General features: G+C 40.2%; 1 protein-coding gene across 4 annotated transcripts; it reads left to right on the forward strand.

Moving 5' to 3' along the window:
* Positions 1 to 36370: 36370 nt before the first annotated feature.
* Positions 36371 to 50715, forward strand: LOC147642116 (uncharacterized). Of its 4 annotated transcripts, none has more exons than XM_086803073.1 (5): positions 36371 to 36492; positions 36785 to 37051; positions 37859 to 38241; positions 49750 to 49932; positions 50123 to 50715. In XM_086803073.1, the coding sequence occupies exons 2-5, from the start codon at positions 36802 to 36804 to the stop codon at positions 50483 to 50485; spliced, it is 1179 nt and encodes a 392-aa protein (XP_086659199.1). In that variant the 5' UTR covers positions 36371 to 36492; positions 36785 to 36801; the 3' UTR covers positions 50486 to 50715. The 4 variants fall into 4 exon arrangements, with proteins under 4 accessions (XP_086659199.1, XP_086659190.1, XP_086659208.1 ...); XM_086803064.1 differs by having other exon boundaries at positions 36403 to 36443; XM_086803053.1 differs by lacking the exon at positions 36371 to 36492 and adding an exon at positions 36644 to 36702.
* The last annotated feature ends 21374 nt before the right edge of the window (positions 50716 to 72089 follow it).

The raw sequence follows: 72089 nt of genomic DNA on the forward strand, positions 1-72089 counted from the left end.
TTTTTTCTGAGAATCCCATCGTTCACGAAATTTCCAATTCCGCCCGACAATTCTCAAATCCAATGAAAATTTATAATTTTAATAGAGTTTTCTAATTTTTGGATCAAAAAATATATTTTTAAAGGAATTTGAATGGTCACGGGCGCCCGAATGGACACACCACATGCCAAACACCAATCCCACATTTTTTCAAAATTTACAATAACCTTTGTCTAATTTTTCACTAATTTTTAGGAATTTTTTAAAAATTTAAATTACCCCGAACGCATTTAGAATACGAACGGTCAAAAAATTTTGGAATTCCAACGGTTTTCCCGGAATACGGAAAGCCAAAAGTTTTGGGAAAATGAAAAGACAAAAAAAATCGAAATGTGCAAGGTCAAAAGTTTCGGAATACGAAAGGTCTAAAGTTTTTCCGGAATTCGGAAAGCCAAAAGGTTTCAGGAAAACGGAACGCCAAAGGTTTTCCGGAAGATGAAAAGCCAAAAATTTTCAAGAAGAAATTTCCAGGAAATTTTCAAAGATTTTTTTCCTCAAATTCTAATTTTTCTCTATTTTTTAGGCTTTTTCCAAGCTTTTTTTTTAATAAATTCAAAAGCTTTTTTTTTGAAATAATAAAAAACTCATTTTTTTAAAAAAATTAAAAAATATAACTTTTTTTTAAGCTTAATAAGGTTTTGATTTTTTTGGGGGGGGGGGATTTTTCGCCCGTCGGCTGCTGCTGCGCAGCCCCCCGTCCGTCGACTGCTGTGCATGGAAAAAACAGAGAGGAGGGAGCATAATCCTCTCCTCTCTCTTCTCTTCTCTCTATCATCTTCATACCCACTCCAACATCTCCTTCTCTTCTCTACTCTTCTGGAATTCCCCTTGCAACGTCGATTCGTTCCTTGAATTGTAGTAACACACGTTCCAATCACCATATCAATGATCCACGTGCAATTCATCAACACAAATCAACAAAATAAGATTTTATTAGTAAATATAAAATTTACTAAAAAAATCAACAACAATTAAATAGAGATTGCTCTGATACCACTGTTAAAACCCTAAGATCTCTCTAGATAATTGTTATGCATAAACATGCATAAATCAGGCATAAACTCAACCACCCAACCACCCTCGAGCCCAAGGGATGCACACATGAATCATAAATGAAATACATCATACCTCTACCTTGATGTCCCATACCATCAAGAGGTATAACTCCAATCCAATAGCATGTAGCTATAGTGTGAAATGGTAGATGAGTAGATATGGACCTCTACACAAGAGACCATAGCATAAGCCTCCACGCCTCCACGCCTCCAAGCCTCCCTTGGTGAGTGTGCCCCATGTCCCTATTATATAGGAGGGTCCTCAAGTGACTCTTGACTTTCCATTTCCCATGTGTGACCCTTGGATGCCTGACCCTAACCTTAACCCTTAAGGTTAGTCCTAACCCATGCTCCCACGCTCACAAGCCTAATGTGGGTTAGCCTCCTAGTATATGCACACATAATGTGTATATAACATAGCACACATAATGTACATATAACAACTTCAGCACCATCTTTTAGTAGGTAAGGAGGGGCAGAAGTAAGACATGAACATGTTGATCTGAGTGAGGTTGTGGAGGATAAGCTTCATTTTTCGGATATAAAGGAAACCCCAAAGCAAATGTGTATGGGAAGAACGCCTGGTAAGTGTTTTTTGATATCCATCATCATGCTTTCACATGATGAGACCACACTATTGATTCAATAAGTGTTATCATTGTTGGCTTGGAAGAAGGGGAGGGCGACATCAAAAAGGAACCAAAGAGCACCACTCCAAGAACTAAGTTGAGTGCAGGAGAGCTGTCACCCATGAGGCATGATGGAATCTCTCCAAGTGGGCATAATCACACTGCAAGCACATAACTATGGCAAGCATGTACTAATCATGTGACTCGTTCTAGGACACCAAAGAGGAAGGGTGAGCTAAATGTTCAACTGTCACCCATGAGACAAGAAGTAATCTCTCCAAACGGGAAAGCTTATACTAACCATGTGACGTATTCTAGGACACCAAAAAGGGAGACTTCTGATCATCAAGGTGAGCATTATTTATGAGTCATCTGAAAAAACCCTAACCATTGTCCCTAGAGCTGGCCACTTATATTTTCTTATTCTAGTAGTTGAATAAACTTTACCAAATGTGACCTTGAAAGGAAGAAGAAGAAGAAGAAGAGAAAGATTGATGTTCTACTGACCTCAAGGGATGTGCAAGAGAAAGAAGATAGTGCGACCGAGAAATCAGCAACAACTACATCTAAGTTTGTAGAGTGTGAGAACAGAGAATCCAGAGTTAGAGATGAGCAAGCATCATGTGAGAATGAGAATGAAGGTACTACTAGGCTGAAAGAAGCCAACAATTTAGTTGGTCGAGCCTCAAAACCTAAGGGGTGCAAGCTATTCTTATAGCCATCTGTAAACAGAACACTCCTCTTTTTTACTCCTTGATCTCCCGCAATTAATATATTTCAAGTTTCATTTCACTAGTATCCCTCCATGGTCCTTTTTTATTGTCCTCTCTACTCTTCTATGATTCTATATGTGCATTGTTTCCTTCTTTTATCCAGTTCTATGTGTATTATGTTGCTCATGAAATTTAGTGCTCTCGGGGACTTTGCATGCAAGAAGTGTCCAGGTTGTCGGCTTCCTATGGTTTTGATTGATGAGTTGTTTATGCACTGATATATGTTGTTTGGTTTGAGATTGCGAGCACACTAGCATAGGTGGGAGGCGTCACATGTTGTTTGGTTTGAGATTGCGAGCACACTAGCATAGGTGGGAGGCTTCACATGTGTAGGTCTCTTGCCATGTTTTATGGCGTGTAACTATGAGCTTCCGTAAGCACTCAACATTGTCCCCCCTAATGGTCTTGTCCACGCGCTTGCTAGATAGCTTTATCTTGCCTAGATGCTTCAAGAACTCTATATAAAGCATGCCTTTGTTGAGAAGCTTAGTCATTAGTAGAAACTTGGACTCAATTTTGGGCCCTCTAAGAAGTGCCAACTCAGCTTAGAGAGAAATAATCAGAAAGGTCTAAAAAATATCCAAAACTGCATTTTGGCTCATTTTCATCCATTTTTTAATATTATAAGAAATATTTTCCATACATTAAAATACACATAGAATACTGGTACTTTCAATTAGTTTTCTAATGTGGCCACATTCATAATGTAAAAATGTAGCTTCAATGATTCAATTCTCTTGAATATGTGATTGGATGCACGTAAACCTTGTCAGAATGAAGATTTCATAGATTTGAGGTAGTCATGTATGGAAGCATCAATGATTCATCTCCCAAAAAAGAATTTCGTGACCGTGGGGTTTTGTTCAAAAAGCATCCTTACTGATCGAGCTAATTCCCTTTTCAACTTGCTAATCTTAAAAACGGTGATAGAGAAAACTAGCTTTGCAAATGAGAAAATTTATCCTAATAAATTTGGGGATTCCAATCAATCCAACATCAACAGATGGGGACACTCAAGTACTCAGTAATAGCACTAGAAATGGCACACAAAGAAGAAGGAGAAGACTTAAAAGAATCTCAATACTTCGAGTCTAATTTATACATACATCTAATTTTGTTCTATCATTTTGATTACAGCATATACTGTATAATCATACACCATAATTTGCAAAGACATATGGTTCATTGTCAATATGGTCAACTCAAGGCATGGAGAAGTCACATTACATGGCAAGAACAAGCTACTTTAAGCACACTGGACATGGTGGAGGCAAGAATTGGGCCAATAGTCTTCTAGAGTTACATCAGACTTACACGAAATTGATTCATAGAGCATAATAAAAAGACACATTGAAGTCCTCATCATTGACACGTGCAATACAATTGATTAATAAAGAAAAGCGACAACAAGCCTGGAATCAGTCATCTGCAAGAGCACCATGAGTTGTGGCGTCAGTCAAGACTTGGGGTTGGGAGGAGGTGGGCTTGATGAGGAGGTAGGTTGGATCTTCTTTAGTGGTCTTCCTTCTTCTTTGTCTTCTTCTTCAACTTCATCTGGCGAATAGATCTATTCTTGGCAGTTGCACCTCTGGAGGCAACAGTTTTGGAGGAACACACTGGCTCTTTCTTGTCCTCATTAGATATCTTTCCCATAAGGAGGCAATGTGTCTGGTTGATTAATTCCCGCTATATAAGAGCATGAGCTATGTATGACAGGTAGTAGGGGCATCTTAGTGCTTGACATCCATGCCCCTTAACAAACACCCTTAATGCAAACTGTTTCTCCACCAGCAACACTTTCTCAGCATTCAAAGGCACATCATATCCACCACAAAACCTAGAGCGTACTTTCAATGTGAATAAAGGAAATTTTGTATTGTCTTTTAAGAACTCTTTATGAAATATAATCATCTACGCATCAAAATTGTAATCATAAGCAAGTGCCATAAATTGTATGCATCTTTTGATGATTCAAATGTCTTATATATTCAACGAGACCAGCATCCTTTTGATGACCTATTGATTTTGAACCACTAGCACTGAATGATCTTGAGCCTCTTGCTCTCTTCAGGAAATCATCATATGCAAAAACCTGGTAGCAATGTAATACGTTTAATCAACAAAATACATTTAAATCAAATACTAATACTTAAAAAAATTTCGGTACTATTACTTGTTGATTTTCATCACCGTCCTCAAGCATGGATCTCGTCCACAAAGGGATCATAGACTTATTGTCTTCATGTTCAGTATGTGCTATATATTTGTCCATATCTTCCAAACCAAGACGTTCTGCAATTATTGTAGCCTCCTCCTTTGAAGGCAATTGGGTTTCATATGTCCTAGCTTCATTGAAAATTTCCTTTAATATCTCCTTGTTACCAAGCAGATACTCGGAGTCCTAGATTACAGAATCAACTAGGAGGTATTTGTCTACTCCTTGCTCTACCCACCCCATGTCTGCTTCACTATAATTTGCTAAAGCAACCAAGTAATACTCTTCATGAATATAAAAATGATGTATAATGTCTGTTAATAATACATAATCAAATTGGTCTGCCATAGTAAAGCTAGGCAAAGAAGGAAGTGACAAGTCCCCCTATTCATTCTCATTAGGTGGACTGGCTTCCAATGGGATTATACTCATAGGTGATTTATCGACTCCAACAAGGGATGTACTAGCCGAAAACATTTTCTTTTCAGCCTCTACCCTCTCCTCTACTGGATCGATAGCCACCTCTTCCTAAACTCCATCATCCTCAATTGGCACTTGACTGCTTGGTAAATTTGTTGTTTGGGGCTCAGAGTCTTCAGTAAGGAGATGCAGAAAACAAAGAAATCCATAACTATATTGGAGAAGGCGACACTTCTTTGAGTATATTGGGCATTTATCCTCTACTCTACTACCGCAATTGGGGATGTTTTCAAGACAACGGTTGAGCCTTCTTTTCATGACTTTGTCTGTTTGCAAAATCAGATGGATGAACATATTATTCACCATCGGACGTCACAATATTGCTAGAAACAATATCTCCTCATAATCGTTCTCCCAGTCACCCAAGAACAATCCTAAAAGTCTTGATGATGTTCTCAAAAGGAAATTTTGCATTGAACATTAAAGACAATTGAGGATCACAGTGGTGGGCATGTGCATTGTATAGGAACATATATAACTTTTCTATGCAAGACTCTTCCGCCTCGTCATCTGATTACAAGAGAATGTCCAAATCATTTGCCAACATGCCTAAAGAAACATTTCATTTAATTAGGACAAGCATGTTTAATATATAAGGGGTCAATACCAAGTGATAAGGGGCTTCGGTGATGCATGTGAGCCCCTTGTCACTTAGTACTGATCCTAAAAATAAAAGAAAACAAAAGGGGGTTAGTATCAAGCGATTAGGGGGTCAATATCAAGCAATCAGGGGCTTACGCGATGCCTACAAGTTCCCTACCACTTGGTACTAACCCCTTGTGTATAAAATTAGAGAAAAGGGGGTCAATACCAAGTGATAAGGGGCTTACACAATGCCTACAAGCCCCTTGTCACTTGGTACTAACCCCAAAAATAAAAGAAATCAAAAAAGGGTCAGTATCAGCGATTAGGGGCTTACACAATGCCTACGAGTTCCCTACCACTTGGTACTAACCCCTTGTCTATAAAAGCAAATAAAAGGGGGTCAATACCAAGAGAAAAGGGGCTTACATGATGCCTGCAAGCCCCTTGTCACCCTGTACTAACCCTGAAAAAAAAAAGAAAACAAAAGGGTGTCAGTATCAAGCGATTAGGGGCTTACGCGATGCCTGCGAATTCCCTACTGCTTGGTACTTTCCCCTTGTGTATAAAAGGAGAGAAAAAGGGGTCAATACAATGCCATATGGATCATGGGGTCAGTACCAAGTGGTAGGGGGCTTACGCGATGTCCGCAAGCCCCTTACTGCTTGGTACTGACCTCGATAACAAAATGAAAGAAAAGGGGGTCAGTAACAATAAGCTATAAGGCACTACAAGATTACATGCTTTGGCGATGGCGATGACGATGGCGGTAGGGGAGCTCCACACCAAGGCAACGGCAAGGCAGAGGTTAGACAATGGCCACGCAGAGTGACGATGGCAATGGCGATGATTCAGAGGGACAACGCAAAGGGCAGAGAGCTCGACACTAAGGGTTTAGGAAGGGCAGAGAGCTCGATGCGAATGAATGTCCCCAAGGAGATTTGGGCCGTTATAAACCCACGTGGTGGTCTTAGCACCACGTGTGGTGTGTCCTGATCATAAGTGGCATTATAAGATCTCACGCATTTATAAGCCATTTTACCCTTCATAAAAGGCCACCCAAAAAATAGCCTTTCAAAAGAAGGGTGAATTTTTCAAAATCCCCTTGTTACACATAGGGAAAAAAGGACATAACAGATTTAATCCTCCAAATAAAAGTTTGGGGGAGCCCTTCAAAAATGAGCCCTATATCTTGTGTATGCATCACAGTTTACAAGGCTATAGTTCATTAAAACATCATTTTTTTTCTGTAAGGTTATTGGAGACAGAGTAGAAATTTTTTCTTTATGTAAGGTTGTAAGGTTGTGTGTGTGTGTGTGTGTGTGTGTGTGTGTGTGTGTGTGTGTGTGTGTGTGTGTTCAAGATGAATTTTGTGAGTGTTTTTGTGTGTGCATTAGAGAGAGAGATAGAGAGAAAAGCATGCTTGCAAATTTTATTAAAAGCTTCAGTTTGCTTGTGGAGATAGAAGAAGAAGAAGGGGCAATGGCAATGGCAATGGCAAGGGACAACACAAAGGGCGGATAAGGCGATGGGCAGGGAACTCGAACGCGAATGAATGAAGCTCCCAAGGGAGATAGGGGCCATTATAGGCCAACATGGTCATGTACCACGTGATCTTAGCACCACTCGTGTGGTGTGTACTGATCATAAGTGGCATTTATAAGGTCTGATGCATGAATGACACGTCAATATGGTAGGTACTCACTCCTCTCCTCTCCTGCATGTGTTTGATTTATTTTACCTCACAAACTAGTACGAAACATTATCGCGGTGCCCTATTGATTTTGCCTTGCGACTACATCTGCCTCCTCACATCGACCCCCCTAAACTCAGCCAACACCATCGCCTCTACATCCATCGTGTTTGCAATTAGTTTGAGAGTTTTTGACCTAGAAATGAGGGTTCTTTCAGGGGTCAATACCATGCAATAAGGGGCTCACAAGCACTCCGTGAGCTCTTTATCACCTAGTATTTTAATGACCTTATCTTAACGTATTGCGGTTGTTAGGGTAATGTTGCTAGTAGGGTCCGCACCAAGCGATAAGGGGCTCATTGGCATCCTAATGGCCCCATATTGCTTGGTATTGAACCCCCTTAGGGTCATGTTTCTCACGGGGTCAGTACCAAGTGATAAGAGGGTTGTTGGAATCCTGTAAGCCCAATATCACTTGGTACTAATCCCCCTTAAGGGCATGTTGCTCACGGGGTCAGTACTACCAAGCAACACGAGGCTTGTTGGCATCCTGTTGGCCTTGTGTTGCTTGATACTGACCCCCTTGTGGTCATTTTTCTCACGAGGTCAGTACCAAGCAATAGGAGGCTCATGGGCATCCTACAAGCCCTTAATCACTTGGTACACTGACTCCCCTTAGGGTCATATTGCTCACGGGGTTAGTACCAAGCGACACGAGTCTTGTTGGCATCCTACAGGCCCCATATCGCTTGGTATTGATCCCCTTTTATAGTCATTTTGTTCACAGGTCAGTACAAAGCAATAGAAGATTCGTTGACATCTTGTAGGCCCCATTTCACTTGGTACTGACCCCTTGCGGTCATTTTGTTCACGAGGTCAATACCAAGCGATAAGAGGCTCATTGGCATCCTACTGGCCCTATATCACTTGGTGCTAAATCCCCTTAGGGTCATGTTGCTCATGGATTATACAATAAGATCTTGTTAGAGAGCGGGGGTCAGTACCAAGCCATTAGTTGCTTGCAGGCATCTCGCTAGTCCATTATCGCTTGGTATTGACTCCAAGCATTTTTCTATTGTCATCTTCAATAGACTAAGCAACATATGCAACCTATAATAACCAAGCTACCATTTCAAAGTCTTGTGCATGATATTTGTGAACACTGGAGTATTGGCATGCGATGGCAAGCATCTGCAGTTTTGTGTCTCCAGGAAATTACTGAAGACTGGCTGATTCAGTTTTTTGAAGATGCATACTTCCTCGCTGCCCATGCCCATAGGCTTACAATAATGCCTAGGGATTTTGATACACTCCGTAGATTGAGGTGCAAATATGACGTTTATTAGAACCCGTTTCTATTTTAGCGATCGTCACATGCAAGAGATCCTTACGGTCCCGCCCTCCATCCCTGTGCAAGGCTTGTTGAGAACACCGATGGTTCTCACTATAGGGGCACCTGCTCTCAGACAAGGAGAAGAGTAGAAGCACAAGACTAGCCGAAGCAAGATGCTGCGCACAACCAAAACCTCACGCACAACCAGAACCGGAGGCACACAACCACAGCCGAAGGCTGTTGCCGCACAGCCACAACCCTCCGGAGATGCCAGTGAAGGTGATAATTTTGATGAAGATCTAGCAGATGTTGATGCAGGCCAAGAAGCCAACAAGATACGGAGAGAAATTAACGTCATTGAAGTAGAGAATATCATAGAATTAAGGGATTTGGAGAGTATTACACTTGTTAGAGTGGCATTTACAATTCGGGACACAAGGCTTGTTACCAGCTTCAATGCATTCGATTTACGTGTTTTGCAGTGTTGCGGGATAATGGAAGTTACAGAGAGTCATCAATGTGGCACTATGGTATGATGCATGATTGTGCTATAAGTACCAATGGACTAATTTTTCACAAATCTTAATTCTATTTTATATTCATTGTTGCCTTTAGGTATTGCTTATCACTTCACCCAGAAGAGGTATAGAATTGTACATATGTTGTTGATCCCCTCATATTAGGCCAATTGTTGCAAAATAACCAAATATCATTTTTGGACCTCATGACCTAGTTTCAAATGATCAACCTTGATAGAAGTCTGGCAAGAATTATTGTCACAACTTATAAAACGAAGAGTGAGTCTCATGCTAAGTTATAGGTTGACAACATATACTAGGTAATTTGTATGTGCTTTTTTTATAACACCTATTTCCTATTTGTTTTTTCAGCTAACATTGGAGTTTGCTTATGTATGACATTACCCAAAATATATGTTACTTTGCAAACTCTATTGAAGGATATCATGGTCGTGTTAGGGAGTAAGTCCCTATTGACATTTCCCTCTTCCACAAGCATATAGATTTATTTAAGTAGGATAAAGTAATGCTTGTTTTGTCGACCTCTCAGATGTGCTCGAAAGTTTGCATGCGTTGTGGAACATCTTTTATTGTAGCCAAATCTTGTTTAGAACATGGGATATGGAAGGATAAGGGTACCATTCCAACCTTCAGATGTTAGCTGTGGATGGAGGACATGCCTAAATGCATTTCTCTTGTTAAAAATAATTCTTAAAATTCTTGATGTAAGTGATGTTCATAACATACATCTCCATCATCTAATGTAGCTAAGAGGTTTCAAACAAAACATTTCCCTTTGTGTACAGGAACTTAATTTGCACAAATATAATCCATTGCATGTAAAACCATTCAGGATCAAAGCTGTACAAAAAAATATTTTTGTTGTCCATGATCGTGCAGAAGAAGAGATCAGACGGGCAGGTGAATTCGCAAGGGAAGCCAAAGAGCAACTACGTTAGCAAGAGGTACAGTACCAAAGAGATGTTGCGCACCAAGCTGCTATCGAAGAATATGAAAGGTGCACAGCTGAGGTGGAGGAATGGATGGAATCTAGGAGGCAGGTTGAGATGGAGGCCAAGAGGCAAGCACAAGAGGTTGAGAGGCAAGCACAGGAAAAATTATGGGAAGACATGGAAAGAGCAAAAGAGAGCCTTAATCTAAGGCCACCCCAGTCATAGTCACATTCACATTCACATTCACTTTTTCAATCACAGACATCTCGCCGTGGTCCCCCAAAATCTTCTTCTTGTCGTGGAGGAGTCCTGAATCTATTTGAGGGGTTTTGAGGTGCCCAACTGTGTCAGCTTCTGAAGGACTTAGGATATCATCTGAGTTGATTGGCACTATGGATTTGCATTGTCCTGGTGTTGTGGTGCTAGTTTATATTCAATGTTTACATTTAGCCCCTGAAATTCTCCAATGTATACACAGAGCGAGACACGTGTATATTTTTTAAAATGTATGAATACATCAGCTGATTTACAAGATATTGAATATTGTTATCTCTTTTTTTATTATTAGAAACATGTCAAGTATGCTAACAATTGGATGGCATACTATTTTACACAAATTTGTATCTAACAAGTATGCTAAAACTTGAATGGCATACTATTGTACACAACTTCATGTACCTCAGGGAATAGGACAAATAGATTTTTGTTAGCTGGGTGTGGATCCATTGGAAATTTGATTGCTGATACAAGATGTGTTGCTATGAAGGCCTCCGACTTGTCATCCCACAACTCATAGGTTTGCTCGTCTTTAGGTGCGTAGAAGAACCCTTTCACAATAAAACAACCTCGAGCAATGGCATTCCCCCATCCATCCTTTGTAGGTCTGTTGCAGAACTCTTTCTCCTTTGTGCATTTCAAGATGGACAAGTTTGCATTCTCTGGATTTCCTTTTTCAGCTGTCACCGCAAAATTGTCTCCTACAAGAAGGACATCACTAAGGGTATCATGGTGCCCTTGTAGATGGCCTCCTCAATGTTTGTGATGTTAACATCAATGTCAAAATTGTCTTATTCAATGCTATCTACCAATGGTTCAAGGGCAATGTAGTCCCAGATATGAATATGAGACTGATTGCTGCATCTACACCATAATTGTTCCATACAATTACTACAATAACATGATAACCAATGCACTATCAATGATGTTAGATCATGCTAAGAGTATGCTAAGACTGAATGTAGGGATCTTGTGTTTGTTATAGCCTTGACATCCCATGCCTCATCTCTATCTATATCACCCAACTTTATCTCCCAAAAGTCTCTACTAACATACCGAGTTTGTGATGCATATGTGGATTCGGCTCCACTAGTGAGCGTTTCTTGCAAAAACTTTACAACATCTACACATTGGAGCTTAGCACCATTAGGCTTGAGTTGTTCATGAGTTAGTGCTCTCTTCACTACATCCCCTGCACCAGCGTGCTCTCTCTTTCCATGACCAGAGCCAAAGAAATTCCATGTCATTTGCAACCCTGTGATGGCAGTGTACCTGGAAACAAAGTAGAAAGGCCTTTTTCTTTGAATTGAAACAAAGCACCATCAGACCAAACCCAATGACGTTGTAGGGGAATGCCAAAATGTAATACCCAATTATAATGTAGAATGAAACAATGTTACACAAAATGAGTATCATGCTTCTTATCATCAGAGATATAAAAGTGTATCATTTTGTGGATGTCACCTGCAATGTGAAAGTATGTAATATGCACAAATATGGACACTTGGCTTGAATACTAGTGCATTGACTGTATCTCATTTTTCTCCTTGAAAGAGTAATTCTTAGCAAATTCTACAACAGATAATACCAATTTCAAACCAAATGATAGTGTTAATTGTATACAGCTATCATTCCACAACTGGTATCATATTGGTTTGGGACTAGTATGATACTAGGTGAAAATCCAAGCTTGTTTTTGCTATAGTCCAAGTGTATACAACTTGTTTTCCATCAAGTATCTTACTAGTTTAACACCAATCTCTTACTGGTTTTACACCGGTTTTCTTGGTTTTGTTTATTGCCCCCAAGTTGAAAATTGTTTAGAACCATGCCTTGCCTTGTGAGTGTTATATGCACATTATGTGTGCATATACTAACCCACATTAGGCTTGTGAGCATGGGAGCATGGGAACAAGCTCTAGCGGAGCATGGGTTAGGACTAACCTTAAGGGTTAAGGTTAGGGTCATGCATCCAAGGGTCACACATGGGAAATTGAGAGTCAAGAGTCACTTGAGGGCCCTCCGATATAATAGGGGCATGGAGAACACTCAAGGAGGGCTTAGGCTATGGTCTCTTGATGTTATCTTGAGGCTAAGGCTATGTTATCTTGAGGCTAGGTTATGATATGGTGTTCTCTTGTATAGAGGATTATATCTACTCACCTATCATTTCACACTATAGCATTAGGACCTCAATGGAAGGCTTCTTGGGCCCTTTTATTTGGCAATTTAAGGAGTCAAACCTTTTCTCTTAAGAAAAAACGTTTTCTAATTAGAAGCTTCAAAACGGCTACTTTATTTGAATTTGAATTTTGGGGGAAAAATGGAATTTAAAATCTAGCGGACAAAACCATATCATGTAACATATCTATGGAAAGCTCTTGATGCGTAGATCACGGAGCTATAACCTCCGCTCAAATCGGAGCTTGTATGTAGAAGTTATGGAGGTCCGAAAATTGTAAAATTGCCTCCCCCCCTTTTTGGGGAAAAAAGTGCACCCTTTGACCACTCTTACACCTCTCTTACAAACCCAACATTTCAGTCCACATGGCAACCCCCCATTTGGCTATTCCTTAATCACCTTGATTAGGCTTGGGCAAATTAAAGGGCCCAAGAAGACCCCATTCACTTCCTAATGCTACATGCTATTAGATTGGAGTTATACCTCTTGATGGTATGGGACATCAAGGTAAAGGTATGATGTACTTCATTATAATTCATGTGCATCCCTTGGGCTCGGGGGTGGTCGGGTGGATGAGATTATGCCTGATTAATGTATGTTTATGCATAAGAATTAACTAGAGAGATCTTAGGGTTTTAACAGTGGTATCAGAGCAATCTCTAGTTAATTGTTGTTATTTTTTCTTTCTTATTGTAAATTTTGGTATTTTTTAAAGTAAATTTTAATATTTACTAAATAAAAATATTATTTTGTTGATTTGTGTTGATGATTTGCATGATCGTCAATATGGTGGTTGGAACACGTGTTTCTTCTATTCAATGGACGAATTGAGATTGCAGGGAAATTCTGTGAGTTTAATGCTATTTTTCTCTATTTTTTGTGGTTTAAAATAAGCATTAATGGAAATTTTTACGAAAATACCACATATTTTACTATGGATGAGTTCTCTAAATTTCTACAATTTTTAGGAATTTTTTTCTAAATTTTTTTTAAAAAAATTGAGCATTTTTATGAAAAAAATATATTTTTAATGCATTTTGCGAGTTTTTCACGGGTATGCTTTTGATTTTCTGCCAACTTTTTGCTGAAAAGCAGTGTGGGGCAGTCAATTGACGCATGGAATGCTTTCCCGTGCGTGGGATCCTCTTCGCCTTTCAAATCTGAATTTCTCTTCTATTTTCCTCCCGCTCGTGTGAACGCCTCTTATTAGGCACAAATTGATTAATTTTTAATCATGATTAAATTTTGATTATGATTAAGGTAATTTAATCCAAGGTTAATCCTCTCTGATATAACATAGAGAAGCAGGAGGTTGTTAGAGATGATTTGGAGAAGAAGGGGAGGAGAGAGGAGAGAGGAAAATTCTTCTCCCTCTCTTGAGTCTTTGCGCACACGTGGGGGGGGGTGCGTAGCAACCCGTCGGGCAAAAAAATGCACCCCCCTTAGAAAATTATTTCCATAAGCTTTTAAAAAAAAGCTTTATTTAAAAATTTTAGTTTTAAAAAAAAGTTTTTTTATTCAAAAGCTTTGGAAAGCTTTTCAAAAAAGCTTAGAAAAAAGCTAGAAAAAAAAATATGAAATTTGAGATAAAAATTCTTTGAAATTTTATGAGTTTATTTTCTTGAAACCCTTTGGCTTTCCGCATTCTCGGGAAACCTTTTGGCTTTTCGAATTTCGGAAAATCTTTTGACCTTTCGGATTCTGGAAACTTTTGACCTTTCACATTCCGATTTTTTTTGTCTTTTCATTTTCCCGAAATTATTGGCTTTCCGTATTCCGGGAAGACCGTTGGGATTCCGAAATTTTTTGACCGTTCGTATTCTAAATGCGTTTGGGGTAAATTAAAAATTTCAAAAAAATCCTAAAAATTAGTGGAAAATTAGACAAAGGTTATTTTAAATTTCTAAAAATGTGGGGTTGGTAATTGGCATGTAGTGTGTCCATTTGGACGCCCGTGACCATTCAAATTCCTTTAAAAATATTTATTTTAACCTAAAAATTTAGAAAATCTATTAAAATTATAAATTTTCATTGGATCTATGAATTGTCGGGTAGAATTGGAAATTTTGTGAACGATGGGATTCTCAAAAAAATTAGGAATTTTCTAAAAATTATTTTTAAAAATCTTAGAAATTGGTATTTTTAAAATATCAATGGTATTTTGGCAAATCTGATTGCTAAAACTTTTTTGGAAAAATATAGGTTTGGAATGCCATAAGATAGGTTTGGTGGAATTCAAAATTATGAGGCCCTATAAAATTTGAAAAATTTTGAAAAAAATCATGATAATTTTTTTCTCGAGAATTTAATATTTTCAAGGATTATTTACTGTTGAAGTACGTTTTCTCGTGCTGACATTAGATAGATGCGGGTTATTTGCATATTATTAATACGATTATACCTTGTATTAGTAGATATTTCTGTTTGGATTAATTCTAAACGATGTTTTCATGATTTTTTACCATTGTTTAGCCATTCTTTTTGGACATATTCCTTAATTTTTTTAATGATGGCTATAATCTGTGTTCAAAGTGTGTCTCACCTTTGACACTTGTCCATGATAATTTATTTTGCACTTGTTTAAGTGTGGTCTATGCTTAATTTCTTAAGCCTAAGATAAATTCTATCATGGGTTAGTTGATCTATTTGTTTTGGTGGATTTTATTGGATGTTTTCCAAGTTTTATATGGACTTATCAAGTTTTATATGGACTCATCAAGTTCTGCCTAGATCACTTGTGTCTAGGGGTTTTTTAATGAGTGCTACACACATGTGTTTCACTTGCTTACTTTGGAGTTTTGCTTGAACGACACCATGTTCATATACTCCGGATTGATGAGTTAGCCCACCAATTTTAATGCTTCTTTTGTCATGATTAATGACCATTAGATGGTATGCATTGATTTTTATGATCAACTATGGTTTTTATGGATTCGAGGAGCTTCTACGCTTTTATCCATGGTTTTATAAGGATGTTGTGATCTTTTGGATAATATTATGTGCTTTGAAGGTAGCATTTGCCTTCATTTTTTGGCACATAATTTTGGACTATGTTCCTTGTACTCTTGTATATATTCCAACTTGGATACCTAGTTGCTTATATATCTAGGTGAGTTATTTTTCTACCCTACCTTAATTGTGTTTATTGGGTAGTTATCATTAGAAAGGCGCCAATAATTCAAATTCTTTAATGATGTACTCGAAAAGAGTTATTCCTTGATGTAGTCTCAGGTATATAGAGACAGGTTTTAGTATGTGAAAGTCTAGGATAAGGCCATCTTATTCCTTTTATACATGATTTTATACATATTTCTTGGACGGCATACTAGGGAGTTTCAAATTGTTAAGGTATGTATGGGTGGTATCATGGTGGTATGGGATGCTAGCAATCCCTCACATATATTATCTTAGGGATAATTTGGACTCAGGAATTTTGCTTTGCTTACGTCACTTGGCATATTGACCTCAACATTCAAAGACAATCTCATTTTTTGAATTCACTAGAAGATAGTGTAGGCATTCTCTCTAGATAAACTTCTTTTATCTATAGCCTGCATGTATTGAGTGTAATCTCGTCGGCATATTCATTTGTTGAAATCTCTTTCTTTAGAGTTCAACGATTTTATCTTGTTATGTTTGGATTAAGGAAATTTGGATTTTTCCTTTGTTGGCATTTCTTTCTCTAGCTCCATACTTTAGGTGATTTATATAGTCAACCTGATGGTTTATGGATGGACATATGTGACTCATCGAGATGGTTTATGGATGGACATATGTGACTCATCGAGATGTTGATGACTCTCTATGTTGATATGGGTAACTCGGGACACTGATAATTCCATGAGCACATGTGGGTACATTGGGCTGCCGATGGATACCTAGTTCCTGCTATTATAATGCCATGTTTTTCTACTTTATTCCGACAAATGGTTTACAATGAGGAAACCACTTTGAGTATGAATTCCTCTGATCATCCGCCGCAGTCTGATGGGCAAACAAAGCGTATGAATCAGATTGTAGAGGATATGCTTCGTGCATATGTCTCTGGAAAAGCATCAAATTGGGAAAAATATCTTCCAATGATGGAATTTGCCTATAACAGTTTTAAACATACGACTATTGATTTTAGTTCGTTCATGCTTATGTATGGGTATCAACCCCATGGCACCTATTGATGTCAATCTTAAGGACATTGAGCTTGATGTATCGAGGGATTTCTTACGTGATATGCTAGAAATGCTGACCGAAGCTCGGGATTCCTATCAGGAGTGCTCAGGATAGGACACGGTTTTATGCTGTGATAGGGGATGCTCATCTTGGTATTTTGAACTAGAAGCGTTGGTTTATTTTAATATTCCTAAATATTCTCAGACTTTGTCAATAGAAAAATGCTCGAATTTATCTCCTAGATATTGTGGTCTATTTCGAGTTATACATCGGATTGGCACGGTTGAATATGAACTTAAACTACCTCCACATGTGCTCTCTCTTGGTGGTTAATACCCATGGTGCCTTTCGTAGGACTATTTTGCCACTCTCACTTTCAATTGGCCATCCACTTTGAAGGCATCCAATGTTTTGTAAGTTATTCCTTGCACCCTTTGTATCTCTTTTACCAATTAAATGGTCCCAAATATTTGTTGGCCACATTCTTGAAGATATGCATGGGATCTAAGAGATGATTGATCTTCATATCATACCAATATGGAAGTCGAAAAGAAGATTGAGTGTCTAGACATCCCATTTAGTGGTGGATTGGGAGTTCTTCTCCATGCCTCAAACCAATCTCTACCTCTCATCTCACAAGTGGTGAGAGATCATGTGGCACATACTTGGGAAGGAGGGAGAAATCGATTATGTTTGTCATACACCACCTTAAGTATAGAGGTTCTTTCTGACACAAGTGATGGTCCTCAAATCAGACATGCATGATTTTCGGAGGTTGCCAAACCTATTTTAAAATTGGGATGATTAAGATAGAGATATAAACTTAAAGTTTAAACTGTTATGCATATAAGGTTCAAGTAGGTACCTGAGCACTCCGAGAACCCAAGATAGTCATGCATCGTCCAAAGCAAAACTCCTTTCACCTCTGCCCCTCATGCCTATTTATTGGCCTTGAAACGTCATGTACTTTGATACCTTGCCATAGTGTCTCAAGCTCCTCAATCAAAGGCTCAAGGTACACATCCATGTTTGCCACCTTATACTTGCTTGGTACAAGGAGAGCAAGCATGATATGACCTTTCTTGATTGCCACCCATGGAGGGAGGTTGTAATTCACCAATACAATAGGCCAAGTAGACCATGATGTGGACTTGAAGCCAAATGGGTTAACAACATCCATGCCCAAGCCAAGACGTAAGTGTGACGAGGCTCATTTTTAAACTCTGACCATTGATGCTCCACATGTTGCCATGCCAGTGAATCAACTAACGATCATCATGATGCCATCGGTTGAGCAATGATGTGAGTAGCTTGCCACATCATGAGTTTCGCAATCCCCTTACATTTAAACATGTGTTGGATGCGAGGAATGATAGGGAAGTGTCTCAAAACATTTTGGGGAACTTTATCTCCTTGTAGATCATCCCTATAGAGCGGCTCTCTCCACATTGTAAACATTTTGTTGCATCTTTATTAACCCCTCTAAATAGCATGCAATCATTGAGACATGCATGTATTTTTATGTAATCCATACCTAGCTGAGAGAGCATTTTACGACACCCATCTCGTGAGTTCAATAATAGATTTTGAGGGGGAAGAATCTTCTTGAGAAGCCTACAACATAGGGTAAGAAATCATATGTTAAAATATTAGCAAGGAGAGTATACAGAACATGAAATATTTTCAATAGAATGAGGTGGTCTTACCAAAGAAGACTTGTGACATTTGCATCACTCCATCCATAAGTTGTTTGCAAGTTCAATAGCTCCAAGTTTGCTTGCAGTGTGGAGTACGAACATCCCTCATACAAAGGTGTGCTTGCTTCTCTATGCAAGGTTTCCTCCTCTTGTGACATTGGAGCTTACTCACTATCATCTATGACCTCCCGTTCAAAGAAGTCATTCACCATGTCGTCCATGATGAGATTCTCTTCCTCCTCATGTGGCAATGGTGGAGGCACCTCATTCATTAGTTGGGGAAGATGAGTCTCAGCCATGATTTCCATATGAAGCCTTACCACCTTCCACACTCTACCTGATGTCACCAAATGGTGTGGCATGTTACCTAGAACTCTCCTATGGTTCTCCTCCATGTCATCATCCGCACTTGGTCGTGCCACTACCTCATGAAGACCATATGTACGACATTGTCGTATATACTAGCCCTTGCATCGATCACACACACATCGCATTTTTTCTCTCAACCATGCCTAGAATCCAACTTTCGGCCCTTGATGATCACTGTCAAACATCTTTAACCTAGCCAAAACTAATTTAGGGTTTATACAAAACACACAACATCCAACACTGCAAATAAAAAATTTCCTAGGTTTTCGTTTTGGTAAACAATGACCACAGCAATGTTTTTTCACTACACAGCAGCAAAAATCCATTGCTCACCAATAAAATTTTCGTTGCTCACCAGCGAAATTTCGTTGCTCAACCAAGCGATCTACGAAACTATGACTCGCGCTTAAATCGCCCATCGAGACGGGTGTCAATACCTACCTACTTCCCCTATCCTACACATGCACAGCCTACGCCTATAGCTCGAGATTTCCTCCCACCTGAACTCATCCCTCAAGGGTGTTGGATCAATCAAGTCTCCTTCTCCAAGGTAAGCACTTCTTGCTTTCTTCCTTCTTTCATGGTTTTATGTCTTCTTCCAAGATTTCATGGAAAGCTTGGAAATAGTTTTATGTGAGCTTATCTCCCTTCCCCTCTCTCCTTTTCTCCCTTCCCCTCTCTTTCCTCTCCCTTTCCCTAACCCTAGCCTAATGCATAGAACTCTAATAGAGAGCTTTGATGGAGAGCTCTCCATCAAAGCTTTCTATTAAGCATTCTATGCATTATGCTAGGGTTTAGGCTTAACATAAACTAGTCTTTCCATTCACTTATGCATAAGAGTAGGGTTTAGGCTTAACATAAACTAGTCTTTCCATTCACATAAACTAGTCTTTCCATTCACTTATGCATTAAGAGTAGGGTTTAAGATACTCACCTCTTTTTTCTCTTGTTCTTCTTGATTACTAATGTGTTAATGAAGGACTAAATTTTTTATTTATTATATTTTTTTTTGTAGAATTATTCAAGTGAGCAAGGTTTTGGGCATAGCCTCTCATATGGTAAGCCCTCTTTCTTCATTTATGCTTCTTGTCTTTGTGTTTTTGCACCCTTGGTGCCAGGGATTAGGGTTAGGTCAATAGGCAATAGGCTTGTTTATGCATAGCCCTCTTATGCATAGGGCTTATACATAGCATTATGCAATAGGGCTTATGCATAGCCTTATGCATAGGGTATGCATAAGCCCTATGCATATACAATAGGGCTAGGCTATGCATAGGGCTTATGCATAGCCCTCTTATGCAATAGGGCTTGCGCATAGGCCTTATGCATAGCCTTATCCATAGGGCTTATGCATAGGGTATGCATAAGCCCTATGCATAGCCTTATGCAATAGGGCTTATGCATACCCTTATGCATAGGGCTTATGCATAGCCCTCTTATGCAATAGGGCTTATGCATAGGCCTTATGCATAGCCTTATGCATAGGGCTTATGCATAGGGTATGCATAGCCCTCTTATGCAATAGGGCTAGGCTATGCATAGCCTTATGCATAGGGCTTATGCATAGCCCTCTTATGTAATAGGGCTTATGCATAGGCCTTACGCATAGGGCTTATGCATGCCCTTATGCATAGGTCCTATACATATCCCTCTTATGCAATTGGCCCTATGCATAGCCCTCTTATGCAATAGGGCTATACATAGGGAATATGCATAGGGCTTATGCATAGGCCCTATGCATAGCCCTCTTATGCATAGACCTTATGAACTAATGAACTAATGTTTTGAATTATTTTATGATAATCTTTTGTAACCACCAAGGGCATAGGCCACGCATACGATTCTACAGATTCGGCTAGTAGAGATAAGCCCTCTTTGTTTATGCTTCTTCTCTTTGTGCTTTTGCACCCTTGGGTGCCGGGGATTAGGTTTAGGTCAAGAGCCTATAGGCCTTATGCATAGTGTATGCATAGGTCGATGCATAAGCTGTATACATAGGCTATGCATAAGGCCTTATGCATACCTTATGCATACGGCCTATGCATAAGCCGTATGCCTTATGCATAGGCTATGCATAGGGTATGCTTAGGCTATGCATAAGGCCTATGCATAGGCTGTATGAATAAGCCATATGCCATATGTATACGGCCTATGCATAGGGTATGCATACCCTATGCATACCTTATGCATAAGCTATGCATAGGATATGCATAGGATATGCATATGGTATGCATAGGCTATGCATAGGGTATGCATAGGCTATGCATGGTGTATGGTTTAGACTATGCATACGCTATGGTTTATACATAGAGATATGGGGCATTGTTATATGCCATCTACTAGAATGCTGCTTATGTCAGGTTAGGAGTGGTTATGTTTTGTTGCCTATGCATATATGTAGCAGCAATGTCGATCGACCCGTCAAGATCCCGATGTGGCCAATTTGCTGTCCATTATAAATGAACGATATGGGCAACAAGCTTGGTCGTAGTTTACACAAACACAGGTATGGTTCCATCAAACCTTTTCACATACACAAAGTTAATCTTTTATGCATTCTATTTGTCTTATATTTTAATCTTATATGCAGGCGGCTTACAGTGCTAGTCAATGCCATGGGGGCAAATTACCCCACTTGGCCAGTCGACACCATGGGGCAATCTACCCCACTTGGCCAGTCGACACCATGGGACAATCTACCCCACTTACTCAGTCGGGGCAGACCATGCCTTAGGCACGGGGCCGAGTGGTGTGGGGCCGAGTGGTGCAAGCCCATCACGATATGGTTGTGATAAGCCTACACCACCTTCCTTTACTAGACCCACCCCCGCTCCCTCACGTCCATCTTAACCATGATGACAACGTAGTAGGGAGTCTAGGGGGGTAGTAGACGTGCTAGCGGGGGGGGGAGCAGGCTGCTTTTACTTTGGCAGAAGCAGCACTAGGTCTCCCCATGCGTCTCCCCAAAAGGGGGCTCTTCATCTACACATTATGAGCCAATCCCCAGGAGATCCATTCCACCGTTCGATCCATGCCTCCTATCGTACACCATGGATGCGGATGGTTCCCTCGTGAGATGGATACATGAGGAAAGCAAGTCATGAATCATATGCATGTACTTGCAAACCTGGAGTTTGTGAGCTCCTTCAAAAAGTGAAAAGCACAAGATGAACTTCTAAGAAATATGTTATTGATGTGCTTAAGTTGGAGTTCCCCGTGTGCCACATGCGGGTCTTTGCTTCTCCTAGGAGTGGATGAAGCGGTGCATCAAGCTTTTGCTCTCTAATAGGAGAGCAAATATCAAGAGAGCAGCAAAGAATAATTTGGAGAAGCCTAGCGTGTGTACGGCCGAGGAGTGGAGGCACGTACGTAGCTTCATAGCACCCAAGTGCTTTTCAACAACAAGCGATGGCGAATGCTTCTCCCGACTACAAAAGCGAGGGGCTTCGCACTTCGGATCTAGCGCCTCCTTTCTTGCTCGTTTCGTAAGTATCCTTCCTTCTTAGCGTGACTCAACAAAGGAGAAGTATGACTATGGGTATAGAGCCCCCCGTCTGCAATTGTGGGTGTGGATGCATACTCAAGGTGTACGCTTGGAATATGAGTCCATTTTGGGGACTCAAGCTGATGAGGTAAGTGAGCCTAAAGCATTCCCTTTTCTACGTCTAATTGTATTTTAATGCTCTTGCTTACCTTACGCTTGATGGCATGTATGTAGGATGAAGGGGAAGAAGAAGAGGAGGATCTAGATTATCAGCATCCGTGAAGCAAGTGAAGAGGACGAGGAATCAGATGATGAAGATCACACGAAATCCGATGAGGATTCCAGTTAGACACCTCTTCATTGTAAAAACTTTGTATATATGGCCAAAGGCCCAACAATTTCTAAAATATAATAACTTTTTGGACTCAATTGCATTCTCCACAATGTATGTGTTTCTACCAAGGCACTTGTGACATATCATTTTTCATGGGTGAAACACGAGTATGGCTTAACCAAAAATTGAAAACAAGATCTTTCACCTCAGCACTGATTATGCCTACTCCACAGGCTTGTTGGTTGATGGCATGAAGATAATGGTAAAATACCATCAGCAGAGGTTTGCAAACGCTCTCTAGCTACATAGAAATCATGTATGTGTATGTTCAACTACCTTGAAGCATCTGTAATGTTAAGAGAGGATGTATTTGTGATGGCACCATTCATAAGAATCATTGGAATAGACCTTTTAAGAAATATCTCCTCAAAGTTTCTAAGCACTTTCACTGCTTCAAGTGTATTTCGTATGCCCTCTATTAGATTTGTTTGGTCCCATAGTGGAAAACTGTTGGAAATTTCCTTCATGTAGTGCTGTTGGAGAACCTAAGATAATACATCAAACCTCGTCTTCTCGTCTAGACCCTTGGTCCACTAGATTAAAGTACTAAACAACGTCATTGCATCTATTTTTGACACTTTTGCTCATTTGCACCATGACTTGCATTGTGCTCATGTTCTTCTTGTAGCTTAGAATTCATCCTTCTATGTTGTTCTTGCTTCCTCTACGCATGATAATCCTTGATTGCATTGGCAGAAAAATTTACACATAACTCACAACCGTCTACACAGCCTGAACTTCTGCATCTACCTCTAAATGCATGGGAATCTATGATGGGTGAAAGGTCCATGCGTATGCACGTGTGTCGGTGAAACAACAGTAAGGGGCTTGCAATAGGCACAGAGAGCGTGAGAGAGAGGCCATTTGTAAAGTAATTTTGGTAATATATCTTCTATTACAAAAAAAAGAGAGAGAGAGAGGTAAACAACAAGGCAATAGTGATGCAAGTTTAGGGTGGCACTGATGCAAGTTTAGGGTACAGAGGAGATGGAAAGAGACATAGTGAGTAAGCAAAAGAGAGAGAGCTTGAGAGAGAGAGGGAGAGAGAGGGAGAGAGAGAGAGAGAGAGAGTGAGTGAGAGGGAGAGATGTGGGAGAGGTGGCGAAATGAGTGCACCACAAGCTTATTGAAATTGTTTTTTTGTTTTCAAGCTTTTCAAACGCTCAAAATGTGGAAGAAAATGAAGAAAAATCACTTTTTCAAATGTCTAAAAGCCATGTCCAAGACATAGGTTTCGAATCCACCTTACCATGCATCCACCCAGATCTCATATTTTGTTTTGACCATCAAAGTCTTCTTAGCATATCTCATATTTTCTTTTGGTTATTTCACTTTCATAATGCTTTTTTCATGTTATATGGGATGCCCATGTATCTTCCACCACATTATTCACATATATTGTATCATCATTAGTCTCATGTGTCGTCAACCTCAAGACATTAATAAACCTCTCTCTCTCTCTCTCTCTCTCTCTCTCTCTCTCTCTCTCTCTCTAGTGTCATTAGCTCTAAGAAAACATAGATGCTCAGCAACACTTTTAAACCACGGCATCTCTACCTCATAATTTATAGTTCCGATGTGTTAAAAAAAATTAAGGTCTTTTTTAAGGGTCAATACTACAATAATGGTCTTCTTACATAAAAATAATTAAAATAATCCCCATCTCTCTCTCTCTCTCTCTCTCTCTCTCTCTCTCTCTCTCTCTCTCTCTCTCTCTCTCTCTCTATATATATATATATATATATATATATATATATATATATATATATATATAAATTTCTTGTTCAAAACCATAGCATAAAATATATCCAACTTGCTAGAATACACAAAGAACAAGAACATGCACGACACCAAAATGGGTTCAATCTAATGGCTCACCCTTTCAAGCAAGTGTATTTAGATATCTTTTTGCATTACTTGTGAACCAAATATAGTTTTTATACTCCACTTTGTGCCTTACTCTTAAAAATAGAAAAATTTAAGCTTTTATACATGAACCCGGTGCTATAACTTTAAATAAATTGGTCCATGAACCTACTAAGGGTAAATAAACCATATGAACAATTGTGCTTGGCCACCATTTGGCTACAAAATAATGATGGGAATAAATCCAAAATAATAATGGGCATAAATCTGCTACAAAAATATAATGTCACCAAAAATGTGCACACATGTGCAATCCTCATTGAGTTGCTCACACACTAGCCCTACCACTAATCTGCGAGACGCGCGACCCAGTACCTTGTGGTAAGTCACTAATAACCATGCAACAAATAATTAAAAATAAATATCCATGCTAAATGAAACACATCATAAAATACCATTTCAATAATTTTAATAGCATGCCCCAAGGTTGAAATGCAATTTTCCTCAATTAATTTCATGAACTCAGGAAGGTGCCTCAATCGGTGAATCTTCTCCCCACATGTTGCTTCAATCGGCGAGTTTGCACAATTGGCAAGTCTATGTACATAGTGTACTCTTTCACTCCATTTTATGTCCCTTTTTATCCATATATTTATTTGACACTTTTAGGGATCTCTCCCATATTTTTTTCACTATTTTTATAGCTTATTTTAGACATTTTTATTAGTCATGGACATTTGTCCCCTCTAGCCCTACAAGCTGACTGGTTCTCTAGATATATATATAAGAATGGACATTGTTCATTCATAATTCATTCAATACTTTCAGTTCTTGGCTCAACTGTTGGATCTCTCTTGGCTGTCTACTCTCTGGTGTGATCTCTATTTGCTTCCGATTCATATTCACATACTCTCACATGGTATCAGAGCTCTTGTGCTTCCACAAATTAGCAAGAAGAGTTTCGGCTTGCGTTTTTCAAGGAGAGTTTTTAGCCTGTGTTTTTTTTCTCCTCTGCTCCCTGTTGGTTGCGTTTTACTTCAAGCACAAATCAGGGTTTTTCTATTGTGTTTCTCCTACAACAATACCTTGCTGCGTTTTTTTCCTAGTCCTTCCTCTCCTCCCCTTATCTTGTATTCTGTCCCTACACCCTACAACAATACCTTGCTGCGTTTTTTTCCTAGTCCTTCCTCTCCTCCCCTAATCTTGTATTCTGTCCCTACACTGGATGAGTGGAAGCACTTGCTCCATTAGCCTCTCCCTCCCTTACTTCATCGCTCATTGGGTCAGCTCCCGCCTTCACCCGTGTGCCTTGGTCTCCGGTAGGAGTACAATTTTACATCTTTCTTTCACCTCACTTAGTGTCTAGGGAGGAGTGGGCCACCCTCTGGTACCTACTTGTAGCCTTTCTGCTATGAATTCAAGAGGAGGATTCCATGGCTTCTACAGTGATTGTCATCTCTTTATCCATTTCTCAACTTCCCAAGGAATCCATCTTAGATGGAGGCAATTATCTTGATTGGGCACTACAGATGAAGGCTCTCCTTTGATATCATCAGCTATGGGGTATTGTTTCTCGTACATATGCCTCTCCCGATGCTACCTCTCCTCAGGCTGTGAGATGATGCCTGGACTAGCAAGGGCTCAGGCCTTTATCTTCTTCAACATAAAACCCTCTATTGCTCGTTAATTTGATGACAATGATGAGGAAACTATAGAAGAATTTTGGGGTACCATCCAAGGGAGGTATCACTGTGACAACTCTGCTCAAAAGGTAGCCTTGGAGAATCAGCTCTCCAAGTTACTTGAAGATTTTCAATACTGGTAACATCATGGATTCAGTTCCTAATCACTTAATAGTAGTTGGTCTCTTTGGGAAGCAAAGCTACCAACAACAAGGACTTTGTCAATCGGCTCCTCCCCAAATTGCTTAAAACTTTCTATGATTTTTGTGATATTATATCACTTCCTCCTTCTACTCAATCTACATACCATTGTTGGTATGCTTCAGGATTGGACCATGAGAAAGAAAACTAACTAGGGTACTTCTGATACCCTTCTTTAGGCTAAGGGAAAAAGCAAATGGTAGTCCAAGGTTTCCATGAGCAACAAAGGTGACCACAAACCTACCAACAATCCTACTCATAAGGAACTTATTTGTCATTATTATGATCTCAACAATAACATTCAGTTAGATTTTCACAAGAAGAAGAGAGAAGGTGGTTCTGCTAAGAAACCCCCCAATCAAACCTCTTTATCCACCAACCAAAATCAAAAATCCTCTTCCACCGAGGAGACTATCTTCATCGGTATTGAGGAGCTTCCCTCTGTCTCTCCTAATCTCTCCAGCTCACGTCTTAAGGATTGGGTGGTTGATAGTGGGTGTACTACTCACATGACTCCTAACCACACCATTCTTTATGACATTCATCCCAGCTCTTCGACGGTGTACATTGGCGATGCTTCCAACTTGGAAGCCCCTTTGGTTGGTAATGTGCAACTTGATTCTTCCCTAGGCTAGCCTTCTATCATTCAAGATGTGCTTCATGTTCCCAATCTCTCTAGCAATCTCCTTTTAGTTTTTTGGATTGTGGATAAAGGATATGGTGTCTACTTTGACAGTTCCGTCTCCTTGACATCATCGACACTCGCAGCTTGTAGATTGTTGCCCACAGGTATCCAAGAAGGTAGTCTTTATCGATCGAAGGAATTTGGAGGCTCTTTAAATGAGTCCCAATCTCATTTGCTACAACTTCTTCACATCTATCATGCCTTGGTAGCTCATGTGGATATGGATTCGTGGCATGCTTCCTACGTGCATTTGAATTATACTTCTACGTAGCTGTTGTCTTCTCAAGAGAGGGTTTTCCACCACTAAAACCCTCCCACCCCTCTTGTGTGGCTTATCTTCATGGAAAGAAACACCAAGATGCCTTTCCTCATCACAAGGCTACTCATTTAGCTTCTCATATTTTGGAGCTTATTCATATGGACCTATGCACCCCCGTGTGGACTACTACCCAAGAAGAAGCCAGATACTTTATGCTTATTATTGATGATTACTCAAGCAAAGTTTTGGTTTATCTCTTGGCAAAAAAGTCTCAAGCTTTCTACCGCTTCCAAGAGTGGGTGACTTTGGTCGAGATTGCGATCACATAGAAGGTTTGACAAGTCCTCTCCAACAATGGAGGAGAATTCATCTCCAAAGCCTTCCATAATTTTTTCTCACAGAAAGGTATAAGCCATCAATTTTCCACACCTCACAAGCCTAAGAGCAGAATAGTGTGATTAAACACAAGAATAGGAGTGTTCAGGAGATGGCCCATACCATGCTTTCTTCTTCTAATCTTCCTCCCTTTTTGGGGAGAAGCTGTGAGCACTGGGTGAGAACTGCTCTTTACATCATCAGCCATTCTCGCGATTTCTCATATAACTCTAGAGGAGGCTTTTACTAAACTGAAACCTTACATCTCTCATCTCAGGGTTTTTGGTCATGATGCCTATGTTCATATCCCTGATCCAAATTCGATCCCAAGTCCCGGAAGTACAGATTATGGGATCCGGAATCGTGATCCTTGGTGATTTCTTGTGATGTTCACTTTGTGGAACCCTCATCGAATGATTCTTGCTCTCATCCCGAGCTTACCATCGTGGTCCCTCCTCCTTCCTCGGCCACCCCAACTCCACCATCAACTTCTTTACCCTCTACCTCTCCACCCCCACTTCCTCCTTCCTCGCCTTCTCCTCCTCCTACTACTCATGTGCAACGGAGGATTGTACCCAAGATTCCATGATGGCTGGAAACCACTATTCGTGATTCTCATCTCTCTAATATGGAGCTTCATTAGCTTGCTGATTCTTCAGCACAATCCTTGACATGGGTACAAAGATTACAATAGCTTCGTCATTCTTGTAACCTTGCCATGATGAGTATGGTGATACAGTCATATGAGCCTACTACAGCTAAAGATGCTCTTTCTCTTCAAGAGTAGCAAGCGAGTAGCCATGGAGGCCGAAATTGATTCCATTGAGAGGAATCATACATGAGCTTGTGGACTGGCCTTGGCATTGACAGTACATTGGGGTCAAGTGAGTCTTTAAGACTAAGTTTCATGCTGATGGATCTCTGGACAAACATAACGCCATATTGGTTATGAAGGGGTACTCTCAGATTGAGGGTGTGGATTATGAGGAAACTTTAGCTCCTATAGCTAGATACACCACCATCCGAATAGCTCTTGCTCTTTCTGCTTATAAGAACTAGAGCCAGTTTACCAAATGGATGTCAAGTTTGCCTTTCTTAATGGTGACTTACATGAAGAGGTGTATGTTGAACAACCTCAAGGTTTTCAAGTTCTCGGACATGAGGGTAAGGTGTACAGATTGCACAAAGCACTTTATGGTCTGAAACAAAAACCCAAGGAGTGGTATGATAAGATTGATGCATTCTTTATTTCCCTTGGATTCTAGAGATACTTTGCAAACATCAAGCTCTATGTCTTTTCTTAGGATACTTTTCTCTATTTGATTGTCTTATATGTTGATTATTTATCACTGGCATCTTGCCAAGATTGAACAACTCTAGTCAGATTTAACTCTCACCTTTGAGATGATTGATTTAGCACTTATCCACTACTTTCTTGGGATGGAGGTCTATTAGTCTTCTAATGGAGTGTTTCTTGACCAATACAGATATTTGTAGCAACTCCTGAAGACATTTGGGATGACCGAGTGCCATCCAATTTTTTGTCCAATGGATCCTAAGTTCAAGCTCTCCCCAAATGATCCCTCTCCCCTCTTCAAGGACATTACATATAAAATCGGAGGCTTGTTGGTTCTCTTATTTATTTGACTTACACCAGGCCCGACATTTACAATGTTAGTGCTCTCAATCAATTTTCTTCTACTCCTCGACATTGTCATTAGCAATCCACTCTGAGGATTCTTCAATACTTATCTGGTACCTTGGACTATGGTCTTTCTTTCAGAGGAGGCATTGAGCTTGTTGGATACTCTGATGGTGATTAGTCAGGTGATCAAGGTACTCGATGACCCACTTCTCAGTATTGCTTCACTCTTGGTTTTGGTCTTATTTCCTAGAGATCCAAGAAGAAGAATACAATTTCATTATTTTCTACTGAGGTTGAGTACTGTGCTTATCTTAATACCTGTTGTGGGCTGTTATGGTTGCTCTAGATGTTGAGTAATCTTGACGTTCTCTCGGATTCTCTGATCCGTATTCTTACAGACAACCAGAGCGCCTTGGTGGTGTTGGCTCAAACTTCATCCTTCCATGGCATGCAACCAAACATATTGAGTTCCACTTTCACTTCATTCGTGAGGCTGGTCTCGCCGAACGGCATCATTACACTAGAGTATTGTCCTTCTCAGGAGACAACATTGTAAATCTTTTCACCAAACCTCTTCCTCAAAATACTATTGATCAGCTCCTTACCCATATGGGAGTTAGACCCCTATATTGGATCTGAGAGAAGGTGTTGGACATGTCATCTCCAACTCTCTTTTACTCCATATTATGTCCCTTTTTATACATATATTTATCTTATATTTTTAGGGATTTCCCCATATTTTTCACTATTTTTATAGCTTATTTTAGGCATTTTTATCAGTCATGGACATTTGTCCTCCAGTCCTACAGGCTGACTACTTCTACAAATATGTATATAAGCATGGAAATTGTTCATTTATAATTCATTCAATACTTTCACTTCTTGGCTCAAGTGTTGGATCTCTCTTGGCTGTCTACTCTCTCTTGTGTGATCTCTATTTGCTATCACTTCATATTCACATATTTTCACACTTTTTACAAATAATAGAATTTACCATCAGCACAAGAGTAACTATTAAAAGAAGGCAAGTAGTTGTTATGCATAAGTGTGTTCCAATCAAAAATCAAAATCATATACATAAGTGTGTTCCAATCAAAAATCAAAATCATATACATAAGTATCATGCATAGCATCAAAAGATTAAATGTGAACAATAGAAATGTTATTTATTGATGATCAATGATAACATTAGCACAACCAGTTGATATCAAATCATAGGGTGAAAGATTTGAATTAATGAGGCCCATTTAATATGATGGTCAAAGATCAAGGGCTAATTAAGAAGGTGTTCGGTCGGTCTTTATCAAGAATTCTGAACCCATGAGGTAGTGTTTCCACATGCAACTAAGAGCATGTACTACGACCAAAAGTTCCATATCATAGGCATTGTAATTAAGCTCAGAGTGCCAAGGGATGGTCATCTTGCATTAAAATAGCTCCTATGTCGGATCCACTAACATCAGTGAGACGACTATAATAGTTTTGGGGTTTGAATTTACAAGATTTGGCGTTGAAATTTTCCCATTAAATACATTTTAGGAGGGATTATGGGTGAACGTGAATTTTAAAAATTACTAATATGATTTAAAGTTAAAAAATTGGGTTAAAAAGATCGCTTGAACGGACACTTATTACCCACAAAAGATGATTGCCGATTGTATGAGAGAGGACCTTACATAGGCTAAACAAATTTACCGATGGAGCAAAGCTTTTTCTCTGCATCATGAGCTAGAGAAATAGCTGCATAGAGAGAAGAAGGTTTGCACATCTCTCTCTCTCTCTCTCTCTCTCTCTCTCTCTCTCTCTACACACACACACACACACACACACACACAAGAGTTCATTGGTGGATGCTGAAATTGATAATAGAGAGGTCGGAATAGGAACACTGATTATGAGCCTTACAAACAACTTCCCACATACAATGAGCTCAAAACTAATGGAGAAGCTAAGAAAGAAATTTATGGGATTTTTGGGGATTTTTTTAGGTTTTTGGACTAAAATGATTTTTTAGAAAATAGGTAATAAGGTCAAGAAAATTCTTAAAAATTTGGATAAAATTTTTAAACTCTCAAGAAAGCTACGTAATTTTTTTGCATGCGATTTGGAAAAAACAACTAAAAATAATAATTTTTATAGGCTTTTTATAGCTTCTATTTTGCAAGCTTCAAAACCGTAGTTTTCCACAAAAACAAGTTATCAAGAAAGGAGTCTATTTGGAGTCACCTACAAGCATTGATTGTTAGAGAGGGTGAAAATGAAGCTTTTGGTCATGTTTGAGCATATTTAAAGCCTCTTATGCTTGCAGAACACATCTATGGTTCTCGATTAAGAAGAGGATTAGTGTAGAGAAAGATGGTTTTGGTTTTTTGAGTGGATTTGTGAAACCATAGCTCTCAAAGCTTGATTAAAACCTTTGATTTGGCCTTTCTCACTTCAATTTCTTCACCTCCTTGTCCACTGGTCCTTCATCGCTTCAAGATTTGGACTTGTGCTTGGCTCTAATACCACTGTTGCAAGAGGGTGATGGTCCTCTTACACAAAAATAATTAAAATAATCCCCATCTCTCTCTCTCTCTCTCTCTCTCTCTCTCTCTCTCTCTCTCTCTCTCTCTCTCTCTCTCTAATTGCTTGTTCAAAACCATAGGATAAAAATATATCCAACTTGCTAGAATACACAAAGAAAAATAACGTGCATGACACCAAAATGGGTTACATCTCCCCCCACTTGCTTGACAGCTCTCACGCTTTCAATCAAGTGTATTTAGATATCTTCTTGCATTAGTTATGAGCTACTGAGGGTAAATAAACCATATGAACAAATGTCCTTGGCCTTCATTTGGCTATAAAATAATAAATCCAAAATAATGTTAATAATGTACTTGAAGCCAAAAATGGCTTCAAGTAAGTTTTTATGTACTCAAGGGTCTCCTTGAAGTTATTTTTTGCAAGTTCGATAGTTGTTTTAAAGTTGAGGGTGCGAGAGCATGTGCAGAATAACTTTTGCTAACTTACCCACTCAGTCCTTTTCCATGTCATAAGTTTGGACACACTCTCTTCTAATAGGAGTTACAAAACTTCCTTAGCTCCTAGAGAAGGCAGTCCTCATATTTACTAGGATGGAAGGTGGAGAGGAAAGTGTTCTTCAAGGTGGCCACTCAAGAGAGAGAGAGAGAGAAATGAAATGATATATTAACATCTCTAAGAGGCCATAATGGCCTATGAGACCAAAATTGAGAGTACATCTGAAGTTGGTGTCTCATCAAAGAGAACAACTAAATGAGACTAAAAAGTACAATAAAATGATTGTCTTACAGTAATAAAAATAGAATTGTAAGACTCCGAGATGATACTAAGTAGAAAATACTGGAAAATGTATATCAAGTAGATCCATGTATGCTGATCAGTTGAAGTGCTGCCCTCTCAGATCAAGTATCTCTGCCATGGGGCTGTCTAGAATGGAGAGGTCGTAGAAGCGAGGTAGGCGCCTCCGATGCCGAGCAATAATGGCTCTGATTTGGTGATGGTGAGGATGTTGTGGTCGGGATCTTGGTGGGCGTGGCCGACAAGCACGACAGAAGATGACTGCTCTATCAGTGGTGACTCCCCGGGCACGTGGTCGGTGCCCTGATGGCCCAATGGAGAAGGTATCAGGAAGTGTGTGGGCTGGGTTGCTAGTGCCGGTGCTAAAGAAATCTGTCAGGGTCCTCTATCTAGGTATATCATGGCTCGGTCTCCTGTCTGCCAAGAGGGTCTCTTTGTGTCTCCTGAGCTCAAGTAGGAACAATCCCAGGCATCTCTGATCCTCAAACTCCATGACCCTGCGTAACGGCCCAAAACCCTCTCGGAAGAGGCAGTGATATCTCCCTCGGATCTCATAATAGACTGTACATCGGCAAATGTAGTGTTCGTCTGTCTCTGCCTCCTGGTAGCATAGCTGACAAATGCGATCATCCAAGATCTGATGCACATATCGCCCTGTCTCAATTCGCAGCTCTGGTGAGATGAGGTTTAGATCTGTCCAATGGCACAACGTATCCCATGTGATATGTGTACATCCATGTACGCCAGACGAGTGATAAAATCATCTAGTGAGAGGTGTAGAAAATGGCTCTTGTAATAATGAGCCATTTTCGTGCCTAAGGGCTCAAGGGGGCTAGTCCATGTCCTCTCTATGTCCACTCTGATGATATCCATCTTGATCACGTGGTTTTGCTGTGAGCGGGTGAGATCCAAAAATGGACAATCTAGACTGTACTAAAAGGGTGGTAGTGCCTCTATCCGTAAACCATGTAGGTCAAACCATGATCTCATCTGAGCGTACCAACAATGAGTATCTCCATCCTCTACTGCCAACTGTAAATGATTATTAGCAAATGAATCCTACAAAGAGAGAGAGAGAGAGATCTTCTTTTGTATATTAGCAAATGATTGTTCTTGTCTCTTTTGTAAAGTCTTTATAAAAGCCATAAAGTCGTGATTAGGCTTGCATTCAGAATTTTACTTAGGGAAGCTATCTAGGAAATTTAAAGTTTCGTATAATCATTCATTCGTGGAATTTAGTGTTGAAAAATACATAAGCAAAGACATGTCAAAAACCATCTTCAAAAGAATATTCTTCATGAATGAAAGATATAGAACCTTCTTACAATTTTGATTTACATAACAAGGATACAAACAACCATTTTTCTTGACTTCTAGTGTGAAACTTTCTCATGGCTTGATCTGTATAACAAGGAAATATATAAGGCTTTTTGTTTAAGGTCCTCTCTTTTAGTAATCTCTTTCAAATATATAAGGCTTTTTGTTTAAGGTCCTCTCTTTTAGTAATCTCTTTCAAATATAAGGCTTTTTGTTCAAGGTCCTCTCTTTTACAATAACAACGATATATATAGGTCTTTTTGTTCAAGCTCCTCTCTCAATTATAAAGGAATAATATATATTTTTCTTCAAACTCTTTCTTTCAATACAATAATAAATCTTTTTCTTCAATGTCTTGATCTCTTTCAAAGTCCTCTCTTTCAATATATAGTAAAGGGCATAGCCTGAACATAATAACTATTTTTCCTGATCTCTTTCAAAGTCCTCTCTTTCAATATTTTTCATGATCTCTTTCAAAGTCCTCTCTAGTTAAGGGCATAGGTTGAACATAATAACTATTTTTCTACAACAAAAAAATTAAGTTTTTCTTACAAATTGAACTCTCTCTCTCTCTCTCTCTCTCTCTCTCTCTCTCTCTCTCTCTCTCTCTCTCTCTCTCTCTCTCTCTCTCTCATGATTAGCCTTGCATTTTAGCTGGGGAAGCTATCGAGGAAATTTAAAATTTTGTAGAATGATTCATTGGTGGAATTTAGTGTTGAAAGATACATAACAAAAATATATCAAAAATCATCTTCAAAAGAATATTCTTCATGAATGAAAGATGTGGAACCTTCTTATAATTTTGATTTACATAACAAGAATACAAACCATAATTTTTATTAGATTCCAATATGAAACTTTCTTACGACATGATTTACATAACAAGGACATATATAAGACTTTTTGGTTCTCTCTTTCAGTAAATCACTTTCAATAACAAGGATATATATAAGGTTTCTTGTTCAAGGTCCTCTCTTTAAATAATAAAGGAATATTATCTATTTTTCTTTAAGCTTCTCTCTTTCAATAATAAATCTTATTCTTCAGTGTCTTGATCTCTTTCAAAAATAAAGGGCATAGCTTAAACATAATAACTATTTTTCTACCACAGAAAACTTAAGTTTTTCTTACAAATCAAAATCTCTCTCTCTCTCTCTCTCTCTCTCTATCTATCTATCCATCTCTCTCTCTCTCTCTCTCTCTCTCTCTCTCTCTCTCTCTCTCTCTCTCTCTCATGATTAGCCTTGCATTTTAATTGGGGAAGCTATCTAGGAAATTTAAAGTTTTATAGAATGATTCATTGGTGAAATTTAGTGTTGAAAGATACATAGAAAAGACATATCAAAAATCATCTTCAAAAGAATATTCTTCTCATGGAATGAAAGATGTGGAACCTTCTTATAATTTTTATTTGCATAACAAGAATACAAACAATAATTTTTATTGCATTCCAATATGAAACTTTCTTACGACATGATTTACATAACAAGGACATATATAAGATTTTTGTTTAAGGTTCTCTCTTTCAATAATCACTTTCCAATAACAAGGATATATATAAGGCTTCTTGTTCAAGGTCCTCTCTTTCAATAATAAAGGAATATTATCTATTTTTCTTTAAGCTTCTCTCTTTCAATAAATCTTTTTCTTCAGTGTCTTGATCTCTTTCAAAAATAAAGGGCATAGCTTAAACATAATAACTATTTTTCTACATTAAAAAACTTTAGTTCTTACAAATCAAACTCTCTCTCTCTCTCTCTCTCTCTCTCTCTCTCTCAGCATGGGAAGAAAGAATAGTGGATATGCGAGATAGAAAGAAAGAGAGGTGTAGAATGAACTAGGTGCATTGATAGATGTAAAAACCCTATTTTTTAAGGTGCATTGATAGATGTAAAAAACCTGTTTTTTAAAGGTCTTCTTCTTTCAAAGAATGCATCTCCTTTTCATATAAAGATGCTTGAGAATGAGCTATAAGAAAGGGGTTGCTTATTTGTTGATTTCATGAAGTGTCGTTGGTGTATTAGAGACGTGGGTATTTTTATTTCCATATAGTTGTGTTGTTCTCCTTTTCATGTAACAATGCTTGAGAATGACCTAAAAGAAAGGTGTTACTTATTTGTTGATTTCGTGCTACATTTTACTTCCTTGTATATCGTGTTGTACACAATATAATTTCTTCATTTTTGTTTATGGTATTAATTGCATAAATGATGATAACATGGTAGTTGAAGTTCATGCTTGCTGATCAAGGTAAAGGAGGGGATTGTGTGTTTGCAGCATCAATAGTCTTTATTAGTAGGTGCGGTTTTCTTTAATCATAGTCTAATTTCACAAATTTTTTGTACTATTCACTCAAATTCAAATTTTACCAACACCTCTTCCTCTGCCTCCGCGTTTGTGAAGCTCCAAATTCTTACCATTTGGTAGCTTTGTGAAACTCTTTCTTAAGATTCCTTAAGATAATATATATATAAAGAGAAGAGATGGAAAAGAGAAGATGGGGTCACTGGTATGTCCGTATCTTATCTCCCCCACCCCCCCGAGGCCCTCTCACAGCACACTTACACTTATTAACAGTGAATTCTTCACAGGCCTGTAATCCATAATCATGGCAGAGGAAGGAGAAAGGGCCTGCAGGAAGGACTCCACAATCTGTGCTCACGCCGGGTCCTTGATGATGAACAGGAGTAACAAAACCGGTGGCTACTCCGGGAAAAAAGCCATTTGGCAAGCTTCGGTTTATGATTTTGAATCCCTGAATGATCTCCAGAATGCTTCCCACATGTATAGGAGGTTTGGATGTCCTAACTCGGACGAGCTAGCAGCTGCAGTGGCTGCGTTGGAAGCAGCAGAAGCAGGTAGTTATTTCTTTATCTGTGCACGCACACTCACACACACTTGCGCTCTCACGTGCACTCACTCACATTACATATCTGTATATGTTCTATGTCTCTATCTTTACATTTGCAAGTATTTGTACATGTCTGTGTATCTATTGTATACATGTGTGTACACATCCATGCAAGTGCTTTGTAAAATTGCCTAATGGGAATTACAGGGGAATCTAATCAGCAAGATAGATACTGGGCGAAAAGCCGAAGTCCTAAGCAGATGAAAGGAGCATTCATTTAAGGGGCATCAGGCTCCTAAGGGAACGACCTTGGGTTTGTGTCTCATTCCCTGCAATTGAGTGCCGTCATATGGATCATATGTGGTCTGCTGGCTTGGCTATGATGGTAAAGGATTCAACATGACTGATCCAGTATCCGGTTTCTAAGAAGGGCTGCTTAGAGTACATAAACAGACGCCACTCTTCTCACATATCTGAAATTGCAAGAGAATTTTAAGGATGATTTTTTTACCAATCTGATCTACATACCCCTTCAGAGGTTTCATGTTGGCATTCAAGCTCTAGTCGCTATCCAAGAACTAATTTATCTTGGAACCTTGAAACAGAAGACATCATGTAATCTTGGACTGTGCACATTTCATCATATAATCTGAGATTACATGCCATGCAGAGAGTGAGTATGGTGTCTCAAGTAGTATCTCGGGGTCGTGTCACACATGTATGTTCTTGATTTTGAGGAAGAACCATTTGCTTTTGCATCACTTCCTCTTTCTATAAAATATACAATCTCTTATTTTGTTCTATTTGTGTGTAGGTTTGGCAACATCTACAGGGATGGGGGCAATCATTGCGGCAGTCATGTCAATCTGTAAATCAGGGGACCTTATCATAGTAAACTCAGACGTCTATGGTGGTAGCTACGAGTTCTTTAATGTTGACATCCGTCGTCTTGGCATTGACGTTATGTTCGAAGATGTGTTTGATGCACACATACTCGAAAAAACACTCAAAGAATTTTCAGGCCGTAACAGGTCCTCAACTGAGCAGAATGTGGTGGTTTTTTTGGAGTCAATATCCAACCCTTTGGCCAAGGTTGCAGACATATCATCTATGGCTAAGATATGCAAAAGATACACAGCAATACTTATTGTGGATAATACCATGGCGACACCACTACGAATGAAACCGCTTTTGGAGGTACTTCAGCTGAATTCCTTAGCTTCAATTTTTTTTCTTTTTGGCCTGTCTTTGCAAAGGAAGGCACTGGTGCTATGAAAGGCCAATGTGTTTTCTTACCACTGAAAAAATTAAACAACACCTAATGCCTACCTAAGGTCCCAATCATGGCTTTTATCCATGTTCCCCAAAAGGTTGCTGTTGCTAGTACCGTTTGCATGGACTTGCACACACCGGGACAACAATGTATTTAACTCTTGACATGATGACGGGCACCCAACCAATGGCCTAATAAGTGCCTGTGATGACATGATGCATTACATCATACAAGAGGGTTACAATGGTGTACAGGATGCGCATGACACTAACATGTGTGGGATGTGCACGACCTTGACGACTGTGATTACCCCTTGGCGGTACAATGGCAACTCGTCCCTGGATAAGGTCTTACAAAATGCTTGGTGTCCTTTGGGCCTTGCACTTGAGTTTGTGAAATACAAAAATACTTATAAACTTAGGTATTTCCAAGTCCAAATATGGAGTATTTTAGAAAGGAGGGAAGCATCATAGTAAAGAGGAAGCTCAAACAACCATAGATAAGCAAAAAAAAGACCATTACCTCCCAAAAAAATTATTTTTTTTGAAAAAAAAATTATTTTTGGAAAAATAATATATATATATATATATATATATATATATATATATATATATATCGTACGAATCCGTACGGTATTGTACCGTATGGTATTCCGTACGATAAGGCGTCGTACGCCGTACGGAAACAACCCTTGTCTCTGAAATGTTCAAGATCCATGAGCTCCTCAAGAGGAATGCCTAGTTCCTTGGCCTTCCAAGCCTTTAGACTTTCATAAATGTGCCTTGGTATGGCTTTACAAGGTCCCACCCCATGGCCCTTTTTATGTGTAAAGTGTGCCTATAATCGTGTAATGCTGCCACAGGATGCACATATGTACGAGAATGGAGGTTGTGTCAAATCCCCACGGATCTCCTCGTGATCGTTCTTGGTACGAGACTCGAATTCTGCAAACAAACAAACAAACAAACAAAGGGGGTGCAGGCCTGACTCACCTCCCAACCATGACAGCCGTGGGCAAGCCCACAGTCTTGGCTGTCCCCACCGAGCCACGAGCTGAGCTAACTAAGTTGACGTACCGACCAATCTCCTCCTCGTGACGTCCCATACCGCCACGAAGCTACCCTCGCGGGCCTCGAGATTGCTGCCGGCCTCGGCTGCGTAAAGCAAGTGCACGTCTACACTAGATCCAGGCTCCAAGACCATAGAGCTCTCACAAACTCGCGAGACTCTCTATCTCCCACTAACTAACCTTGGCCACCCTTTTATAGGCTCTTGGCTGGTCATCGGGCGTCCACACTTGGGCGCCCGCCCGTCCATACTTGGGTGCCCGCCTGTAGTATATCCCTAACTCAGCTTGTCAATCAGCCTGCCTAGCTCCAAGCTTCCCCAAGCCTCGAAACTAGTCTTGCGTGCATGTAGCACACGGTAGATACACACTGTGCGCATGACATACTCCCCTTCCTCTAAGAGCTCACTCCTGAGCTCACTAAAAAGCCAGGGTAATCTCTCTGAAGAGTAGTCAATGTCTTCCATGTAGCATCCTCCTCAACACGATCCTTCCACTTGATCTTGTATTCCGTGATAAGCGTATTACACAATCTTCTTTCACGAAATCCAAGAATCTTTTCAGGTTCGTGCGGAACAAATGTCATGTCCTCGACATCTCTGATTTCTTGAGGAGTAACTAACTGATCTGTTCCACCCAGTACTTCCTTAAGCCTACTGACATGAAATACAAGATGAACTTTCACATGAGAAGGCAAATCCAATTTATATGCAACTAAACCAATCCGTCGTGTAACACGAAATGGTCCACCGTATCTAGGAGATAATTTCAGAGATCTACCTGTCCGTAAAGTCTCGGAATCTTTCGGAACTCGCAAATACACCATCGTTCCTTCAGAGAACTCTCTGGGTGAACGATGTCTATTAGAATAAAACCTGTCTCGGTCTTGAGCACTTCTAATAGATTCCTTCGCAACTTGTAACATTTCCTGCATATCTTGCAAAAAATTACATGTTGCATCATGCTGAAGTCCTGAGAATCCTACTGTAACAGGTGATCGAGGTTGAAAACCATACATAAGCATGAAAGGACTAAAACCTGTACTCGTATGCTTAGTACTATTATATGCAAATTCTAACATAGGAAGATAATCCTTCCATGAACTCTGTCTTTTGGATACATATGCTCGAAGCATATCCTCCAAAATCTGATTCACTCTTTCAGTCTGGCCATCAGATTGAGGATGATCAGAGGAACTCAAATTCAAAGTTGTTTCTAACTTCTCAAAAACAAGCTTCCAAAAATCACTCGTAAACTTAGAGTCTCTATCACTGATCATGTCCTGCGGTAACCCGTACAGTCTAAACAATTGCTCGATAAACTGCCGTGCTAATTGCGTAGCTGTAATAGTCTTCGGGGTCGGTAAAAATCTAGCCATTTTTGTCAAGTGATCTACCACAACCTAAATAGAATCGTGGCCTTGATGTGTTCTTGGCAATCCGGTAATAAAATCCATGGAAATACTTTTCCATTTATTACCTAGGATTTGCAAAGGATGCAATAACCCAGCCTGTCTAAAGCGTTCAGCTTTATTTGCCTGACAAATTTGACACTTGAGAACATAATCTTCTACATACCCTGTCATCTTTGGCCAATAAAAAGTGTGTTTCACTAACGATAGTGTCCTGTGTACCCCCGGGTGTCCAGCAGAAGGGGCGTCGTGACATTCCTTAAGAATCTTGGACCTAATGTCCGGGATCTGTGGTACACAAATTTTGTCATTACGGAATAGTAAACCATTCCGAATCATCTACTGGCCTCCTGCAGCCTGAATGGTAGAATGCTCAGTCATTGAGTCTTGGTCAATCAATGAGCTCCCGTCCTGGATCTTCTGCCAAAATGGCAAAATAGCTATCAGTCCTGCAAAGCCCTCTCAATGACTGAAATAAGTCAGTAGAAATCTCGGTGAACGACAAAGTATTCACCTCTCTAATTCGACTAAGCGCATCTGCAACACTATTCATGGACCCTTTCCGATAACAGATCTCAAAATCAAAATCTTGCATTAACTCCGCCCAACGAGCTTTCCTTCCTCTCAAATCATCTGCATCACACACATACTTGATTGACTGATGATCAGTCAATACCACAAACTTGGAGCCATATAAATAATGTCTCCAAACCTTGAGAGCATGAATTACAGCAAAAAGCTCCTTCTCAAGGGTTGGCCAACGAGATTGAGTGTCGTCTAGCTTTTTACTTTCAAAAGCAACCGGTCTATCATCTTGAAATAAAGCAGTCCCGATAGCATAGTCACTGGCATCAGTTTCAAGAACCTAAGGCCGACTAGGATCAGGTAATGCTAAGATTAGTGTTTCCTTGACTTTATCTTTCAAAAGTCTGAAGGCCATATCCAAATCGTTATTCCAAGTGATAGGCTGATTTGACTTACGTCCACGACCTTTCAATAAGTCGGTCATTGGTAGTGTGAGCTGAGAGTACTCCCGTACAGATTTCCGAAGAAAAACAACAAAACCGAGGAAAGAACGAAGTTGTTTCAGTGTTCGCGGTATAGGCCAATCCAAAACCTTCTGAACTTGGTCATAGTCAATGCTCAATCCATCTCGCGTGATCTTGTGTCCCACGTAAATGATGTCGGTCATAAAGAACTCACATTTACTTAACTTAGCATATAGTCGATTTTGTCTTAAAATAGATAAGACAATCGTGAGGTGTCTAACATGATTCTCAAGAGTACGACTATATATCAAAATATCATCCACGAACACCACCACAAATTTTCCCAAATGTTCACGAAAAAGATCGTTCATCATTTGCTGGAAAGTGATTGGAGCATTGGTTAACCCAAAAGGTAATACGAGAAACTCGTAATAGCCATACCTAGTCCGAAAGGCGGTTCTTTCGACATGCCTTTCATGAATACGTATTTGGTGATAGCCAGTACGTAAATCTATCTTCGTGAAATATTTCGCTCCTGCTAACCGGTCAATCAGGTCATCTGATCTAGGGAGAGGATAACGGTTCTTAATGGTCAGCTTGTTCAATCTCTTGTAATCTATACACATTCTCCAGGCATTGTCCTTCTTTCTCCTAAGCAACACAGGTGCACTCCAAGGTGATTTACTTGGACGGATCTGGCCCATCCTCAAATAATCTTTGAGTTGTTTAGCCAACTCATCTTCCTCAACAGCTTGGCTCATCCTGTAAGGTGGAATACTGACAGGATGAGCACCAGGGATCAAGTCAATACGATGATCTACTGCCCGTTCAGGTGGTAAACCCGATGGCAGTTCCTTAGAAAATACGTCTTGAAACGAATCAAGTATCTTCTGTAATTCTTTGCTTTCAAACACACTTAATTCATTGACATCCATGGAAGATATGAGAAATGAAGAAAGTGGAATCAATACACAATGAAAAGCGGTATATAAAGAAGAATCCATTATATTTCCAAAATCAATTGTATTTACAAGAGGTCCCTGAGAGGGATGAATACAATCACCTAAAATACTATACTTGGTGTCCTTATGCTGAAAAGAAAAAATATGACTAGACCAATCTATCTGGACTTGAAGAGTCTTAAACCACTCAATCCCTAATAACAAGTCTACATTTTCTAGGTGCATAACATAGCATTCTAGAGTATCTTTGTAGTCCTGAATCTGGATTGGAAGCATCTCCACCTTTCGATCCCATACTTGCCTTCTCGCAGGTAGGCGTACCTCATAGGTATGATCGTTGGGTGTCGTATCAAGACTCAATTTCTGCACAAGTTTGTAGTTAACAAAGTTGTGTGAACTGCCAGGGTCTAGAAGAATGTGAATCCTATGGCCATTCACTTCTCTATAAACTCGGAGAAGATCATGCAAGCCAAATACTTTAGAATTGAATAGACTGTGACATGTGAGAGGTTAAGACCGTAGTAATCACAACCTTAGTCTACACTTAACTGCACTTAATGATGTTTAAGAGACAAACAGATATGTGTCAATGCAATGCAGCTATATTAGATGAATGAAAGATGTTACAATGATGATCCAAATGGATCTGTAATGCTGAATATGCTGCCTGTATGCTGTAAATGCGGGCTAAACTGCTGTCCACTCTTTCCCTTGTCTCCTGGGAAGGAAACACTGAAGGGAGCTTTGGGAACAGAGGCTGAATACTGATGAATGATGAAACGCAGACCTGAATGGCTGATTCTGGACTGTATGCTGCTGCGTTTGCTGATGATGATGGCTGATGATGATGCGTTAATCTAAATGCTGATGGGATGATGATGCGTTTGCTGTAACTGCTGCCGATGATGATGCGTTAGAGCACCATGGGCTGAATGGTACTATGATGATGCTGCTACTGTATGCTGATGATGCCAGGCTGAAAACGCATGAAGATGAGGATGCGCTTCACTGCTGAGCCTGTGTGTCTGAATGGATGAGGCGCCTGAATATATAAGGGTGCATGCTGCTGGTCGGCCAGATGGACTACAGTCGGCCAGATGCCATGTCTCCAAATAATGCTAGTCGGCTGCCCCAAAATGCATAAAATACTTGAATAATGCCTGATAAATGCTGGTAAAATGCCTAATGATATCTGAGATGCTAATATGATGCCATGTCACTGTACACGTGACTGGTGTGCACGTGACATTCCCCGCTGCTAAACTGTTGCTGGGTGGATACCTGGCAACCTTCGACTCGTCTGCAATCCTTCTCCTCCGAACCACTGCCCCCTTCTGTCTTCTGCTGGGACTGAGGCCGTCTGCAGGAGTTAAATCCTTGAGCCAAGACGCTATGTACTGCGGGAACTGAATGGCAAATACCTGAGTCACCCCTGACCTGTTCCTGGAAACCTTTCACCTACCATCTCCGTCGTACCTGAAGCTCTGAACCTCCTGAGGCGATGTTGGAGCAAACTTCCGTCTTCTGTGGAAGAGAAACCCCCTGCTGCTGCCAGTTGAAGCCAAAACTTATGTGCTCCTTTGATGATGGATGTCCTTCTTCCCTGAGAGTTCATGGGTAACATGTATGCAGGACTGACTGCTAAAATGACTGCTAAGATGACTGCTATGCAAACCATATGCAACCCTTTATGCTGTGCAAGAATGCAGATGGATGGGTTACTGATGCAGACCTAAGGGAAAATCCCTAAGGGTGGCTTGCAAAATTTTGAGAACTGGGTTTAACTGTGCGGAAGCGATTAACATGATGTCTGACTGACTGACTGATGGAATGAACATGCTCTAAGGCTGGTTACCTTGTAATGCTCTGATACCAATGTGACATGTGAGAGGTTAAGACCGTAGTAATCACAACCTTAGTCTACACTTAACTGCACTTAATGATGTTTAAGAGACAAACAGATATGTGTCAATGCAATGCAGCTATATTAGATGAATGAAAGATGTTACAATGATGATCCAAATGGATCTGTAATGCTGAATATGCTGCCTGTATGCTGTAAATGCGGGCTGAACTGCTGTCCACTCTTTCCCTTGTCTCCTGGGAAGGAAACACTGAAGGGAGCTTTGGGAACAGAGGCTGAATACTGATGAATGATGAAATGCAGACCTGAATGGCTGATTCTGGACTGTATGCTGCTGCGTTTGCTGATGATGATGGCTGATGATGATGCGTTAATCTGAATGCTGATGGGATGATGATGCGTTTGCTGTAACTGCTGCCGATGATGATGCGTTAGAGCACCATGGGCTGAATGGTACTATGATGATGCTGCTACTGTATGCTGATGATGCTAGGCTGAAAACGCATGAAGATGAGGATGCGCTTCACTGCTGAGCCTGTGTGTCTGAATGGATGAGGCGCCTGAATATATAAGGGTGCATGCTGCTGGTCGGCCAGATGGACTACAGTCGGCCAGATGCCATGTCTCCAAATAATGCTAGTCGGCTGCCCCAAAATGCATAAAATACTTGAATAATGCCTGATAAATGCTGGTAAAATGCCTAATGATATCTGAGATGCTAATATGATGCCATGTCACTGTACACCTGACTGGTGTGCACGTGACATAGACAATCAGAACAAGTACTAGGGTGAGAAAGTACGGTAATTGACGTGCCTGTCAAAGACAACTGGGTAGCTGCCTTTGGCTTGGGTCCTGCGTTTGTCTTTGCACCCTTTTGCTTCGGACACTCGTTACGCATGTGTCCTTTTTCTTCGCAAATAAAACAACGTCCTTCCTTCTTGAGCTTTAAAGCCCTAAGGAGTCATTTCTTCTTCGCTGGTGTCGAACTTGAATTCTTCGAAGGTTGGTCCGAAGACTTTCCTTCAGTCGTGTTAGCCATAGGTGCGGAGAACTTTCTTTTATGTTTGTTCCTCTGCTCGGTAACGGGTTTCGACTTGGAAGAGACCATTGTATCATCATAGATACGAGTTGAATGAATGGCCTCGTCCAATGTTTTACATTTGTTATTTTTAACTTGTAAACGACAGCTACGAAGAACCCCAAAAGAGTAGTGGGATCCATCTTTGTAGCTTTCATCTGCAAGTCTCTAAACTTCTGGAGGTAGATCTCATAAGTGAGGTGTGTGAGGTCATGGTCAAGGCTAAAAAACCGGGCAACAACATCATAATCATCCTCTTTCTTGAGGAATTCTTTCTTGAAGACGTCTTCGAATTGTGTCCAAGTTGTTGGCTTAGGGTTGAGTTCCTTCCACCAAAGCAAAGCTTTGCCGGACAGGAAACCTGCTAACTGGATCTTCTTTCCATCATCATATGGATGAAACTGAAAGTGAACTTGCCACTTATGTAGCCAAGTGTCCACGATCTCCTTGGTGCCCTGCTTTTGCTCGCCCCCGAACGGTTCCGGAGTAATGTTGGGGCCTAAAGCTGAAGCCAAGGTATCCATACCCAATAGAGTAGAGAGGGTAGTGGTCAATAGAGCGATGGAGTTCTGCAAAGCTTGCATTTGGGCCTATGTAAGGGACATACTTGTATTGTTGGTGATGTGATTTGGGATGTCTTTGGAGTTAAGTGATGATGGAGAAGAGCATGAGTCCATGCTAAGTGATATATGGCATTTTGCTATTGGCATGAGTTCATACAATCAATCTTGTCAATGAAGCTACCCAATCCTTTCAAGCATTTTGCGCAAGTTCCACACACACAAGGGTAGCGTGTGTCTTGAATTCATCTATCCATGAATGCCTTGGAAAAGTGGATAGATGGAGGATTAGGTACATTGGAGGTAAAGAAATGGCCTCAACCCTTGCCTCAGATGATATAAACTTGGTAATGAGGTGAGAAGTACTCCGTTGGGAGATCGGCAAGCATCGACACACTTCTTCGACAATAATCAATCAAAGATCAACAAGAAGTGCAATAGCAAAGTGATGCATTTGGGGCACTTGACACATGGATTGAGTTAATTTTTTACACATGGATCTTTCATTGTATTGTCACGGGTGAATGCCACATTGGGATTGATTTGAGATTTGCATCAAATTGCAGGGAGACCACGCCAAAATTTAGGTGGTTTTCCCTATGCTCTGCAGTACACAAAAAGTCAATTCAATCCGGAATGGCACAAGATATTACAAGGGTGCTTTTCCTAAGATGCTCCTATAAAGCTGTCAAGCACTTGATTTGGTCACCATTTGAGGGGTCAAAAAGGCGATATCTAACAGGCTGAAAATCCTAATTCAGTCAAAAAGGATGCAGGCTGAATTAGAGGTCTTGGCATAGCTTGGAAGTACTCTCTTAGAGCTACCATTCAAGCTATCAAGTCCTTTAATCCAAGTTTGTTTGGGCGGTCAACTTGGCATAGTTGACTTTTCAAAAAAGTCAAACAAAGGCACTTTAGGTTGACTTTTTCAGATTGTTTTTTCATAAGTGGAATCTACATCATTAGAGCTTGGAGTGGACATAAAGATCATGTGATTTGGATAAGTAATCAAGTGAGAAGCGAAAACGCACCCTAGGCAAAAAAGGCAAAACAGAGAGCTATAGGGCTTCTCGAGAGTCGAAGTGCATTCTTCCTATCATTGTAGACGCAACAAGCTAAAGGCCATTGAATTTGGATTTCATTTGATCAATGTACGTCCAAATTAGTAATTTTGATAGAGGGTTAAGTATGTCCACATCCATGCATGTGATATTTTCTTCTGCTAAGCTTGATGATGGGAATCCAACTGATCTTGGATGACTGATGTCATCCCTTTACTCCATGTGGACTCCATTCTTGGCATCTTGCTTCCAAAACCCGAGGCACTGTTGACCATTTGGATCTTGTCTTGAAAACCTTCTGCTGCAACCTTGGATTGCTCCAATCTCTAAAGCTGTGTTGCGCCTAGTCACAAGATTCGTTTGTTTCGTCGTTTCCACATGTTTCGTTTTGTTTCATTCCGTCTCTATAGACGAAACAGAGAGGTTATGAAGTGGCACTCTTCGATTCAAATTTGGGAAAAGTGAGAAATTAAAGAAAACGTAAAAAATTTCAACAATTAGGTGTGAAATTAGACGCGGTTAAGATTGAAAGTATGAAATTGGGATTTATAAATTGAGAAAAAGTGAGAGAAAAAAATGTAGGAAATTCCAACACTTGGGTGTGAAATTAGATGCATTTGAGGTTGAAGTATGAAGTTGGGATTTAAGCTAGTGTTTCAACAATTCGGTGTGAAATTAGATGAAATTGACCAAGAAGTTAAATTTCGGCAATATGATGTTTCGACGATGGAGGTTGAAATTATGAAATTGGGATTTATAGGGAAAGTGAGAAGTTGAAGCGCTAGTGGAATACTTGTAAGAAATTTCAACAATTGGTTTTGAAATTAAGTGAAATTGACCAAGAAGTTCAATTTGGGAATTTTTTAACACATAAGCATGTCTCTTTCATCGTTTCGTCTTTATGGGTTTTTAAAGAAAATTGAGTTTTTTTTTAATAAATCAAATCTCAAATTTGGACAAAGTGGTGTTTCAGCTGAGAGTGTTTTGAAATGTTTCGTGTGTTTCGTGTTTCCTAAGGACAAAACCATGTGACTATGGTTTTTCATTGAGAAATGTGCACATGTTCTTCTTGTCCCTTCCGTGGGCTGAAAACTTGTATCTATCTCGGACTAAGAGCTAGATCTCTTTCTGGGAAACCTGCAACCCCTTGTTCCTCCCCTCGCCAGTGCTGAAATTTGAAGCCTTCAGAGGGCATCAAAGCCCTTCAAACCTTCTAGAGAAGGCCTCTTAGAAAATAGTGTTGCAAAAGAAAGCCACTAGTTTATAAATTTCTCTAAATTTTACACATAAACATATCAACATAGTTTACGGCCCTCAAATTGAAGGTTAGGGTAGGCCTTCAAATATCAGCCCTGCCCCTCACCTTTGTACCTTGGCTGGCGGGCTGAGCATCTAGGCGAACTCATGATAACCCACCTGGGGGCTCTATACCACATGGCTGCCCTCATCCTAGCACCACCGGGATACCTGATGTTGCAGAACCACTTGGCTGCATTTTCCTTTCTGGACCAGAAACAGCCACCTTTGTAATGTGTGTTTTCCAAATCTGCACCAATTCACCACCTCTAGCACTTGCACCAGGCTCTGGTACCAATGTTACATGCAGAAGGACTGCCTGCTATGAGAGGTATGTGGTGTAATATGATTAGATGGGCTATGCACCTGCTGGACTGCAGGCTCTCCTGGTCACATTGGCTGCTGGGAAAGGATGTGGTTCCAGCTGCAGAGAGTAAAACTCTTTTTGGTAAGATTAGATTCTTCTCCTTAGAGGAGATATGGGCTTCTAGGAATATGGAGGGTGTTGATCATAATCTTCTCAAAATTCTTTGTAAATCCAATCTGAACTCATTGGTACAGACCAATGGCTGGACCTCATGTGCCTACTCCCCGTTATTGGGGAGGATGTTAATGGGAATACTTGGTGCATCTTTTTGTCACTGAGCTGATCTACCTTATTTGGTATAACAGAAAAGACAGCCGCGTATAGTGTGAAAAAGATGTATATGCACTCTATACATGTGGCCACCTCCTCTCTTGTTACCAGTGTCTGAAGCTGCTCAACTCCTTGGAATTTTGAGGCTGCCTTTTTATGGATACATTCTTTCTGGCTGTCTGGTGGGAGGCAGGCTCTTGCTGCCCAGTTGGCTTTTCATTTTTGGTATATGTATTTATTCTGCACTACCGGGTCTAGCTTCATGGATGTATAAATTGTTTCATGGGGGCATATGGGTCTGGCTTCATGAATATTGGATATATTATTTGTTGAACATGGTGGATGAAAGGCATGCTTTTTTATAGGCAGATTTCTATTACTGGCATATAAAATCACTTTTCCCCAAAAAAAAAAGAATTATTGTTATCTAATCTGGCAGTAACGTACCAGTTTTTGAAACAACAATATCTCGTCAAGTTTTTAGAGCTAACATTTTCAATCACAGGGTGCAAACCTGGTTGTCCATTCAGCTACCAAATACTTGGGAGGGCACAGTGACCTCATGGCTGGAATAGTGGTTGGGTCTGCTGATTATATAGAGCAAGCCACAATCTTGGCAACACGGTGGGGGTTAACAGCAGTCCCATTCGATGCATGGCTGGCAATTCGAGGAATCCATACATTACAGGCAATGCAATGGATCCATCTAAGATATTCAGTGTTCATGGGAATGGGAAAGCTTCCAATCGAGCTATAAAAGGGTCAATCTTAGGATAACTTCTAAAGAATAATGCTATATGAATCATTGCAGCTAAAGGTTTTGCTATTGGTAATACCGACCATTATCTGAAGAAAAAAAGGTGTTTCTTTGTGGCTAGGTTCGGATGGAGCGTGCATGGTTTTCAGCTGCAACTCTTGCAGACCGGTGTTTAGCGAGTGGATTAGCCTTGCGAACGCAATCGGTGCCTATGTGTGCAATCATCTGCATTGAAGTTAGTGGAGGATTGGAGGGGGCTAAGAAAGCAATTGAAGCCTTCAATTTGATCAAGCTGTCACCAAGCTTCGGGGGGACGTCCACCAGTGTGTCCCACTCAGCAACGTCCTCACATAAGTCCTTGGGTGTGGAGATCCGCAAGAAGCTTGGCATCACAGACGGCATTCTTAGGGTCTCTGTAGGCTTGGAGGATGTTGAGGAAATCTGGGTAGACCTTCAAGCTGGCCTGCTTGCAGCCTCCAAGTAACTGATGTACTTTAATGGTCTCATGGTAAATAGAGGTGAACATACTGATTAAATGATATATAATTTCACTTGCATCTTAGGGCAAGGATCATGTGTAATCACGATGAAAGTCGTCATTTAACCACATAAGATTATAGTACTGACTATTTCACCCATGATGATCCCATGGAGTGACTTAAAGTAAATTTTTTATTTATTTTTTGTTATGGAATGAAAAGAGCCTATTGTTATTTGTGGCATGTAGGCAAATTGGTAGTTGATTGTGTAGCCATTTATATGGTAGTGATGTGTGGACGTAGGCTAATAATAGGCAAGGATACTTTTTCTCTTTAGGAGGTTTTTTTCTTGCGTGTGGGAGATCACACATTTATATGGTGATGTGTGGACGTAAGCTAATAATGGGCAAGGATACTTTCTCTTTAGGAGGTTTTTTTCCTGCGTGTGGGAGATCACACATTTGTTGCTAGTAAAAAAAAAGTAAAGGCAAAGCTTTTTCTCAGGGAGGCTATAAGCCAAAGACAAAATCAACTTAAGTCTTCTGGAAAGGATGTCGAGAAGGGAGGTGATAAGTCTAAGAAGAAAGGAAAATACAACTACTGTCAGAAGCCATGCCATTACAACAATGAATGCAGAAAAAGATTGAAGAAGGAGAAGAAGAAAGAGTCGAGAAGGGAGGTGATAAGTCTAAGAAGAAAGGAAAATACAACTACTGTCAGAAGCCATGCCATTACAACAATGAATGCAGAAAAAGATTGAAGAAGGAGAAGAAGAAAGAGTCGAGCATGGTTGTGACTCATGCATCAGCACACAAAGTACTGAAAAGGAATCAACGAACTATGCATAGGATGATTGGGTATTCATTGTGCATTGCATTTATGATCCTTTTGTCCATGATGTATGCATGCCAATGCGACAAATCAACATGTTTGGTACTTTGATAGTGATGCTAGTTGTTGAATGAAGTAGGAGATGCTATGCACACAAATACAAGCACACAGCTCGAACAGAGATAAGCATGAGAGTGAATGTTGGAAATGTACTTTGATGATAATGAAATGTGAAAGTATAAAGTACTATAAAGTCTAGGTCTAAAAGATCAACACACAATAAGTGTGTTCGTAAGGAAAAAAAAATCCATGTCTAGCCATGGTAAAAAGTGTCTGTGAGTAGACTAGTTCACAATCGTAGCTAGAAGTGGCCAATGTAGGATACTTTTTACCGAGTAATGAAATGCATGAACCACCAAGAAGAAAACAATTTTTAATTGGTAGATACTCGCTGGTGTCATAGTATCCTATCTAGTCGTCACTGTCTGTAAAAGAAATCAAGCACAATGTAGAGAAGTTGCCATAAAACAACACAAAGTCAATGGTGCCTTTAAGGCAGCGAAAGACATGCTTACCAATGCTTACCAATGCTGAGTGCCAGGGCTATGCATGAATATGTTCAACTGTGAAATCGCAAACTGAACACCCATACAATAGTGCATAGTAAGGCATCCCATAGCATGTTGATAAGTGGCGGCATCAAATGGCTCACTAGTATCTTCAAGTGAAAGTTTTAAGTCTAGTTCCATAGGAGTAGAAACAGGTTTACAATCTGTCATTTGGTTTGCTAAAGGAGCTTCTCAATGTATCTTCATTGAGATAGCAGGATACCCCCCTTAACATATATAAACTTAATGCCCAAATAGTAATGCAAATGCCCCATGTATGTGACATCAAAAGCATGTTGCAATTCAGCTTTGAAAGTTGAAAGTTTGTCCTCATCAGGACTAGTAATGAGCATGCCATCCACATAAAGAATAAGGATGAGCAGATTGTCCCCATCTCTGTGAACATAGAGAGTACTCTCAGTTGGACTATGAACCCATTAGCAATCAAGTACGCATGAATTTTTTGGTACCAAGTACGAGGAGCGTGTTTAAGGCCATAAAGTGCTTTACGTAACCTGCATACTTTCTTTTCTGCGTCTTTTTGAACAAAGCTAGGAGGCTAAGACTTGTACACTTTATCTTGCAAATCACCATTAAGAAAAGAAATCTTAACATCCAACTAATGTACATGCCAATCCTTGTGTGCAGCCAAAGCAACAACACATGGTAGTCATACGCGAAGTAGGAGCAAAAGTCTCCTCATAGTCAATGCCCTCATGTTGAGCATAACCTTCGGCGACCAAACGAGTCTTATGATGATCAATAGAACCATGAGGCTTATGTTTAAGCTTATACACCCACTTAGTGCCAATAGCATGCTTGCTAGCAGGCAAGTCACATAACTCCCAACCAAGTACTATTCTTCCCCCAAGAGTTGGAGCTCGCATCGAGCCACAAACATCACTATGCGCAAGCTACTATGATCCAGTAGCTTGCACAATGCCATCCTTGGGAAAAGAATGTCAATGCATCTTCCCAAGTAAACAACCCTTGCATACATGCTTAACAGGGAGCTACAAATGAGGCAACTCATAAACCATGTTATGCTTTTGCAACTGCATAAGAGAGGGGAAATTAAGGTGACCAAACCGAGCATGCCACAGCTCAGTGTCAACGTAGAGATGTAGGGGTAGAGACAGCCATAACATCATGAGACCTTTGTATCCTATCATACATATCCACCTTGTACAAACCATTGCATAATGCACCAAACACGACAATAGAATCGACATATCGATGGTCATGAACTAAGCAACAATGATCAGAAAACTAAACTTTAAACCCAATTTTAGCAAGAGCAGACACAGATGAGATTTTTACAAATTCGAGGTATATACAATGTGTCATGTAAAGTGAAAATGTCACCATTGCATGTTAACAAATCTACATTCCCAATACCCTTAATGGCATACGATGCATTATTAGCACACATCATTGTATCACATTTAGGTGGATCTTGCAAAGTGGCAAAACAACATCTTACATGAAGTAATGTGCTTTGTAGCACCACTATCAAAATACCAATCAACATCAAAAGCTGACGCATAGGAAGAAGACATAGATGGGGTTGCATTCTTCAATGACATGTCCAGGGTTTTTTGTAAAATTTACACCGTTTCTTCTTGTCCCCACCCTCTTTTGATGCAGGTGCTTTGCCCTTGGGCTTTAGCATTAGAAGATGTCCTAAACTTCCCTTTGCCATAAAAAGAGTCTACAAATGCCTGATCTACATCAATCATGCTATTCCAGTGAGACTGGGATCACTCTTCCTGTCAGCAAGAGAGCTGCCAAATCATCAAATGTGTACAAATCTAAATTTCTCTTCATCATCAAGAGGCAAAGAGTGGTAGTAAATCCTTGATAGGGTTTAGGCAAGCCATTGAGAACAGTAGAAACAAGTGAACTGTCAGGTATCACCTCATCAATAGTGATTAACTGCTCTCTCAAGTCCTTAGCGCACGGATGAGAAACACATCCATAGAATCACCCTCAGTCATATGCTTTGTGTCAAGCTTTTTTCAGAGATAAGCTAAACGAGCTTCATTGTAGATATGATATAACGAGGCAAGTATATCACATGCACCCTTAGCAGAAGTACATAAACGGATATAAGGAATGACTTGCCGTCTACATGAGAGAGCGATCAATGCATGAGCCTGTGCATCTTTAGCATCCCATCTAAGTTGTTCATGTGAAGAAGGGATAGGTGCAGGTGGTGCACTCCCACTGGAACCAAAATCACTAGTCCCAACAATGGACCCCCTGACGTGCTGTAGGTGCAAGACCAATAGGTTTTAACTTAGCGCTAGATACATATATCCATAAATTCTTTGCAAACCAATACATGCTTTATCATGTATCCCCAATGGGATAGTTGGTACCATCTAACTTATCCTCAACTGACAACATGGAAAACAAGTCACAGGTGTGTCGAGACATTTTTCAATAATATGTATTCACTGACTGAACACAAGTATGACTCAAATAAAGACTAAAACCGAATCAAACTATCTCAAATGTCTTCTCAATATACATACATATAACAATCTATTTGAACCAAATAACTTGCAGCCAAATCAACCAAAGTATTACAAAAATTGGGCAAAATGTTCTTAACTTCTATGAGGAGAAATGGCTAACACTAGTAAGTAGATTACTTCTCAAGGTGATTTATTTTCCTCACTTGAGCCTGCTCCTTAAGGAGGAACAGTCACATGTGCAAATAACTCCTTGTATTATCCCATAAAATGAGTTGGTAAGGTTGTTCTCACTGCTACAAATGGTGGAACAATCACTCTCTCAAAAGTCTTAATTATGCCAAGGATAAAAAGAACTTGCTAAGGTAGGCCTAGTGGTCAAATTTGTTGATGACAAGTGTACAATTTACAATCGGAGTAATGGAGATATCATTATGGTATTCGACACAGGTTGTATAGGTATTAGAGATTACCACATAATGCTTGTTTGGCTACTAACACACGTGCTATGAGTGACATAGAATGGCATGCTCACTTTTGTTACTTGAATTTTGGTAGTTTGTTGTTCCGCCTTAAAAGGCAAGAGATGGTGTCAAACTTACCAAAGCTTGAGGCCCCCGTTAAACATGTATGTGGGATGCATTTTGGGCAACATGCAATGGGAATCATTCTCGAAACATGGATGAGTTATATTAGGGCTGTCTAAAAATTACAGCTTATACATAGTGATATATGTGGACCTAGGAAAAGACCATCGATTGGGGAATATTTCTCCTTTGTGACTTTTATTGATGACTACTCCAGGCACACTTGGGTGTACCCATTGAAGACAAAGTCAATATGATTTAGACACTTTGTTTCTATGGTTGAAATGTGTCTACATGTAAAGCTGGCACCCTTCATACATATCGAGGGGGGTATATATCAAAGGAGTTTCATGTGTATATAGCTAAAGGAGACATAAAACATCAATGCACAGTGCCTTATGCACCTCAGCAAAATGGTGTGGCTAAGAGGAAGAAGAGATCTCTCATGGAGATGGCATGTTTCATGGTTAAAGGCCAAGATTTGTCTCATGTTTTTGGTTAGAGGCAGTCATATGTGCCACTTCTGTGCTAAATAGATGCCTCACTGAGGCCTTGCAGACAATTACCCGTTATTAAGCTTGGAATGGTAGGAAGTCCTTAGTGGCTCATTTGCATGTTTTTGGTCGTCTTACTTATGATCTTGTGTATGAGCCAACAACGCAATAAGCTAGATGATAAGGTAGCAAAATATATTTTTGTGGGATACAACAGCAGAAAGCAAGGGTTATACACTCTACCATCTGACCACAAAGCGGATTTTGGTGGGTAGAGATATTGTCTTTGTTGAGAACTTCATTCAACCCACGTTTTTATTTTAAAAAAACAGCAAAATGTATGCTCACATGACATCTTTAATACACTCCTACCTTTTTGTATAATGTCGGGCAGTCATATGTGGAGCAAATGATTGCTCAATATAAGGTGTTGTAAATTAGTCTATACTTACTGAAAATTAGCTCGAATTTTAATCCACAAATCAGCCTATTGTGATAAGACAATTATGGATGATGCAGTGGATGAGGAAAGGGCAACCATAGAGGTGTCCAAGAGTGCTAAAATGGTTGGTGTGTAGACATTACAGGACAGCAAATCAGCTACTCTTTTACCTAGCAGGACATGTGTAGGTTCTCATTCATCATGCATCTTATTTCATGCTGTCATTGCCAGTACATGTAATGACGAGAGGAACGTGTTTCCTTTGTGAAAGCACATGAAAATAATCATCGAATGTAGGCCATGCAGGATGAGTACGACTCAATCCTAAAAATAATAGTTGGTATTTAGTTGATTTACCTTATGGTATAAAGGCCATTGTACAAAGTGGGTTTATAAGCTTAAGTGTAAAGTTGATGGTAGTGTTGTGTGATCGCTACAAGGCAAGGCTTGTAGCAAAGGGTTAAGCTCAAGAGAAGGGCATAGATTATGATGAGACCTTTTACACCCACATCGCATATGACTACGATCAAGTGTGTTATTGCATTAGCAACATATCATGGTTGGAATGTACATCAGTTGGTGGACCCTTCTTGAATGGTGACTTACATGAGGAGTTTTATGTATCTCAGCCTCATGGTTTTATTGAGAAGGGGTAGAAATCTAAAGTATACATGTTAAGAAAAACTAATGCCGCATACTCATAATCACTACACGATATATTTGTAGCCATTTATATGGTAGTGGTGTATGGATATATAATAATGGGCTAGGCCACTTTTTTCCTCTTTAGGAGGTTTTTTTCCCCGAGCATATATACGCACTCTTATGAGTGTGTGTAAGTGACCTTACCATGTTATTTCACTTGTACTTCACTCATACTCATCAATCTACTTTGAGTGTTGTGATTCCATCTATCTCTCCTTGCTTGCTGCATCTATATGTGTGTTGCTACATTGATCTCCACTACAATAGATTGAACCCCTAAGCAAGAGGTCTCAATTTCGATCCCAACTTTTTGCAGTGGATGAACACCCTCTGCTTGTGGGTGGGCATCAACTTTTATTGAGTAGCTAGATCTTAACGAGGAAAAAATAACTTCCACATTGTTGTGGGCAAAGAAATAAATGGGTTGATTACCAAACATAGATGATAAATATTAAGCTTTATATTTATGTTGCTGGTTGAAGTGTGTTGCACAAAACCTATATACCTACATTTAATGGAGCATTGTATGAAACACATATAAATCCCTCTTTCTCCCCCAACCTTCTTTCCCCTCTTCTCACATACTTCTATATGGGACACTCTTTATCTCTAAAATGAATTATAGGCAACAATAATAAAGAAGAAGAAACTATTCAAGGAGCCATCAAGTTGACTCAATGTCACTTTCAATTAACATATGTGAGGAACCACTTAAACATTTGATTTTGGGTATGGCATGTTTGAAGCTTCTTTTTTTTTGGTTGAAAGCTAGGGTTCTAACCCAAGTGTTGTACGTCCAAAGCCTCTGAGGGTGTTGCCACTCGAACTAAAGCTTGTTGGCTCTCATTTAAGTATTTCAATGAAAGGTAAAATTTCTCAATGTCAGTTTGAGTATTTCAATGGAAGGTAAGATTTCTTAATTCATCACTTCCTTAAGATTTAAGCGTGCCTGGATGATGGGCACCATCTGGTTGACTTGATTTTGCAAAGTTTTGGTCATAAATCTTCTCTTTACTTATGTATTCAAGACTATAAAAATAGTTTCATTCCCTCGAGAAGCATGAAGACCCACCAAGCAAGCCAATCATAAGGCCACTAAGAAAGGCACTTTAAGCAAAATTGTCCAATAAGCCATTGAGCCGCCTCATTCTTTTGAGCCTATAGCAATACGCCAATTGAAGGTGTATGCTTGGACCTAGTCCTAGGCCTATATTTGTAGGGCAACCATGTGGATGCTTGGACCTATACCTAGGCCTATGATAGTCCTTCATCATGATCATACTTTCATCTATTGACATTTTCACATATCGAGTTAATGATCATTGTAAAAATGTCTCCCTTTTATAAAAGGAAAAAGAGCAAAGGCTTCAATAGGAGTTTCCATGGTCACCATCCTTAGGCAAAAGACCATGGATCCATCCTCATAGTTTTTGCACGTGTCAAAGTGCAAAACCTTGTTATCCATCTAGTTAAAAAATGCAGATTGCCAAATTTTGTTTATTGGATGGATTTATAGATACATGTGGGTGGAGAACATTGTGAGAGTGATGGCCATGTGGTGGTGAGGTTCCCCCCATTCGTTTCCATTTCTCATTAATGGTTGTGATGCACATGAATTGCATGGCTACCGACCCAATTCATGTTTGTAAAGATTTACAGAGGGTTTATGCATATTTATGAGGTTCAATCCTTAATCATGGTCAATGTGTCATGGCCTTATGGTGTCTCCTGGCCTTTGGCTTGCACATTCTAACCAAATGTCCTCCGATAGGGTGACCAAATTTTACAAGAGTAAGGGTGATGTCCACATATACACACTTGCAAAGTTTGGTCGCTATCGGAGTAAAGTTTGGTCACTTTTGGAGCATATTTGGTTATAATGTGCGTGCTAGATGCTTGGTTTTCAATATGTCATAGCCTTAGAGAGCCCCTTAAAAATTGGGCCTTTGCAATACACATTGCAACCAATTGTGCTCTGATGGTGAGACCAAAATTTGCAAGAGTGAGAATGGGATCCACATATACACACTTGCAAAGTTTGGTCACATCGGAGTATATTTAATTACAATGTGCATTCCATTTTCTTGGTTTTTAATGTATCGTGGCCTTACAGAGTCCCCTTGAAATTAGATCTTTAGCTTGCACATTGTAAACAAATGTATTTCGTGGTGACCAAACGTTGCAAAAGTGAGGGTGGGGCCTACATATACACACTTAAAAAGTAAAGTCACCATTGAAGCACATTTGGTTGTAATGTGCATGCCATTTGTCCTATTTTCAATGTGTCATGACCTTAGACATCCCTCTTGAAATTGATCTTTGGCCTATACATTGTATTCAAATGTGCTCCAATGGTGACCAAACTTTGCAAGCATGATGGTGGGGTCCACATATACACACTTGCAAAGTTTGGTGACTATCAAAGCACATTTGGTTGCAATGTGCATGCCATTTACCTAGTTTTCCAATGTGTCATGACTAGAGAGTCCTCTCGAAATTGGGCCTTTGGCTTGCACTTTGCAACTACATGTGCTTCGATGGTGATCAAACTTTTTAAGAGTGAGGGTGGGGTCCACATATATACACTTGCAAAGTTTAGTCACCATCGAAGTACATTTGGTTGCAATGTGCATGCCATTTGTCCAATTTTCAATGTGTCGTGCCTTAGATAGCCCCTTCAAATTGAGCCTTTTGGCCCACACATTGCAACCAAATGTGCTCTGATAGTGACCAAAATTTACAAGAGTGATGGTTGGGTCCACATATACACACTTGTAAAACTTGGTTACCATCAGAGCACATTTGGCTAGAATGTATCTGCCATTTGCTCGGTTTTGAATGTGACGTGGTCTTAGACAACCCTCTTGAAATTGGGCCTTTCGCTTGCACATTGCAACCACATGTGCTCCGATGGTGACCAAGTGTTGCAAGAGTAAGGGTGGGATTCACAAATACACACTTTTGTAAAGTTTGGTCACCATCAGAGAACATTTTGTTGTAATGTGAATGTCAAATGCCTAGTTTTTAATGTATAGGCAAACTCCTCTCATTAACACTTGATTGTGGACACTTAAGTTCAATGTGCTTTATGGTGGCAAGGAGGACCCTCATAACTCACTTCTATAGTCTTTTCATCTTTGTACCTCATGTGGTCATGACATTATTTTTGTTATCGACCTTCAAGGTTCTCCAAGATAATTAGGTTCTCTCATCCTCCATAGGTCCATCCAAAACCATGGTCTTAAAGAGGTAGATGTCAAGCTCTAAGATAGATCTTGATGGCAAGGGGAGGACCCTCGTAGCTCAATTCTGTACTCTTTCCATCTTTGTACCTCATGCGCTCTAGTTCAAGATTTAGTCATGACATTATTTTTGTTGTTGACCTTCAACGTTTTCTAGATAACTAGGGCCTCTCATCCTCCATATGTCCATAAAAAAACATTGGCCCTTAGATGTAGATGTGTTACAAGTATATATTTTATTATATTTTTAAAGCACAATAATTGTAGAAAAAAATTATTGATTAATTGTGTGTAGAAACTAGCTTAATATATGGAATGTGCGAATGTGTACAAGGTTATCTTATGTGTGAACGTGCACAATATTATTTTATGTGTGAGTATATACAAGGTTATTTTATGTGTGAGTGTGCACAATATTATTTTATGTGTGAGTATATACAAGGTTATTTTATGTGCCAATGTGCACAAGATTATTTTATTTGTAAAGGCCCATTAGTATTTATCATTGGGCAAAGATTTTGCCATGTATAAACCTTAGAAACCTTTAACAAGGTTATTTATATGTAAAGAAAATGCCCAAAAGTGGAAAAGGTGCTATTATATTGGCTCCAAGGGCTAAAAATATGAATATGAAATAAATACCATGTGTGGGAGAAGGAGCCACACACGTCAAGGGGGAGATTACACCCCAATGCTTGTGTCTTTTGTATGGTGAAGTATATTTTTCAAGTGTTCACGTACATCTTCATATGCTTGTGTTATTTTTCTCTATTCAATTTATTTGTTATTGTGACAATTTGGTTTAAGCTTGTACTTGGAAAAAAGATTCTTGTTTCAATGGTATCAAAGCTTTGACAAGTAAAAAGGACACCTCTCCAAGGTTTTAAATCAAAAATGTATTTTTGAAGCAATTCAAAAATTCAAAGGTATGCCTAAACTCTTGTAAACTTGAATTCATTGAATTTAGAAAGTATGTAAACAATTTACACGGGACATGAAAAAGGTTGCAAGGCTTTACATAAGGGTACATATCAACTTTCAAGGCTAACGACAAAGTGGACGAACCCTTGGATAAGAAGAAAGAAAGCTTTTACCCAAAAGACAAGGACCAAAGGGTAAAGAAAGGTAGAAGGCCACTTTGCATAAACCAAAAAAACCATGAAAAATGGGCTTTCTAAATTCTTAGAACCATATAGACGGAATTAGTAAGAGAAGGAGGTTTTAGTTCCATTGTTAGATCACTAAACCCCTGAAACCAATAGATTTCCATAATGGAAAGATATGGTGGGTTCTTAAGCAAAAAGGAAAAATGGCTTATTAGCTTTTTGCAGTAAGTAAAATTTTGAACTGAAGCATAATTAGGGGGGAAACATTAAGGCTATTAAAGCTTTAAATTTCTTATTTTTATCTCCTCTATCTCTGTACCCAATCCGCGAGACGATGACAATATAATCAGTGCATACAATTGTTCCTCTCTCCTCATAGTAGTGCAGGTGGTTAGGCGTGGAGCAGCTTGATTAAAAGCTTTAATTTATGATGTCATATGTTGATTAGCTGTGAGAAGATTTTCTTTAAAGATTTCAAAAGCTCTACTTTAAAGGATTAGTTGGCTCTAGATAGATTTCGGGGTGCCTGTGTATGTGGCACCCTCGTGGCACGTTGGCCCGCCACAGCTAGTCAACGTTCGCCCATTGCCACAGCTAGTCAACGTTTGCCCATCGCCAAACTTGGCAACCGGGCGCTATTTTTAACGGTTGCCAATTTTAACAGCACTAGTTTTAAACTTGGTGGTTTTTTAAATGATGACTGCATGTGTGGGGTCAATTCATGGGGGTCCCTTCGCATGCTTTTGCATGCTGCCAGATTTCGAATCGTGCTGCCAGATTTCATCCCTCCCCTCCTCTAGTTCGTGCTCCCTTCCCCTTTTCTCCAAGCTTCCCTCCTTGCAAGCTTCCCCTCGTCGTCCCCTCGTCGACTAGAGTAGACGGGCGACTGTGTTTCCTCAGCAAGGTGACGTTGAAGAACACGCAAATGGCCAGATCTGTGCCCCTTTCGGCTGTGAATATGCCCATCTCTACCAAGCATGGAAAAGCACCCCTTGTCGAACCCGTTTCTGCTAAGCATGGCAAAGGTAACTGTGTATGTCTATTCACACTTTTATGGCACACCTGTTTCTGCTAACGATTTGAGGACAAGGACTACGCTTAATGTCTGATCAACATGCAATGTCTAGGAACCCCAAGCCGAAAAAAACACCTAAAGGAAGACGCATGCCGCAAACCCGCAAGAGAAATAATGCAAGGCCATCCAGAACTCCAAAGAGAGGTGAAGGCATAAGGCCATTGCGAACTCCACCGGCCAACCAGTCCACAATTCCAGATGAAAACTTTTCCAGGAGTCAAAAAAGAAGCTGGTTAACATCCCGCACAAAATACTTCCCCAAGCACGCATGGTGATTCCTGATGACATTGCCTCACCCAAGGAGGAAAAGGGATTGTTGGATGATGCAGCAGGTAGGCTTTTAAACTATATCCTTGTTACCATATTATAGTAGTGATGTGTGTGAACACACTTAGGACCGCCGGGGCACTTTTTCCCTCACTAGGAGGTTTTTTCCCCCGTGCATTGTATATACGCCTATTATCTTCTAGGGCTTGTTATCTTTCATTTTGGCACTCATAATACACTACTGTGTTGTGCTCAAGCTTTCTCATCTTCTTGAAGTTGTGTGTGCATTCCTGCAACCCTAATTCCAACAATTGGTATCAGAGCAGGCTTCCTCCTCCCGGGCAGCATCACCGGCACCTGCCGCTTCATCTCCTCCGATTGCAACGAGGTTTCACGAGCGTCTGCAGGTTAGTATATGCCGTGGGAAAGCCCGTAGGGCTAGGTCGTTTCAGAATTTTGATCTGAAGTCATTTCGCCCTCCGTTTTTGCATTCCAAGTACTGCGCAGGCAAAATCGTCCTACTGTGCAGATTTTCTGTCAAGATTAAAATCTGCAGGACAGGTGCCCATTCGTCTGTTTTGGGCTGTGCTATATAGCACAGGTCGATTTTATACAGGTTTACCTCTTGCAGACAGCATTTACATCTAGTAGTACAGTCATTGGCCATGGCTGACAACAATGATGTATTCCGCATGTTGGCTGCTGAGGATAAGTTGGATGGCACCAACTATCCATTGTGGGCATATATGATGCGACATGTATTGGTAGCAAAGGGGTTATGGAATATTGTGCAGGGTATTGATGCACGTCCTATTGTGGCTGGGAATGCTGCAAACACATCAGAAACAGGTACTGTTGATGATGGTGCAGGCACAAGTGCTGTAGCAGCTGTTCGGGAACCACCACTTTCAGCAGAGCAGATTCGTTGGGATGGTAGAGATGCGCAGGCTCATGCCTTGATTGCGCTGTCTGTCAAACGTACCATTATCCCACATATTCGCTCCTGCAGGACTTCTAAGGATGCTTGGGATGTACTTGCCACATTGTATCAGGCAAGAAATGAGGCTCGTGTTGCTTATCTCCGAAAACAGTTGGAGAATGAGCATATGAACGAAGGTGATTCTATGGATAGCTTTTTGACAAAGATCAAGGATTTCAAAGAGCAGCTCATTTCTGCAGATGAAATCCTGTCAGACAGTTCACTTGTGCAGACTGTTTTGAATGGTCTACCAGATTCTTATCAGGGTTTTGCTTCCACTCTTCGCTTGATGATGAAAGGCAATCCCAATGCCTTATCATTTGAGGAGTTAGTTTCTGTTTTGCTGCAAGAAGACCAGTCAAGGCAAAACAGGAATAGTATGCGTGTCGCAGATCAAGCTTTCGGTGCTAGTCAGAGAAGCGGGAAAGGTAAAGCTGGCTTTTCTTCTAGTAAGCAGAAATCTGCAAATGCTGCGCAACCAAAGAAGGAAGACAAAGATGAGAAGAAGGGTGACAAACAGAAGACATTTTGCAAGTACTGTAAGGGAAATGATCATGTCATCAAAGCGTGTCCTAAGCTGGCTGCGAAAGAGGCTAAGAAGAAAGAGGCTGGTATGGCTGTTGCAGATGCCTCTCCTTCTAACAATGAATCTGCTAATGTTGTGCTAGATACAGAATGGGCATTCAATGCGCAGTGCAGTTATGACCCATCTTTGCATGACACATGTATGTCTGCAGTAGATTCAGATGTATGGTACTTTGACAGTGGTGCCACTAAGCATATCACCTCGCAGCGCAGTTTATTCACTTTCCTTGAGTCTGCTCCCACAGGGAATACTGTCACTTGTGCCAATAACTCCTCTTATCCCGTTAAAGGAGTTGGACAGATTGTGCTGAATGTTGCAAATGGCAACACCTTTACACTTTTTGATGCATTGTATGTGCCAGGGATCAAAAAGAATCTGCTGTCAGTCTCCGCATTTGCCAAAACAGGTTTGGTTGTAAAATTTGTGGATGACAGATGTACTGTTCATGATCTCTCTTGTGGTGACATCATTGTAGCATCTGGTTCACTATGTCGAGGGCTGTATAAGCTCAATATGGATGGCAAATGTGTAGAGGATTCAGCATGTGCTATTATGGATACGCAGGCTATTTCAAATGCAAAACTGTGGCATGCACGTTTTGGTCATCTGAATTTTGCAAGTTTGCTGCGCCTGCAGAAATCTGAAATGGTGTCTTCTTTGCCTAAGCTTGAGGCACCTGTCAAGCATGTTTGTGAGGGCTGCATATTGGGTAAAATGCAGCGTGCTTCCTTTCCCAAAGATGGATCAGTGAGAGCTGAACGCAGATTGCAGCTTGTTCACAGTGATGTTTGTGGTCCCATGCAAACTCCATCATTTGGAAACTACCTTTACTTCGTGACTTTCATTGATGATTTTACCAGGCATGCATGGGTATATCCTTTGAAGGCAAAGTCCGAAGTGTTTTTGTGCTTCAAACAGTTTTTGGTTATGGCTGAAAATGTGTCAGAAAGTAAGATGGGCACCCTCCGTTCAGATCGAGGGGGGGAGTATATGTCTTCAGAATTTAATGCATTTCTGGCTGAGCGTGGGATAAAACACCAATGTACAGTGCCGTATACACCACAGCAAAATGGTGTGGCTGAGAGAAAAAACAGGTCTCTCATGGAAATGGCAAGATGTATGGTTAAGAGTCAAAGTCTACCACATGGTTTTTGGCTTGAGGCTGTCATGTGTGCCACTTATGTACTAAACAGGTGTCCCACCAAAGCATTACAGGTTGTCACTCCATATGAGGCTTGGCATGGCCGCAAGCCATCTGTTGGCCATTTACGTGTTTTTGGTTGCCTGGCATATGCATTAGTGCCTGTGCAACATCGCAGAAAATTGGATGACAAAGCTGTCAAATGTATTTTTGTTGGATATAGTGCTGAGAGCAAAGGCTATCGTTTGTATCATCCACAGACAAAGCGCATTTTGGTTAGCCGTGATGTTGTATTTGTGGAAGATGCAGTTCAGCCCTTGGTTTCATGTACTAAGGAGACAGATATCAGCTCACGTGATGTCTATGATACTTTGTTGCCTCTTTTCAGTGGTGCACAGTCAAGTGCAATACCTCATGAGGCAGTTTTTCAGCCTATGCAGGTTTTAAATGATGGCACAGATCAGCCTATATCTGATGCAGATGTGCATGATGCACTTGAGGATGAGAGACAAGAGATTGAGGGCTCTAGGAATATGCCTAGATGGCTGGTGCAGACTTTGCGTGACAGCAAGTTGGATGCCCCTTTGTCTAGTCGCACTCGTTCTGGCTCTCATGGTGCCTCTTATGCGTCAGATTGTTATGCATTGGCTGTTTCTAGTATGTGCGATGAAAGTGAGCCTGTTTCATTTGATGAGGCACAAAGTTCAGAAAATTGGATGGCTGCTATGCAAGCAGAATACGATGCTATTATGAAGAATGGTACATGGTCTTTATGTGACTTGCCCCCTGGCAAGAAGGCCATTGGCACTAAGTGGGTATACAAATTGAAGCGTAAGCCTGATGGCACAGTGGATCGCCATAAGGCTAGGCTTGTTGCAAAAGGTTATGCTCAAGAGAAGGGCATTGATTTTGATGAGACTTTTGCTCCCACATGTCGTATGACCACTGTTCGTAGCATCTGTGCATTAGCAGCTCATAATGGTTGGAATGTACATCAGCTGGACATAAAGACTGCGTTCTTAAATGGAGATTTGCATGAGGAGGTGTATGTATCGCAGCCTCGTGGTTTTGTTCAAAGAGGGCAGGAAAACAAAGTGTGCAGGTTAAAAAAGGCTTTATATGGTTTAAAGCAAGCTCCACGAGCTTGGTATGAAAAAATACATGCATATTTGACTGCACATGGGTTTCAGAATAGTCCAACAGAAAGCACTTTGTATGTTAAACGTGTGGATGGTGTACATCTAATCATTGCTCTCTATGTCGATGACATGCTGCTCACAGGACCAAATAAGAGTCATATTGCTGATTTTAAGGCTGATTTGAATGCCTCTTTTGAGATGTCAGATTTGGGGCATTTGCATCATTATTTGGGGATACAATTTAAGCAGTGTGATGGAGGTATTGCTTTGTGTCAGACAAAGTATATTGAAACATTGTTGCGGAGATTTGGCCTTGAAGACTGCAAGCCTATTGCTACTCCAATGGAGACAGGTTTGAAGTTGAGTCTTCATGATGCTGGAGATCACTTTGATGTCACACTCTATCAGACAGCTGTTGGTTGCCTCATTTATGTATGCATTACGAGGCCAGACATTCAGTTTGCAGTCTCACAGGTGAGCAGATTTATGCATAGCCCAGGCATTAAGCATTGGCAGGCAGTGAAGCGTATCTTTCGCTATTTGAGTGGTACTCGGCATCTTGGGTTGTTTTATCCCAAGGGGGGATCATTGCCGCCAGATTTACATGCTTTTTCAGATTCTGACTGGGCTGGTTGTTATGACACACGCGTGTCCACGAGTGGTTTTTGCTTCATGCTTGGAAGCTCATGCATATCATGGTTGAGCAAGAAGCAGCCTACTGTGGCCACTTCTAGTTGTGAAGCTGAGTACAGGGCAGCTTTCACAGCTACGGTTGAGTGTGTGTGGCTCAGACGCCTTATGGCTGATTTGGGTGTTGGGCAGCCATCTGCCACCACCATCTTCACTGACAGTCAGAGCGCATTGGCAGTTGCGCGGAACCCAGTGTTCCATGCTCGTACGAAGCACATTGAGGTGCACTACCATTATGTCAGGGAGAGACTCTCTGCAGGAGAGATCAGTTTGGCTTATGTGCCAACACAGGATAACCTTGCAGACCTTTTCACAAAGGCTCTGCCTCGTGAGAAGTTCGAAGCTTTTCGCAAAGCTTTGGGCTTACTCCCTTTTGTGGATTCGTCCACATAGCTAGACACTTCCCTATACATGAGTGCTAGCTCTTGTTCACCGCATCACTCCAGGGGGGATTTGTTACCATATTATAGTAGTGATGTGTGTGAACACACTTAGGACCGCCGGGGCACTTTTTCCCTCACTAGGAGGTTTTTTCCCCCGTGCATTGTATATACGCCTATTATCTTCTAGGGCTTGTTATCTTTCATTTTGGCACTCATAATACACTACTGTGTTGTGCTCAAGCTTTCTCATCTTCTTGAAGTTGTGTGTGCATTCCTGCAACCCTAATTCCAACAATCCTCTTGCTTATTCATTACTTTTTGCTTGTGTAATTTGGATGGAAATGTTTGTATGGACACGTGTAGGTGTGGAGTCTATTCTTGTGTCAACATGTCGATGTCTATACATGTGGTTATACGTGAATGTCTATGCATGTTTGTATTGTTAATGTCTATAAATGTGTTTGTGCATTTGTGTGATGTGGATGTGTATGTGTTTGTGCATGCATTTATGTGTGTGTGCATGGGTTTGTTCACGTGTGTGTGTGTGTGTGTCTATGCATGTGTCTAATGAGCATGTGCCTATGCAGTGTTTGTGTATGCATGTTTGTGTGTGTGTATAGCTATGTATGGGTTTGTACTTGTGTATGTGTGTCCATAACACGTACATGCATGTATGTGTTTGTGTATAGCTATGTACAGGTTTGTACTTGTGTATGTGTGTCCATACATTGGTCTATGTGCATGGGTTTGTACTTATATGTGTGTCCATAACACATACATGCATGTATGTGTTTGTGTATAGCTATGTACGGGTTTGTACTTGTGTATGTGTGTCCATAACACATACATGCATGTATGTGTTTGTGTATAGCTATGCACGGGTTTGTACTTATGTATGTGTGTCCATACATGTATGTGTGTGTTTGTGTATAGCTATGCACGGGTTTGTACTTATGTATGTGTGTCCATACATGTGTCTATGTGCATGGGTTTGTGCTTGCATATGTGTGTCCATACATGTGTCTATGTACGGGTTTGTCCATTCATGTGTGTGTGTGTGTGTATGCATGTGAAAATGTGTGTCCATGCATGTGAACGTATGTGTATGTCTCGATGCATGTGTTTGTGCATGTGTGTGTGGCCATGCATGTGTTCATATGTGTGTGTCCATACATGTGTATGTGTGCATGGTTGCCCATACATGTGTTTGTGTATGTGTGTGTGGCCATGCATGTGTTCATATGTGTGTGTCCATACATGTGTATGTGTGCATGGTTGCCCATACATGTGTTTGTGCATGCATATGAGTGTATTTATCTATGTGTTAGCAGCATTTGTATGTTTGTGTCTATGCATGTGTACTTACTTATGTGTTTTTGTAGTACGAGGAGCGCATCTACACTAGGTTTAAGATAGTTTGGTTCTTTTGCAAGCTACAGGATTGTCGCCATGTGTGCCAAGTGTCCAACATTGGTTTTCTTCAAAGAGTCGCATGAACAAACATCTGCGCAGACACAGTTTGGAGCCAATTCCTGAACTCCGCAACACAAGCAACCTCGAGCATCATCATGCAGACCCTTGCCTAACTTTGGTGGCATTGTATTTGAGGATGGTACCCAAGAGCAAGCCATAAAGGCTCTTGCAGGCCATGCACCCAATGTAGACATGCAGTCTACGGAGGGTGTGTTCTTTATCAATAGCTATGCTGCGGGTGCAATGTATGCAAGGAAACATCAAGAAGGTAATATAAGTTGCTCTATACTCCTCAAGCTTGTGCTTTAAGATGCAATCCTTTTGCTTCTCCTATTTGCTTGCTTTTCCTTATGTTATGCGTTTGTACATGGTGGTTGTGCTATCATTAGGTGATGCTACGGAGACGGCTAGGAAGGTAGTACACACAGTCGATCTATGTACCCCACCTCAATCTACAAATTTGGAACAGCCCTCAGTGTCTATAGGTGATGCACGCAGCATAAAACATCAGTTTTGCAGGTCCAGGAGATACAAGAGGAGGCTTTGCCAATCCCTAGTGATGATGACAACATTGGTGATGAGGATAATAGCATAGCCATGCTATGTAATGTATATGCTCATGAGGATGACAATGGAATAGAAGCTCCATTTCATGAGGAGAATGAGCATGGTATGACAGGTAAGCTTGATGTGTAGCAGCAATCGCTCTCAACCCGTCTTGACAATGTGGTTGATGATCTCATGAAAGATACACTCCATATGCAGGAGAAGCGTACCTCAGAGATTGAGCACCATGTAGATGAATTTTTGGATCAGGCCCATTGTTTACAGAAACGAAGGTCTATAGAGCTTGAGAAAGAGATGGACCAGCTTCTAGAGCAAGCCCACAAGTTGAGGGACAGCCATAAGCATATGCAGATTGACAACAATGCTGAAGAAGATGGAGTATATGCAGGTGAGGGACACCCATCTGTTGGAAAAGGTGGAAAGGGTGGAAAGGCATTGGATGGTCGTGGAAGAGTATCACGGTTGCAGAAGGTCTCTAGAATGCACTCACCGAGATGATCCTCTCGGGTTAGAGCATAGCTAATCGATCATTTCAGGTTCATGGTTTTTTTGTTATATTGGTCATGTGGTCTTTGGTGGATAGACCTTTTATCTATTGTCTCACCTCTATGGTGTGTGGATAGACCTTTTGTAAGTAGAACTCCAGTGTCATGTACCTCACAGCTGATTGTGCTTGAGAGCCATGATGCACACCCTCACAGCTGAATATGCTTGATCAACACACTTGATACCATGATGCACACCCTCACAACTAACTCTGCTTGAGAGCCAGAGGCAACCATAGAGTAGAGAGAGAGAGAGAGAGAGAATCAGTATAATACAAAAGATGGACACAATAGATGAATTTGAAATCATAACACACTTGAAAGCATGAATGTTACATAGTGGCATAAGCAGCAGCTTCATCATGGTTCCTCTCTGATTCTTTGATTACTCTTGCATCAAGTTTTTGTTGCATTGTGGTCTTTTACTAGTGGTGGTCAGTGTAGTGAATGAGATAGTTGTTGTGTCATTCAATTTGCTGTGTTTTTTCTTCCTTGATCCCTTCTCAATGAATGGTTTTTCTCTCTTTAAAGTGTTCCCAAACCCAGCCTCAGTGGCAACAAATGCCTTCATTGCATCGTATGAATCTTGCCTTCTTGCTTTCAAAGCTTGAAGTTGACCCAAAGTCCTCTAAATGCTAGAGGAGGCTTCCAAGATGAGCTTTGCATCATGTCCTACAAATGCAACCAGCTCTTGGCATAGGTGTTGTAGCATTGCAGGGCTTTGAATCTCCATATTTGCCATTCCAACTTCTTGATCCAAAGTTTGAAATGGTTCCACATCTACCATTCCAGCTTCTTGATCCAAAGTTTGAAATGGTTCCACATCTGTATTGTCATGCATGTGCATATCATGTGTGTCTACAACATTTTGAAGATGGATTTTTGAATGACCACTCAAAGAACCTTTGTACAAGTCCATGCAATGTGATAGCATTGTGCTCTTAGATATACCTGTCATAAGTATGACCTTGATTTGGTGCTTACATATATTGCCTAATTCAACCCATTTGCACGTACAACATGCCATTGACAATTAGAGTTGTAAACTTTGTACTCTAAATTCTCATTGGACATGCTTCTCACAAGTGCATCTGATTTGTTATTGGCATTGGGTTTGATTGTGACAAACTCATCTGGAATCTTTAATGCACGCATGAATGAGTTCTCCACTACCTTTTCAATGGCATTATTCCTTACAAAACCATCATCTTTCATCATCTGAATGTACCAATAGTATGGGAGAGCAACTGTGGTCAATTTGTGAAGAAGCCAATCTACACGCTGCCCAACCATCTTCTTGGAACTACACAAGAACTTGTACTTCAAAGTACCATGGTAAGCCTCGATTGCACTATTGGTATCTTGACAAGAATGAGGTAGAGTCCTTGTTGCATGCACCCACATGTCTGTCATGCAACATCAAGCACCACGGATCATTGCATGTGTGTAATCATCATCCATGCATAAAGATTATAAAAGAGAAATCACATCAAATATTTGAAAAATTATATACAAAGTAAAGACCAAGATATTATTAGAAGCTTACCAAGCTTGTCTTCCCAATACGTTTTAAAGTATTGTAGAAAGGCAATCTCATCACTAAATTCTTCCATGAATGCATTTATCATATCCTTCACATCTTGCTTTGTAGCTTGATATGAGGCTTCACATTTTCCTCTCATGTTCATAATGTTACCAAGACAACGAATATTACTGCTCTCTTTGGCCATTCTTTCACCTTTCTAATGAGATGTTTCAACCAACATCTCCGCACATGCCATAAACACAAGTAAATTGGTTGATTGAATACAACCCTGCATTTATGAGTTATCATAAGTCACATGTACACCTATTTGAGAGGTAGGAGAAAGAACAAATAAATATTGTCACCTCAAGGCATCGATCGGCATCATCAACCAAGAATGCACTTGGTTCCCATTATTTGTGGTAATCAAGCATGTGGTCCCTAAATTTTGCTAACCACAATCTAATGACTTCAAATGTGGCGCTTGAGGCAAGCACCCAAGCAATTGGAATACCATTTCGATGAGAATCGGACATGAGAATGGTATACAAGTGGAACTACAAAATATTTAGTTTTAGCAAACATAAAATGTAATGTATACACCTTATAAAGAAGATTAAAAGCACAATGTATACCTTATACTTGTTTGTACCAAATGTTGAGTCCATTACCAATAAGTTGCCATTCCCAAACTTGTCGCACATCTCTCTTTGCCATGGAGTTTGAATGTCAAGAATGAAATCGTTG

Source organism: Cibotium barometz, chromosome 1 (assembly GCF_041138505.1).
Source record: "Cibotium barometz isolate CiBa-2024 chromosome 1, ASM4113850v1, whole genome shotgun sequence".
NCBI lineage: Eukaryota > Viridiplantae > Streptophyta > Polypodiopsida > Cyatheales > Cibotiaceae > Cibotium > Cibotium barometz.

Coding starts and splice junctions, on each gene's coding strand:
- LOC147642116 (XM_086803073.1), top strand. CDS start 36,802: ATGGCAGAGGAAGGAGAAAGGGCCTGCAGGAAGGACTCCACAATCTGT. Junction 38,242..49,749: donor GAATGAAACCGCTTTTGGAG/GTACTTCAGCTG, acceptor TTTCAATCACAG/GGTGCAAACCTGGTTGTCCA. Junction 49,933..50,122: donor GAGGAATCCATACATTACAG/GCAATGCAATGG, acceptor CTTTGTGGCTAG/GTTCGGATGGAGCGTGCATG.